This window comes from Hirundo rustica, chromosome 16 (assembly GCF_015227805.2).
Source record: "Hirundo rustica isolate bHirRus1 chromosome 16, bHirRus1.pri.v3, whole genome shotgun sequence".
In the NCBI taxonomy this organism is placed as follows: domain Eukaryota; kingdom Metazoa; phylum Chordata; class Aves; order Passeriformes; family Hirundinidae; genus Hirundo; species Hirundo rustica.
In genome coordinates, this window is record NC_053465.1 from 9285550 (window position 1) to 9355207 (window position 69658).

The 69658-nt window shown below is 49.3% G+C and overlaps 3 protein-coding genes across 5 annotated transcripts; 1 reads left to right on the plus strand and 2 right to left on the minus strand.

Moving 5' to 3' along the window:
• Positions 1–1124: 1124 nt before the first annotated feature.
• MANBAL (mannosidase beta like) lies at positions 1125–9913 on the minus strand. Of its 2 annotated transcripts, none has more exons than XM_040080098.2 (4): positions 9825–9913; positions 7880–7928; positions 6028–6218; positions 1125–3528 (listed from the first exon to the last, which is right to left on the minus strand). In XM_040080098.2, the coding sequence occupies exons 1-4, from the start codon at positions 9882–9884 to the stop codon at positions 3421–3423; spliced, it is 408 nt and encodes a 135-aa protein (XP_039936032.1). In that variant the 5' UTR covers positions 9885–9913; the 3' UTR covers positions 1125–3420. The 2 variants fall into 2 exon arrangements, with proteins under 2 accessions (XP_039936032.1, XP_039936033.1); XM_040080099.2 differs by having other exon boundaries at positions 7880–7941; positions 9825–9875.
• A 6017-nt stretch (positions 9914–15930) lies between these two features.
• Positions 15931–25543, plus strand: GHRH (growth hormone releasing hormone). The gene is made up of 7 exons (XM_040080097.2): positions 15931–16857; positions 20817–20916; positions 21734–21862; positions 22533–22637; positions 23217–23354; positions 23656–23752; positions 24622–25543. Exons 2-6 carry the CDS (start codon positions 20837–20839, stop codon positions 23717–23719), a joined length of 516 nt encoding a protein of 171 aa, XP_039936031.1. The 5' UTR covers positions 15931–16857; positions 20817–20836; the 3' UTR covers positions 23720–23752; positions 24622–25543.
• Positions 25544–27818: 2275 nt separating this feature from the next.
• RPN2 (ribophorin II) lies at positions 27819–47220 on the minus strand. Of its 2 annotated transcripts, XM_040079928.1 has the most exons (18): positions 47182–47214; positions 46889–47091; positions 44438–44533; positions 43601–43776; positions 42682–42757; positions 42165–42299; positions 39934–40110; positions 39452–39570; positions 38987–39092; positions 36518–36609; positions 36275–36389; positions 35747–35941; positions 35142–35228; positions 34543–34638; positions 33336–33411; positions 32321–32450; positions 30609–30693; positions 27819–28187 (listed from the first exon to the last, which is right to left on the minus strand). In XM_040079928.1, exons 1-17 carry the CDS (start codon positions 47192–47194, stop codon positions 30642–30644), a joined length of 1944 nt encoding a protein of 647 aa, XP_039935862.1. In that variant the 5' UTR covers positions 47195–47214; the 3' UTR covers positions 27819–28187; positions 30609–30641. The 2 variants fall into 2 exon arrangements, with proteins under 2 accessions (XP_039935862.1, XP_039935863.1); XM_040079929.1 differs by lacking the exon at positions 30609–30693 and having other exon boundaries at positions 47182–47220.
• Between the last annotated feature and the right edge of the window lie 22438 nt (positions 47221–69658).

Consider the following 69658-nt stretch of genomic DNA (forward strand, 5'->3'; position numbering starts at 1 on the left):
ATGAGAATGAAAGTAAATTAGGTCTGAACAAGATTAACAGGGATTTAATTGAACTATGTGAACTGGAACTCCAGTCATGAGCTCCTTATTAGCCCGTCTCAAGGGATTGTGCTGCTGGCACTGGGGGAGCACGAAGGATGCATTGTGAGCATGGGGCAGCTCCAGGGACAGCCATGGCCCCAGCTCTCGAGATGAGCGTGGCTAGAGAGGCAGAGCTGCTTGAATGTGATCAAAATCAGGAGAAAGACCTCCCAACTCCCAGCCATGTTTGTTCAGAGCTGAGCCGTGTCCCACTGAGGGACAGGAACTCTGTGACAGGCACCAGCAGAGGAAATCCAGCCCTCAGCCAGCTCCTGGCTTTGGGTGCGAGAGCAAGGTGTGGCTGCAGTGGTGCTGCCTACTGGCAGGGACCTGGAGACAGACCTTTGAAAACCTCCCCTTCAATAAAATTGACTTAATGAGGTCTTCAGCTCCCCGTGGGATGTTAATTACAAAACAGCCTGGAGAAAAGTGCTTGGCAATTAAAGGAGTCGCCACACTAGTCCTTCCCTCTGTTTTGGTTTTCTGGTGAGAGAACCAGCAGACACTTGCCAGAGCTGGGCTACCAAGAACCAACAAACACTTGCCAGAGCTTGGCTACCACACTGGTCTCACTGCAGCCAAGAAGAGCCACCAGACAGCCCCACGCTCCAGCCACGCAAACCTGGGCTCCTGCAAATCCCTTTTACCAGCCTACTGAATCCCTGTCTAATCCCCTGCTTGCACTATTAACAAATGATGCCTTTATTAGGGCTACATTCATGGGGGCTCTTACAGCCAAAAACCCTCTCATGGGGGGCAAATTGCTTTAGTCACTGGATGGTTTTCTTCTCTCTTCCAGGAAGGTGAATCACTGTTGGGAGATAGTTTGCTATTTCCAAGGCAAACACAGATACAGATGCACACATGCCTGACAGTATTAACTAACCAATTTCTCACAGATTAAAGGATCTGAAAGGATTTCCCTTAATGGATCATTTTAATGACTAGGTTATTTATGTCCCTGTGTTCCTATAGTCTGGGAGTTCTGGCAGCTTTCACAGTGAATGTGAGGGAACAGGCAGCAGAACTTTAAACACAGATTGCTTTTTAAACAAAGATTCTGATGGCATTTATTACACATTTCAATATGAACTAAAATACATGGGTTATTGGTAATCTCTACATACTCTAAGTTCAGCACACAAGAGCATTCAAATAGGTATAAAGCTGTCAGGAACAGACTGGGGAATTTATCTTCATCCCTCTTCCCCCCAAGAAAACCAAACCCCAACATCCATGATTTCTACTGAGCAATGAGTGAGCCAGCCAATGTCCACAGCTGGATGTGGACATTGATGTAGTAGCTGCTATTTCAGGTAACAGCAACACAGTGCCCACTGCTAACTGGATCTGAGCTGCAGAAGTGACTCTGTATTTTTGGATAACGTGTGTCCTGTGATTCCATTAAAGCATTAACCCCCTGCTTTAGGTAACCTGCAGAAAGCTGGAATTTACATAAAACCATTCTCATGTGTTAAAATGGAAAGAGTGATCTGCAGTACCCACTCATGGCTTTTCTTTGCCCTGCAGATCAGAGACAGACCAAAGATCCATCATGGAAACTCAAGGCACAACACTGTTCTTTGTTATTTACGTGGGAACTTTTTATAATATTTCTTTGTACTGAGAACTTAAATCAACTTTAGAGTGCTTCTGTGTCCTATGCTTTGTTCTGTCCTCCTGGTACTGCCTTCATGTAGCTCAGAAAAAAGAATTTAAAAAGCAGAATTTAAAGCAGAACTCCAAGCTCGATTTTAAGAAGTGTGACTCGGTGCCAGCATTCTGGCTAAGAGCATCAGTCACACTGGTGCTGGGATCCATCTGTCACCCCCACAAAAAGCAGGAGAGAGCAGAGGACGTGGCTGCTCTCTGCACTGGTGGTTTCTGTAAACGTGTTGTTCACCTGCTGTTGAAGAACACAACCTGGGCTCACCAGGCATCGTGACTCGAGGATGGGAGTCTGCGTATGCAAAGAGGATCACAGACTTGCAGCCCTGCCAGGGAGAACCCTTCCTTCAAAGCTGCTCTGAACCCTGGGTGCGCCTCAGAGAGCAGGTTCTCCTCCCATTGACTCACTCCTGATCAAACAAACCAAGATGTGAGCTGGCATCAGGAAGCTCGAGCTGCTCTAGAGACTCCGTGGCTACGTCACCACCTATCTCCTTCCTGTCTAGCCACATTTAAATCCTGGATTGTCCCTGGGCCTGGAGAGCCAGAGCCTGAAGGAACACAGTGTCTGTGTCTCCTGCCATACAGCCATGGTACACAGCTGGCCTGCCACCCCTTGCATCTTAAAATACCACACCTCCTCAGGCTGAGAACGTATTCACCCTCAGGAGGAATCCAGCCAGAGGAGATGGAGCAGACTGTGGCAGGGAAGGCTGGGAGGGCATTTGCAAGTGCAATGATCCCCAGCCGTGTTGAAAGAGGGCCCATGGTCAGGGATCAGCCAGCTGCCAGGAGGGTTTATCCACGGCACAGCGAGGCAGGGCTGGCTGATGCACCACCACCAGTGCACCATCCCCACACTCCCACCTCAGCAGCTATTCTCCAGCACACAGTGCCTGGCCTTCCCAGGTTTTCAAGGACAACTCCACAGCACAGGCGTTAAATTCTGCACCTTCCAGAGTCAAATTGTTTCCTGATTCTTGTAGTCATTGCAATCCCCACCGCAGCCTCAGTTCCCTGAAATGTACCTGCTTTCAAAGGTGGGAATAGAAAGGAAGAGTGCATGGGTGGGGAACAAGTGGCAGCGACGCTGGGGAAATGAAAGCTTTCATCTCCACTAGTCTGGAATCTGGTGAGTTATTACCTAAAGAATTAAAGAATATGACAAAGGCATTATGATTAAGACATAAAATGCAGCTATGTATTTCAGACTAGATGACAACAGAGATTAATACAAAGCTGTGTAGCGTGGTATTCTTGATCCATTTGATCCCTCAGCCTTCAAAAAACACAACACAAACTGGTATCCAAAGTAGCAAACCCATGCTCCACTTTCCACAGGGACTTTACTACAAATCCCAGCCAGCATGGAGGAGCCAGGCCAACAGCCCTCTCTACCCACCAGAACTGGAAAAAGTCACTTTAATGGTGACTGACACATTAATCAAGTCAAATGAAGTCCTGGATATGTGAAGTTCTCTTTGCTTGCAAGAAACCTATGGCAGAACCCCAACCCTCCCACTCTTCTAAGTTTCTTCTCCCTTGCCCCTGAAAAGTAAAAGATGGCAATGCCGGAAAACCATGAACAGAGTTAGTTGCCTTTGATGTTGTCTTTGAGGAAGCATGATTATAGGTGGCTATTTGGTCTTTGGAGGCTCATCAGTCACACCTCTATCGTTTCTTTTTGGTTTCCTTCTTGGGTTTCTTGCTTATCTGTGGAGCAGTTGCTTTTGGCTTCTTCACCGTCTCTGAATTCTTAGGCTCAAAACTGTCCGAGTCCTACAAGAATCAATTAAGAAACAGTCAGTAACTTTTTTCACCCTTTGCTAACAGGCTGCTTTGGAGATTCAAGTATAAGCCAGAGGAAACAAGTGCTGGAACTCTGTTGGAACACACTGATGTCAAACTGAGGCCACATTTAATGAGACTCGAGCAGCATCATCTCTGCTCCTTCTGCATGTGCTTTTTGATGAGTGTGAGTTTCTGCACAGAAACAGCTTGTTACCAGAGGTGCCATTAAAAGCTTAAGAATCTAAAACAGGCTTTGGAGAAGAAAAACTTTGAAGGCAAGAAGAAAATCAACACTAAATGAAAACTATTTGAATTAGGAAAAGATAACATATAATCATCACCAGGGTGCGTGGAAACAGTCAGCAGGCATTTCTGCCAAACATTAATCACTATCATGTGCAAGACAAAAAAATATTCCCCAAAGCAGCAGGAAGAATATAAAGTTCAGAGCCTCAAAAATCCAAGGAGGGAATTGCAGGCAAAGCTCCCTTCACTTGGACTAACAAAACACTGAGATGTGATGCTTGTTTCCTTCAGAGAAGATGAGAGATAATATTGCAGCCATGGGAAATAAAATCTAGTTATCTTGTGAAAACACAAGGGAACAGCGCCAGTCTCCTCTGAGAAAGCACACACATGCAGATTGCCTCCTTTCATTAAATGCATTTGAGTATAAATATTGCTTTAGCATCTTGGGTTCTCTCAGCCTGAGTGTGCCAACTGGAAAAGGACACACGAAAAACGGCTGAGCGAGACGTGCGAGTTCCAAGCTTCCGAGCCAGAACTCCAGATAATGGAGGGGGAGGCAGCATCTGACAGCGTCCTTTTAATCAAAGAGCTTGGTTCAAACGTCTCTCAAGTTACTGGGCTATTACATCTCACATCTGTGTGGCTTTCCAAGGAAGGAGACTTGGCTGGCTTTCCAAAGGCTGTGATCAGTGCACAGGGAGCTGGCAGGCTCCAGGGACACGGCTGTTACTCAGGGATGCAGAATGCTGCTGCCATAACGTGAACACTGCTGCCTTCTAATGTCCAAACCAAGGTAGACTTCAAAGTCTGAGGCTCCAAGACAGCAAAGTTCCCCAACTCAAGCATCATTCTCAAGATCTGGAGGGGGAGCCTATGGTGTTTTTGGTCTCATAAACAAGTCATATGGACAGTACATCAAGAGGACTGTTTATATATGGAGAAAATAAAAACTGCAGTATGCAAACATCAAGGTATACTACAAATGTAAGCACTAAAAGGTCCTTGAGCCATATCATTTTAATTGGGGGCTAGTCTCCAGTTTTCCACTCCAGACCAGAGCTCTCACTCTTTTCAACTTTCAAGAATGGGCTTACTTGGTATTTCTCAAAAATTTCCTGGGGAAATGATGGAGTCTGACCAGATGGGTGCTGGTGGCTGCAGAGTAACAGTGCAAAAGTTGAACTCGGTGATCTCAGAGGTCTTTTCCAACCTGAATGATTCTAAGCCTTGCAATGCCACTGCATGGTATCCAGCAACTGCCTGTTCATCTCCCTGCTGGGAGCTGCAGCTCCTGTGGCAGGACAAGCAGGAGGGAACATGACCCATGGCAGGACAGCATCACATCACACCAGCAGTTAAAGGTAGAAAATTTGGGTCATGAACTTTATCCTTCACTCTACTTCATCCTGAGGCATTCCCTTCCCCCAGTAGGTTGAAAATTTCCACGCTCCCTCTGCACAGGAGGGAGCAAACATGGAAATAAAGAGCCTGAAAACAAAACTCCCCATGCTGAGTTGTTACTGAAAATATACCATATGCCTTCAGACAACATCTGCATCAAAGCACCAAACTTGCTGCCTGATCACCTTGCAGCGCTGAAATACCCATCCCCAGCACCAAAGACATTTTTCTCTTTAATGAAAAAAAAGGCAGATGCAGGACATCCTTCAGTCTAGAGGAACAGCTCACCTCAACCTTTCCCTTTCACCTTCTCCTGTGCCAACTGCATCAAAGGACTCTTGGGCACTGGATGGGATGTCCTGAAAACTGCTTTCCTCATCTTTAGGATATACAACAAGTTTCACCTGCATCTTTGCTTCCAAAAATCACACACAAACTGAAGCCCAGAGTCACTTCCTGAAAGGCAAAGGGGATGCCCTGCCTGGCAATTAATGAAGCAAATCAGCAGCAGGATGACAATATGGGCTGGGATAAAGCCTTCCCTTGCAGCCAGGAACTGGTCATGCATTTAGCACCTTGTCAGTGCTTCAGGTTGCTTTTTTCACTGATATTAAGAGAGATCCTGGCTCAGATATTTGTTCCTGACCTCCCTATCTGGTGGTAAATCACAGGACAGAAGCTGGAGGTGGGAAAGCCAGAGGGGAGGAAGGAGAATGAACAATGAAACTGTCATCAATCCCAGGGGCAGCTGTGTCTCTATCAGCTACTCAACATTCCCTCCCATCCTGTTTTCTCTGACTCTGCCCATTAGTATCAATATTAAAGAGCACTCCTTACTGTCTTGTGGGACTTGGGCACGGGCAGGATGATGGCAAGCACACAGATCAGCTGGAAAATGGCTCCAAAGAAGAGTCCGTAGCGTAGCACATTCTCCATGAACGTGGGCTCAGGGATTTCAGGTGGGGAGAACTCCAACTCTGCAGCCATTGTCAGAGCACCCTTCTCCTCTACTGCTCTCAGACTGGTTACTGCAAGGGGGAAAATACAGAGCAATTTTTGGCATCATCCTTTCTGGCATTCACTTTCTGGTATCCAAAAGTGACAGACTCCCTCATGGAGTTTTGAAGATACTCTTGATCTTCTGGAGCAACAAAAAGGAAAATGAAAGCTGTGTTTAATTTGGGTGCTTGTCTTTTGTCTTGCCTACAAAAATAGCCCTCAAATCCTGGTATTAGACCATTTATGGGTAAGGAGCAGACAAACAAAATATGAACCATGTTCATGAAACAATAAGGGAAAAACTTAATAAGCAAGAATACATTTCTTCCTGAAGTTGGTCACACATGCAAGGCGTTTACTATTTATTTTTACTTATATTGTCTATATGGTCACAGCCTTGTTGTTTTACTACTAAAACCACACAGAATTAGAGCTGTTGAGGACAGAGGAATGAGTTATGTGTATAAATTTAAGTGTGGCTTTAGTGGCTGGTTACACTAAGCCCCATACAACTTAAAACAGTCACACAGGTAGTTTGTGGCAGAGTTAAATATTGATCTCCTGGGTCCCAAGCTTCTCAGCCATGAGACCATCCTTCCTTCCTCCCTTTATCTTTTGCTAATGGAGTTGTCAATTTGTTCTATGAATGAGTAATGGCTTTTTACAACGAGGGAGAACTCTCCTGCCAGAACTGCTAGAGTACACGTCAGGAAGTCCCCAAAGGGAAATCCAATTAGTCTGAGATGCCATCACACTCAGCTGTGATTACTGTCCCACTCAGTTTTCCTGACCTGGATGATCCCATTGTGCATTCCCTGGATCAGCACTGCTCCCTGACAGTTACAGTGCTCTGTACCACTAAAGCTGGGGTGTGACTGAGTTTGCACACTGAGTTTGCCTCCTAGAAATTATCAGCAAAGCAGGCTGAGGCTGGGAGGAGATTGTTACAACCTGCAGATGTGACCCAGTCCAGAAGGATGGTAAATGTGGCGTGTAATTCCAGCAAAGTTACAGTTGATAAATTTGAGAGTCAACTCAATGCCATTGCACAGGAGGCAACTATCACTTGGTGACATACTAAAAGGAGAGGCATATAGATTACAAAAAAGAATTATTTCATTTTCATTCAGCTGAAATACAGAATATCATTTTGAATTTTAAGACAGGAAAACATTTCCAACCACACAGACTGCCAGCCACTGGAATAGAGAGACTGTGGAATCCATGCTACTGGTGATTCAGAAGAGCAGATCAGATGAGCACTGGCCTGGAATGGGGTGTGGCTATATATAATATACATATAATTCTGCCTTTGAACCAGGAGATAAGAATAGATGACCTCTTGAGGTCCTGTCCAGGTCTGTACTTCAGTGAAAGGAAACGTTTCAAATTCTGATTTGAACTCAGTCATCAAGGGCTGTGGAGGAGCTGTACCTGAAGTCAGGACATACACAGACCCACCCAGACTCAGCTCAGTGCTGTGAACAAAGCCTGCATGCTTGTGGCTCATCCCAGTTGCTTTTGCCTTTTAAATCACTCCCTCTCCCAACCCACCAAGGCAGCAGTTCCTAAGCAAGAAAGAAATCACCTCTGAGTTGCATTTATCTCATTTGGGTATCTTTTGAAAACATTATTGCTGCCTGCCCCTGTCCTCAAACACAGCAGGAAGGGATGTTCCTTCGTTCCTCACCTGGAGTTTCCTCAGGACAAACTCCTACTGATAATCCTGATTCACGCACCTGAAATACAACACTGAGATAAACAAGAAAAGGAAACAGATACAATGAAAACAAAAAATCTCTGTCCTCACCCTCTGCAACTGTCCCCCCCTTCCCCCTTTTCTAGCTCACCTCCCTTGAGGGCATTAGTATACCTCTAAGAAATCCAGGTGACATGACCAGCACCAAGAGCTCCCCTGCAGGCTGGCAGCAGCTGCCACCACCATTTGAACCAGTGTCCCATGAAATATGCTCAGAGGAGACCTGGCATTGTGCTCCAACTAATTACAGCAGTGTCCTTGCTTGCTCAGGCAACCCACACTCGGATCATTGGTTTTCCTGCCATCAGTGGAGCCAAACTCTGAGCAAAATTCCTCAGTTTTAAAAAACTCCAGTGGTTCACACAGTGCCCAAAGCCCCACACCTAACCCAACAGGATGATGGAGCCTTTCTCCCTGTCCCCAAGAAGCTCAGTTTCACCAGTTATCCCTTGGGTAACATCTCTTCTTCTCCACAGGCTGTCAACTGCCTTTCTCCTCAGACCTCCTCACCATGGCCACACTTAAAGGAGTTCTGAAATTGCATTTGAGATCAATACTCCTATGTCAGACGCCGAGAGGAAGCTGCCTCTGACCCCTCCAGGTTATTCATGAGGTCTGATACGCAGTGAACAAGGTGGAGGAGTGGGAAGATCCCTCCTAAAAGCAGCTCCTGCTTTGCTCAGTGACAACACCAAAGAGGATTTGTCTGTTCCCCATGGCACAGGACCAGGCCCTGGGACAAATAATCAATATTTTTCCAGGATCAGGGCCATGCACCAGCCAGGAGAGACTCAACCTTTCTTCTTGCTGCACTGTGTTTCCCAGCTGACATCTGCCACGCCTGGCACTACATAAATAATTGGCAGAGGACAAAGCCATGGGAACAGCTCAAGTGATATATATTAGCTTCTTCTTGGGGTGGAAATAAAGTACAGCGAAAGATTCCATCAAAAGGCGAGGCAATAAAAGCCCAAGCTGTAATTTTTAAATGGCTTAGCAGGTGTGGGGATGGAGCCTGGGCAATGTCTACTGGCTGCTCCTATCCACACTGCTGGATCCATGGGCATTAGCGCTGCCGAGGAGCCCAGCTGTGGGACACGGGGCTGGGGAGAATCAGCTGTGGGACACGGGGCTGGAGAGAATCAGCTGTGGGACACGGGGCCGGGGAGAATCAGCTGTGGGACATGGGGCTGGAGAGAATCAGCTGTGGGACACGGGGCTGGAGAGAATCAGCTGTGGGACATGGGGCTGGAGAGAATCAGCTGTGGGACACGGGCCTGGGGAGAATCAGCTGTGGGACACGGGGCCGGGGAGAATCAGCTGTGGGACACGGGCCTGGGGAGAATCAGCTGTGGGACACGGGGCCGGGGAGAATCAGCTGTGGGACACGGGGCTGGACAGAATCAGCTGTGGGACACGGGGCTGGGGAGAATCAGCTGTGGGACACGGGGCTGGGGAGAATCAGCTGTGGGACACGGGGCTGGGGAGAATCAGCTGTGGGACACGGGGCTGGGGAGAATCAGCTGTGGGACACGGGGCTGGGGAGAACCAGCTGTGGGACACGGGGCTGGGGATCCCAGCTATGGGACACGGGGCTGGGGAGAACCAGCTGTGGGACACGGGGCTGGGGATCCCAGCTATGGGACAGGAGGCTGGGAAGAATCAGCTATGGGACATGGGGCCGGGAGAAGCAGCGGCGCAGCCCCAGGGCGGGGACAGCGGCGTCCTCCCTCCATCCGTCCCGGGCCAGCCCCGCCCGGCCTCGGCAGGACCAGCGAGCCCCCCCGGCTCTGCACTCGCTCCCGGGCGATGCTGCAGCCGCCGCTGCCCCCGGCCAGCGCCCCTCGCCCGCAGCGCCCGGCACGGCCCCGCTCACCGCCCGCTCCGCTCCGCTCCGCTCCGCTCCCGGCCGCGCCGTCCCGGAACTGCTTCCCATCCGCTGGAAGCGCTTCCGGCCCCATCCAGAGACCGTCAACCATGGCAGCCACAGCCCGGGCACATCCCAGCGACCAGCCATAGCAACCAGCCATAGCAACCATCCATAGCAACCAGCCACAGCAACCGTCCCAGCCACAGCCCGGGCACATCCCAGCGACCACCCATAGCAATCATGCATAGCAACCATCCCAGTGATCATCCCAGCCACCATCCCAGTGACCATCCATAGCAACCATCCATAGCAACCATCCCAGTGACAGCTTTGGCACATCCCAGGGACCATACCTAGCACCCATCCCTAGCAACAATCCCAGCAACGATCCCAGCGACCATCCATAGCAACCATCCCAGTGACTGCCCCTGGAAACCATCCCAGCAACCATCAACCATCCTGGCAACCATCCATAGCAACCGTCTATAGCAACCATCCCAGTGACCATCCATAGCAACCATCCCAGTGACCATCCATAGCAACCATCCCAGTGACCATCCCAGGGACCATCCATAGCAACCATCCATAGCAACCATCCCATCACCCCCCAGCAGCCGCGGCAGCATCCCCCGTGGCGCTGCCTTGCTAAGGGTGGCCTACGGGAGGTCCAGGGCCCGTGGGTCCGGGGGCAGTGGGGTCTTGGGGCTCCAGTGCCACGTTCCTCCAAAGCCCCCTGAGCCAGTCAGCGTCGTGTGCCGTGGGCCCCACCCCAGCTGCAGGAGCCTGTGGGTGCCGAGCCCCTGGTGGGTCACAGAATCCCCGAATCAATAAGGTTGGAAAAGCTCCCTGAGGTCACCAAGTCCAACCTATGACCCAACACCACCTTGTTGACCAAACCAGAGCACTAACGCCGTGTCCAGTCTTACCGAAACACCTCTAGGGATGATGTCTCCACCACCTCCCTGGGCAGCCCATCCCAATGTCTAATCACCCTTTCTGTGGTGAAATTCCTCCTAATGGCCAACCCAAACCTCCCCTGGCACAGCTTGAGGCTACATCCTCTCATCATGGCTGGGTGCCCATGGCAGAAGCACCCCGGTCTTAATGCACTCACCCCCTAAATCCCTGTGAGTGTTTTAATCCCACCATCAGTTATGTGGCCTTTCAGTCCTGGTGGGTTTCTCTTTATCCACGAGGTTTTCATCTGCTCCCTTGACATACTCTGGCAGCAACAATCAAGATGTGCTTCTGGCTTTGCTCTTGACAGGGACTTTATTTTTAATGTCCCGTCCAGTTTCCAGCTCTGAACTGGAGATGTCTCGATAAGGTGACCTACAAAAAGGGAAATAGCTTAGGCTCTGTTTTGCTTGTTTGTGGTATTTAAAGGATCTGATTTGTTTTGCCCTTTTCCTAACCCTAAACCATCAGAAGTGCCAGGCTGGTTTTTCTGCAGAGCTTTATTACCAGAGAGGCTAAATACTTTGGGGGAAACCTAATCAGTTACTTATCTACAGAGGAAGTAAGATATGGCATTTGTAATAAAAGGATTTTCTAGGCTGTTACCAAGTATTTGAACCAAGTGGATATTAATGATAACAATTTCAGAGATTCTTAGCAATTGGATTAGAAATCTTTCATGTTTTTTAGTGCAGAAAACATTACAGACAACTGGAGAACACTGCTGAATGAGTGGCAGAAATCAGAGACATTTATACACAGAAACCCTTCTGGCATAATAATCCTAAGAGACAATTACTCTTAAATGGAGCTTCCCTTGCCCCGGTGAGTGACTAAGGGATAATGCCAGAGCTCAGGAAAGGAGAATTCTGCCCTTTTGCCTTCTTACCTCCCTCACTCTCAGTTTAGGATGAAAAAAATCCCCGCTGAGGAGGAAGAATAATTCTTTAAAATGTCAGGAGGGATCTTATCAGGATGGATTAACAGACAGATTAAATTCTTCCCAGTATTACCAGTACCCTGACTGTGCTGGCGCTGCTGTCCACACACCTTCTCACGGGCTGCAGTCCTCACAGATGGAGTCTGCAGGCAAAGGGGAAAAGACACTCGTTACTGTATATTTTATTTTTCTTCTCTCCCCAACAGAAAGGGCACTTCTCACTCTGAGTAGAATTAGGCAGGTGAAATGTGCAGTTTTTAGGCAGCTCCTGCCCTTTCTCTCCCCCCTTATTTCACCCCAAGGCCACCAAACCTTCAGGCCAGGTGGGGAGTGCCCCAGACTGGGAGCCACAAGCAGGAGGTGCCCACAGCCCACTGTGACTCCCCACCTTCCACCAGCATCACACTGAGCCACTCCTTGCACCTGACTGGGAAATGATGAAAAAAGGGAAGCTATTTACTGAAAAAAAAGGGAAGGTTTCCCCAAAGCCTACTGGGTGCAAGTGGGTTTCAAAGCTAAAATTGATTCAAGAAGTGGACATGGCAATTTTGTCAGCACTCTGTTCTAAATAAGGACAATGCTCAGGCAAGGATTCTTTCTCCAAATCCAAATAATCCTTGGCTTTTTATTGTCCTTTCTACATTTCTTCTTTGTGGTATTTCCCACTTGTCTTTGCAGCAAGCCTCTTTATTACCACTCGCTGTACATGTGATCCTTGTGCTCCAAGGTCTTGTCATCCTCAGGTTGCACATTCGTATTCAGCCAGGAAAAAAATTACTCACAACTGCTCTCATTTCTCATCCCTTACTGGAAACACGGCCTTCCTCATTCCCTCTCCATAAACCACATTCTGCCTTCTCAATGCCAGTAACATCTCATTCTTATTCTGGTTTTTATCAGAGGCTTTTCAAAGGATTGAAGCTGCCTCTCCCTGTTCACTGATTCTGGCTGTAACCTGCTGTGTAACCTTCTAGCCAAGGCTCCTTTCCAAACTGAAATGAGAGTGGCAAGACCAAAGACGAGCTTCTTAATTACTGACACTCACTGCTGGCTCTCAGCTCTGTCTGCCAGGCTTGGAGGAGGAAGGAGATGGTATGACAGAGCCAGAAATTCAGGAATCAGTAACTCTCAAGTTTACAGCTGAGTGCAACGTGCTGATGCTTGGCTGAAACTCTTGGCAGTTCACTTGGGCAATGCTGAAATGCTCCAGAGCTCTGCTAGGGAATAACCAGAGCCAGACAGGTACAGGCTCTATAAATGGATCCCACCTGCAGAGCCCATCAGGCCTCCTGACAGATGCACATCTCACAGGCTGCTGCCATTTGCTCCGCTGCACAGGCTCAGGGATAGTTAATGTCTGAAGATTAAGTAAGCTTTTCAAGCAGATTTTTAACACCATGAGACAGTCCTTTCCAACAGCACTTCTTGCACATTTTGAATTTCTGATTTATTTGATCTGCTTTTAATCAGATCCCCTGCTTCAGACTCATTCTCAGAGTGCAAACAGCGCTCTCATCCACAGTGTCTCCTTCCTTGAGGTTATTTTGATAAATGTTTGTATTTGGCTTCCTACCCATTTGAATTCCTCCAGGGAAAATTCTCCTCAGGAAATCTATTGATGTTCAAAGGGTTGAGTCTGGAGGATCTGAAGATCCAACTCTCAACACTTTATCCTTCCAAGAAGAAGAAACAAAATCTTGCATGATTTTCTAATGGCAAGTCTCACCACACCCGCTGGGTTGGAGTTTTGGGGGTTTTTTACTTCTTCCTTAGAAGGATCTGGTAACACAGGCTAAATCCTGTCTTTCTCATTTCATTTTAGTTTGCTTTCCTTCCACAGATATGACTGGATTTCTACAAAGAACTTAGAAATGAAACTTACTGTGAACACAGCAGTAATTAAATGATGATGAATTTATTATAACGTGCCCAAGTTCTGCCACTTGAGATAAGACACTTAAACCGAAATGGGTTCCATCCTACCTCTATGGTGTCAAACCCAGGCAAAACCCCCATAACTTTTAGTCTTAGGCAGTTCTGTTTAATTCACCATTAGGGCATTTGCCACAAGTTAGTCTCCACCCCACCTCTCACTCAAGTAAAAGCGAAGCAGAGGGAACAGCTCTGCCCCCAGGGCTCTCTTGGAAGTGGTAGAGGGTGCAGAAGCAACCCTGTGTGACATCTTGGAGAAGTGTAGAAAAGCTTTTGACAGCTGAGAACACAGGATGGGGTTTTTTGCCATTTTGTGAGTTACTTCTGACTGTCCTGAGTTTCAGCCCCACAAGGCTGAACCCCAACTCACATGCTGCTCAGCTTTCTGAAGCTGTTATATCATGCACCTGGAATAGACAGGGCGATTTTTTAAAGCATGACATGGAAACTGAGGGAGGTAAAGCTGAGAGAAAATCAATACCTGGGAAATTGCTTCAGGATCCCAACTCAGTGTCCTTTGTCAGCCAAGGATTGGCACTGAAATAAGAGTAGCTGGCATGTGCTTCACCCAAGGGCTGTGAGAGGGTGGGTCTGCCTGGATGTGACTCTGAGATCCTGCACTTCCAGGTGCTGAAAGTGCCCGTGGAAGCTCAGACCTGGCTGTAGATTCCATCAGGCTTGCACTGGTGTAGGTTTGGGTTTAGAGGGCAAACTGAGAGTTACCCACTGCTCACTGCTGGCATGAAGATCAGTGGGAGGTGATGAGTGTTACAAACCTCTGGTTTGGGAGCCAGGGAATGCTGACACAGGGAGGGTTCTAGGGACAAACTAAGAGATACCCCAAAGAGAAAAAGCTGTTCATTTTGCAAATCAAATTTGTCATCTGCTGTGCCAGATTGTTATTGATACTAACCCTAAAGTGAAATTCCTGTGGGGAACGTTGTCGCACAGGCAGCATGTTTAGACTTTGAATGCCACTGATAGTCCTGGGGGCAGCTCTGGGGCTGTGGGGAGCACAGAACTGCAGCCAGAGCCCCCTTGGCACGTGCAGTTCTACGTGTGTGACAGCCCTGCTGAAAAAATGACCATGAGAACAGAGCCTGCTGCTGCCAGCTCAAACACACACTGCAACACCAACAGGGATAGATGCAAGACTGGCTCCAAACAACTCTGGATGCTGTCACAGTCCGTAGCATCTTCATCCAGGCAGCAGTGGGGATGACAGACATTTCTGCTGCAGAAGTAGCTGCGTGAGCCAGAGGGAGAACCTGCAGAGCCTGGTGGAGAAGCTCCAAAAATGACCTTTCTGGGTCCTGGGAAGACAGGAAGGTTTTGATTGAAGTTGGGACAGGAAATCCCAGGGACAGAAGCGCTGCTCTGTTTATACTATTACAGAACTCCTGAGCTGGATGCACCCGGCAGAGCCTCGAGTGTTTTCAGGAATTTCTGCTGCCTCCTGCAATAAACCCAAAGCCATCAGTGTGGGTCTTGCTGGGTCCAGCCGTGCACAGCAGGAACCCAACCTGGGCAGCAAAAGGAAACCCCTGGGATGATGGAGCTTTACAGAGCTTTCTGTGAAAGCAGCCCACTTGAGATATGGACACAGATCACAGCCCTCCTAACCCAAACTGGGCATCAGGCAGCAATAAACCAGTCACTTATAGACTGATTCTCCTTGATCAGAGAAATATTGCCTGGTATCATATGCAGCTCTGTGTAAGGCAAGGGGCCAGCTGGATGGAGAATCAGCTCAAGAGCAGGCTATAAGATAATACCTTGAAATAGTGCTGGCTCTCAACTGGTGTAACAGCATGATCTGATTCTTCTGTTCAGCCAGTGCAGCACCGAGACAGTGGAAGATAAATAAGTCATGCTGAAAATTTAGTGCAACCAGCCTGACACATGAGAGAACACGATTCAAAGAAGCTCACAAAAATCCCTTTCCCGTTTGCAGGGACCGCATGCAGCTGTGCACACCAGGACATGGATTTTGGAAAAGCTGCTCTGTGCCACCCAGAAATCCCCATCTCCAGTGGATGACACAGATGATATACCTGCCTGATTTGCAAGAAGCAATGAGAGGCAATAACAGAGTTAGGCCGTCACTGGATGCTTCTGACCCCCCCGCACACACAGGCACCCACGTGTACCCCAGCTGCACCATCCTCCCTTCAATCCCTCTCTGCCACCACCAGCTGTGGTGCCAGGTGAAGGTGTTTGGCAGCAGGCAGACATGAGTCATCTCACCTGCTGAAACCTCTTCCCATCCTCCAGTCGGGAGACAGGATGCTCTGCGTCCCCATCAATTCTGGGCATTGTAAATCAATATGAAAAACCTGGCCGGTGGAGCTCATGCTGACACCTCATTTTGAAGTCCTCTGAGCTATCCTGGTCCTCTTGGCACGAAGGCTCTGTGTTTGTCTTAATGGGGCTTTCATAAACCTTGTTCCAGGAATGAACACAGCTGCCGGAGCACGAAGCACCCCAGGGAACACCCCAGCGTTTTTCCAGAGCAGGAATGGAGCTGGAATGAATGGAGCAGGCTCTTCAGCTGCTTTGTGGGCTTGGTGTGAAGCTGTGATGTTTAGAAGGGACTGAAGCATGAACTGCCCCCCTAATGCAGGTGTGAGTAACAAAGGAGAAGGAGGAAAAAGCTGATAATCAAAGAAAAATAAAACGGCAAAAAGATCAACCCTCCTCTTCAGGCAGTGTGAGAAAGTACTAATGGTTAACTCACTCTCATTGTGGAGTAGAAGGAAAAAATGCAATTGCAGAGGGAAAGCGAAGTTTACCTAGCAAAGTGAATTTGTCGTTCACTCTGGCAGATTATTGCTGTTATTTGCTCTTCACTCTTTGAGGGATGAAGAGAAAGCACGCAAATGACCCCGGGCTACGGGCAGAGCCCCCTCCCCGCACACACACACACACAAAGGGGAGGCAAACACAGCCTTTGAAATTCAGGAGGATAATTGATTCTCTGACGCGTGGAAGCCCACAGGACTCCTGAGGGAGCTCAGGTATAAAAGGCGGAGATGCACCTCCCTGGCAGGCAGCGGACACTGGGGGAGGTCCGGGATTGTCCTCCCGGCTCCGCATCCTGCCCGGCACCGGCGGCACCGCAGGCACAGCTCCAGAGAAGTTGGATTGCAACAGGGGAAGGAGCACCTGGGCAGGAGCTGATCTAGGAAGCGTTTGTTTCCTCCGGGAACGGTAAGTGGGATCCTCTCTCTGTGCATTTAACAAGATAATGTCTATTTGGAAGTTGGAGAGAATTAAGTTCCCCTGAAATTCAATCAAAGCTGGCATCAGGAATGAGCTTTGCCAGGCACCTTTGTACCATACCAAGGTTTGTACCAAAGTGTTTTTGTACCAAGTTGTAGGGAAAAACAATTGAACTACACCAGAGATGCAGACCAATGGAATTATACAATAGATGAGCTTTATAAAACACGTTAGATGATTACTGGCTGTAGCACAATTTTTCTCTTTTGCGATGTTGGTGTGAGTTTCTCTTACCCTGACAAATGAACGGTGTTTTACTCACCCAGCAAAGAAACCGTGTTTGAGCCAAACCAAAGCCTGAGGAGAAACACAGCTGTGTGTTACAGGTGATGCAAAGCCATGACGGGGCACAGGGAAGCTTTAAAAAGGATTTCTGCTTTTCTAATGCAGCATTTCAGGGTATAAAAGTTTCAGCTTTATAAAACAGCAGGCATGGCAAAAGCTTCATTTCATCTACACAGAGGCATTTTGAAGACTGCTCGGGTTGAGGTTTCAGAAATGGCAAGAGGTAGCTACTCAGCTCTCCAACATCCCTGTCACAATGCTGCTGTTCCCACTGCACAGGATGGAACAAAGCTATTGCAAAGCTTCATCTGCTGGAATGGTGCTAAAAGCTCTTCATCTTAAGGGGAATTTATTTATTAATCATTTTTTTCACATACTGCCAGAGTGGAAAGTGAAGGTGCCCCTCGCCTCAGGAGAATTTTGAAGGTGACGATGTTTTGCAGAGCTGTCAAGCTGCCTGCACACAGGGTGACACTTCAATTTCCCAGCTTCTCCTCTGAAATAGCAGACACAACTGGGAAGGGATGTAGGACTTTGGTTTCTGTTTTATTCCTGAGGGAAAAAGGGAGACAGACATACTCAAAGATCTGGAACCAGGCTGTAGCCAAAGGGAGAGAAGACAAAGCAGGATAGAGGAAGAAGGAGAAAGCCGGAAACAAACAAACCAAAAATTGTTAAGAAACTAATAGTAGAGAAAAAAAAAAAAAAAAAAAAAACCAACCCTCAAATATTCAGAAAGCAATTCTAGAGAAAAACCCAACATTTAGAGAAGAAAAGCCAGAGACAGGAAGAAAGTGGTGATCAGGGCTGTATCCTAAGAAGAGGAAGCAGACAGCGTTGGGATAGGTTTTCATTTACACTGGCACTTCTCAGCTCACACAGAAGCTTCCCTAATACTGATTAAATCTCCTGGTTGGCACTTATAGATGCTGGTACCCACTGATAGATGCCTTAGGTAATTTCCTCTATTTAGAAAGAACTGACTTGGGATTTTCTTAAAGATATTTAGGGAAAAGGCACAGAAAAAGCATATTTTTCTAAGTTCAAATGAAAAAGTAAAAAAAATAAAGGGAATCAGGGGATTTGTTCTAAAAGCAGAAGTCCTGTATGTCTATCAAAGTCCTCTTTTTCCTTCCTTTAAGCATTTCTTGGCTCTTTGAGGGGCCAAAGTGATTCTGTAATAGAGCAGGAGGCAGGAGATGCTACCCGTGAGCACAAGGAGCTTTGCAGGAGCCAGGAGTTACTGTGCTATTCCCAGGGGAAATGCTGGGGAAGCTGCTGGTCCCATCTGGAAACAGAGACTGGCTGAGAATGACTTTAGGATAAGAAACCCCATTTCTCAGAGTGACGCCTTTTCCCGCGTCTGCCCCTGCATTTCTGCCACGAATTCTGTTGTTAGCTTCCCTGGCGTCAACATCAGACCCACTTGCAAGACCACAGCTCTTTAATCAGCCTCCCCCTCTGTGCTGACCTGTCCTGTCCAAGCAGAAAAGAGCTCATCAGGCTCCGTGATGATGTTTTCCATCAGAGAGCCTCCCCCACATCAGTAGAACCCACTGCTTGAAAGTTCACTCGAGAAGTCCGAGCAAACCCTTTCCATGTGAAGCTGCTCCTTTTGTAAGGAAGTATCGTTATACATTTGGAAGAGGGATTCTTTTCTCCTTCTTAGGGAGATCAAACGCCTTTCTGCTCTTTTCTTGTGTAAAATAAAATAAGGAACGGGCGAAACTTGTTATTTTAAAGGTTCCTATCCACATTCTTAAAGAATCTTCTTTGAGCAAAAGATCAGTCACTTTCAATGGAAACTCGGGAAGAGCAGCATTCACGGAAATACCTTCCTCCTGTTGCCGGCTTCCACGGACAAAAGCTCGGTGTTCAGCTCCCGAGGGTGGGTGACCTCGGGCGACCCCGGCCTGAGTCACTCTCAGCTCTGCAGCCGAGCCCAGGACACGATGCTCTGCAGCCAGGGCTGCACACGGGGCTCAGCCCAGCTGCCCTCGCACCTAAGCCGGCGCTCAGGGCGGGTTTGGGGGCTGCTCCCCGCACAGCAGCACTTCAGCCCTTCCAAAGGGACACATTTCGGTCCAGTCCCCTCTCCACGGAAGGAACAGGCTGGGTTTTGTTTGCCAAACCAAGCTCAGCGCTTGCCTCCGGTAAGTGGCTTTGCCAGGGCTACCTCTGTGCCGGCATTACCCCTCTGCCCAGGAATTTTATTCGCATTTCCCCGTTTCTCCCCGGTCCCTGGGCAGCCAGTGGTGCCAGGCACAGACCCGTGCCCTGCAGGCGCAGCCATGTGAGCAGACACATCCCCTGACAGGAGAGGTCCCCGGGCTGGTTGCAGATGTTCTGTGCAGGCAGCGAGGTTCCTTTCACACCCCTGCCAACTGCTGCCCTCATCCAGGTGCTTTACAGGGGTGCAGGGCTTCCTGGGGCTCACACCAGCCCAAGAGAGAGCTCTCCTCCAGGCACAGCATCAAACCCTGATCGGCCCTGCCTCCTGAGCCAAGGCAGGCAGCAGCTCCCAGGGGATCACACACTGCCCCAAGGCAGGCAGCAGCTCCCAGGGGGATCACACACTGCCCCAAGGCAGGCAGCAGCTCCCAGGGGATCACACACTGCCCCAAGGCAGGCAGCAGCTCCCAGGGGATCACACACTGCCCCAAGGCAGGCAGCAGCTCTCAGGGGATCACACACTGCCCCAAGGCAGGCAGCAGCTCCCAGGGGATCACACACTGCCCCAAGGCAGGCAGCAGCTCTCAGGGGATCACACACTGCCCCAAGGCAGGCAGCAGCTCCCAGGGGATCACACACTGCCCCAAGAAAGGCAGCAGCTCCCAGGGGGATCACACACTGCCCCAAGGCAGGCAGCAGCTCCCAGGGGATCACACACTGTCCCAAGGCAGGCAGCAGCTCCCAGGGGATCACACACTGCCCCAAGGCAGGCAGCAGCTCCCAGGGGATCACACACTGTCCCAAGGCAGGCAGCAACTCCCGGGGGATCACACACTGCCCCAAGGCAGGCAGCAGCTCCCAGGGGATCACACACTGTCCCAAGGCAGGCAGCAGCTCCCAGGGGATCACACACTGTCCCAAGGCAGGCAGCAGCTCCCAGGGGATCACACACTGCCCCAAGGCAGGCAGCAGCTCCCAGGGGATCACACACTGTCCCAAGGCAGGCAGCAACTCCCGGGGGATCACACACTGTCCCAAGGCAGGCAGCAGCTCCCGGGGGATCACACACTGTCCCAAGGCAGGCAGCAGCTCCCGGGGGATCACACACTGTCCCAAGGCAGGCAGCAGCTCCCGGGGGATCACACACTGCCCCAAGGCAGGCAGCAGCTCTCAGGGGGATCACACACTGCCCCAAGGCAGGCAGCAGCTCCCAGGGGATCACGCACAGTCCCCAGGAGCTGCCCTCCATGGGGGAGATTTTCCACACCCAGACACCTCTGCCTTGGGAAGCACCACAACCACTGAGGCACGTTCCCAGTCCCTTTGTGCTGAGAAATGAGCAGAAGGACTGAGAACACGAAGGTGGCACTTGGCCTCCCCCCTGGCCCAGAGCACCTCCCTGCCCTGACTGAGGCTGCTCTGTGTTTTAGGTGACTCTGAGGGGTGGAAGATGCTGGATAAGGCCGCCCTGCTCCTGTTCCTGCATTTAGTGACGTGCTCCATCTCCTCTCCTCTCTACCCAGCTCTCAGGTAAGTGCCAAGTGCTTTATGCACACTCTCACTCCGCCTCATCTCTGACCTTGTGCAAAATAAGCAGGTGCCAAACTAAAGTTGCCAGCACTTCTGAAAGCCAGATGAGTTCTAAATGTGTTTCTAGGCCTATTTCTTTGCCCTGTCTTAATTTTTTTGGGTTACACTGCTGGCCTAGGAGGGATTCTCAAAGAAGACAGGCACCTGATGGAATATTTCAGCACAAACAGTTGGGTTTAGAATTGAATGCTGGGTTCTATAAAGGAAATCTGGCAATCTCCAGTGCAGGCAGCACCTCCAGCTCAAACACCGATAAAAAAATGTGGCTGCAGGGCACCAGCACTGAAGTCAGAACTGCAGATATTCTAGTACATTAAATCTACAGATACCTATTAATATTTCAAGTTGGATCTTAGAAATTGCAGTACTGCTTTGTACCTCTACAGATCAACAGAAGCCCAGAATTGAGCACTGGCTTCTCTAATGTGGATTTGCAACGTCCCACAGAAAATGCTTTAGCCTTGTGCCAGAGCCGTGGCACAATGGTACCAGAAACACTGGGATTTTGCTCAGGGATGCTGGGAGCTCAGTGAGGGGGATGTGTGTTTGAGGCAGCTCTATAAACCATCCTTTCACTGCTGGAAGAGCTTCAGGGCAGGTTCTAGCTGGGGAGAGTGACAGACAGTACTTGTGTTACTGCTAAGATGGGATGACAAATGGAGACAGCAAAAGCAGGAGAGTAGGGAATAATGGCTAAGACTGAGCCCCAGCTGGCATCTGAGCACATCTCACAGCGTGCCTGGGGTTTCTCTTGCAGGTACAGTCCAGGGCCAGTTGCTGGCAAGGCCATGAGCTTCCAGCTGCAGCACAGCAGCTCACTGCAGAGCCACGGCCCCTTGGCAGAGGAGCAGGAGGAGGCTTTGTTACCAGACCCCACTGAGGAAAGGTTTGTACCTCACCTGCCAGCCCTGCTGCTGCAGAGTGTGCTGGTTACAGTTCCCCCTCGCCCAGGGGCAGACCAGCAGCTCACTTAGTCCCAAACCATCACCCACGTCCAGAGCCATGTCCTGCTGTCCCCCACCAGCAAGGACACACTGACAGGAGCAGGCTCTCAGGCCCAGAGCTGCTGCAGGGAACAGGATTTTCCACTGAGCTCTGGGAATCTATCTGCAGGGATGCTAGAGCCTCTCCTTTCCACCTCTGCCTGGAAACAGAGGATGATTATTTCTGTCTGAAGCACAGAGAACTCGTCCTTACGACAGTGGGACCAGCCGAGTGGTTTGTGCTTTCCTTACCTGTGGGTTTTCTGGAGCCTGGGTGTAACCACAGGCTAGAGACCTGCTGGAGGCTCCTGTCACCCTGTCCAGACACAGGCCTCCCAGGAGGTGATGGTGCTGCTGCAGAGCACAGGAATATCCCACCTCTGCCCTAGATATTTTATTTTGCCTGCTGCCTCCATGTCAGGACTGAGCTCCCTCAAGTCCTTTTAGGCTCCAACAGTACAAGGTGTTTGCTGTGGTTCCCTGCCCTGATATCAGCGCTGGGGTGTTTGGTTATTTCCCACCTGGAGGGTTCACTGACAGCTCGGCGAGCACACTGTGCTTCCTTCCCCCCAGGATGCAGCGCCACGCTGACGCCATATTCACGGACAACTACAGGAAGTTCCTGGGGCAGATTTCCGCCCGAAAATTCCTACAGACCATCATTGGCAAGAGGCTCGGGTAAGCCCCAGCACCCCGCTGTCCTAGGGCTGCCTTTTGCTTATTACCCTGGGCAGTGGCTTCCACACACCTGGCAGAAATAGCTGCCTTCCACTGCAACAGAAGCAACCTCTCCTGCTGTTCCACATCCCAAAGGGATCCTGCATCCCTACAGTCTTGGATACCCCTTATCACAGTTATTAAGCAGCCTAATTAATCCTTTCCTCCAAGGCTGTGAGCATCAGATCAGCTGAGAGCTCTGCCGCAATAACGGCAAGCAATAATATTTGTAAATAATATCTGCAATGATCCTTCACTGGTAGGGAACCATTATCCCTGGCCTGGTTTGAACACAGAAAGCAGCCTCTCCATTACCCTGACTGCCACTAAACAAGACCAGCTGGTCAGATGCAACCCAGCCCAGATCCATCTTCTAACAAAGGAGCAAATACAGTGACCAATTCCTTGCCGAAATTAAGAATAGCCCCAGGCTCAGTCCCAGCAGGCTCCCGTTCTCTGCTGCTCAGCCTGAGCCAAACTTTGAGTGAGGGACAAAAAAGCATCTCAGAAACAAAGAGGTTTCTCATGTTCACCTCACAGAGGCAGCGAGAGCAGCCCAGGGGAAGGGGTGCAGGAATTCCTGACCAGGCGCCAGTCCGACAGCATCCTGATGGACAGCCAATACCAGCAGCAGATGGTACTGAGGGACTTCCTGGGAGCCATCCTGCAGAACCAAAGGTGGGTGGGAACCAGTTTATCCTCTGCTCACTGCAGGAACACAGCCACGTCCTTATTTTGCTGGCTGCCTTGCAGGTGTGAAGCTCCTGGATTAAGAGTCATTTCAGGAGCAGCCAGAGAAAGGATAAGGCTGACCCCAAGCAGGGTGCAGATAAGAACAGCCTGTGCTGAGCCAGACTGCACCACACAGCAGCACATCACTCTGCTGCCTTCTCAGCCTCATAATCCAGTAAAATAGCAGCAGAGAAGAGAATTTCTCTCCTGATCCCAGTTACGCCATCCCCGTGCTCTTCCTTGACAGGCCTCAGGACATCGACAGCAGTCAGCTAGAAGGCTTTCCCAGCGCCCTGGCTAAGCTCATGTAAATGCTGCTCCCTTTTCCATGTCCCCACGCTCTGGTGAGTACCATTCCCTGCTCAATCCTGTGCATCACTCACTGCTGCTGCACTGCTCAAGGTTTGAAGGTTCTCCTTCAGCAATGCCAGCTGCCACTGCTGGAAATGTCCATGGAAAGGTGCTTGCTGCAATTTAAGGGGGAAAAGAACTCCCAGTCAATATTGTCTAGTCCCAGAACTCTGCTAGCTGGAACAGACAGACCACAAGTGCTGTGAAGCTGCATGTGGATGTCTGGGAACAAGCTTGCAGCAACCCAAAGTGAGCAAAGCTATCTGAGATACAGTGCCTGAGTGTCTAGGGCAGGCTAAGGGCAGATAAAAGTCTTCCTCCAGCAGCACAACCTGTCTCTATGTCCCTGGGACATGTCAGGTTTTTCTCTACACTGGACACCAAAGGAAGTTTTACTGTTTTCTGTATCCCTCACTCCTGAAAACAGCCACGTGGAACTTGAATTATGCTCTGAATCTTGCCAGCCCTGGGGGAGTGAGAGCCAGCAAAATGTCCATCTTTGGGAATACCTTCACTTGACCAGTTGTCCTGTGTGAAGCAACCTTATCTTACTGCCCTGTCCCACAGAAATTAAGCCTGTCCAATCCTGCCAGCACAATATAAAGGGGTGTGGAGAGATCAGTGTGCACACTGAACAATAGAGGGGCTGGGGAAGACAGGGAAGATCAGAACTCTACATAGATCACACCTATGGATTCAGCTGGGAGAGCGTAATATTCCAGCATCTCTCTTGCCATGCTTGGCTTGGTCACCTTTCCACAAATAAGGTCAGTCAGGAAAAGCCTCCAAAGGATGAAAAAAAATCTCTGTGTGTGCTTATGAAGTTTTCTGGTAATTCTCTTTTCCTCCTCTTTCTGTCTAGAATAATTCAGAGCTCATGGACCAAAGTGTACAGTGAAGCCCTTCACAGCAGTGAAGACACTCCCAGATGTGAGCAGCTGGAAACTGATGCACACACTCCTCAGATCTGATCCAAGGAATGCAGTGCTGAAGCACTACTTAATATACTCCAGTCTTTACAATTTAACTCCCCTCTTGAAGTACTGCTCTGTACTAAATCAGAAAAAAAACCACCTCTGTGGTTTGACCTGGAGCTGCTTTACACAGAGACTAAAACAAGAGACACACTTGTAATCCTGGGGACATTCTGGCTGCTAATTAAGGTTTCAAATCACAAAGTGTAGCAAAATTTCTGCCAAGTCATCTTTCTGTTTGAGGGCCTGATTAATAAATATGAGGCCACCAAAAGGCACCTTTAGGCAGCTTAGTAAATTGATTACAGCGTCCTCTAAATTGATGCTGATGGCACAGCCACACACAGCAAGGACCAGGGTGAGGTGAGACATGAATCCACGTCTCACGTTCATTGGAAACACTGCCCTGGGCTGCTGCTGACATGGAGCCCTGGCAGCAGAATAAACCCTAAAAGGCTCAGCTATGGTTACTGCTCAGCCTTGAGGAGTTCAAGCTGAAGTTACAGCTCTGACGGAGCTAAAGGAGATCCCTGTGCATCAGATTGGGCTGTCCCTGTTTCAACTCAGTGTCCAGTGCCATCCCCTGGCTCTGAACTCCACCGTGGCTACAGGTACAACTGTGAATGTTCCAAAAAGAGTAAGTTATTAGCCCAGTGATCTCATACAGCTACTTCCTCCCTCTCACCCCCATCCTTCTGTTGTTTGTGTAATAATTATGTCTTCAGAAATGTAAATAACACCAGGATGGGGTCTGCTTTCCCATCAGCAGCAGGACATAAGAGTGGTTCTAAATAAACCTGTCCAACAGCAGGTCAGGCTGGTTCTTTTGTTGAGACTTTAGTTTCTTGATTCTGGGCCTGGAATGGAAGATGCTTCCCAAAGACAGTTGTCAGGGGCACCAAGGATGACTCAAAACTGGGCTAACAAAGGCACCAGCTCCAGCACCAATAGCAACACCAGGCTGGAAATGATAAATAAATGTGTGCTAAGGCCTATGAAGTCTTCCCTCCTTGCACTCCAACAATTCCTTGTTAGTCTGCAGTAGTTACCATCTCGTTTTCCCTCAGGTGACATGTTTTAAGATAGAAGGCTCCAGCGTGCATGGAAATGATTTAATCCTTGCACCAAACTCCCACCTGTAACAGCCTCCCTGTTCAGGTTATACAATCCCAGCACTAGGGAAGTGTTAAAAGCCACCCTGCAGGATGGGAAACACCGAGGGGATGTTGAGGGAGATCAGTGAAACTGTGACAGCAGCAGGAGCACCAGTGGATGGATAACTGCTCCCCTTCCATGGGCAGGCAGCTGTCAGACGTCCTTCTGCTTCATAGTGCAGAAATACACGAAAGGAGAATCACCTGAGTAGCCTGGCTCAAAACGGGTTTGTAAACCTGTTCTGGAAAAACACATTCAAAGCCATCAGGACTTTCTTGCTCCAAGGAAAGGAATTAGAAAAAATGAAGAAGATTCCTAAAGCAGACATAGTAGCAAAAAGAATTTAAACTCTGTTAAGTGGCATAAAAGGCAAATGCAAACACTGGATTGGATACTGCCAATAAAATCAAAGACCTATTAAAAACATTTCAGAAAGTGTTTGGGTGATTAAGTCTGTGTCATTAAATGAGTAGGTGAGTGCAGGTATTTGGAATAAAAGAGACTCCTTTGGATGTTCAGTTGGCTTGAAAATGAGGAAACAAATGCTCAAATTCTGCAAGATTAAATATAAAACCAAATAAAACAAACAAAAAAAAATCTGAGGAATAAAAGATCAAAATAATAAAACCAATCTTTCCTAATGCATACCCAAGGAAGTAGAAAAATCAATAGTAACACACACAGAGCTTAGAGAAGATCCATCACAGGGACACCCCATGGTTTTCCTTTTGCACCCTTGCTCTCCTTGGATAAAACGCTGCAGCTCTACAGGCACAGAGAAACTTCTGCCCTAGCACAAAGCACCAGCAGAAAGAAGTAGTTAAAAAACGGAGCTGGTAAGTGAGCAGTAACAAAATATGAGGCTAAAAAAAAAACCCTCAGGGTGATTTAGTACAAATAGTAGCTTAGCTACTTCTCTGAATTTCCTTTAGTGGCACAGGACTTGAATGCAGCCTGAGATCTGATGGTCAAAGGAGTGCAGAGGTCAAAGTTCATTAAACCTCTGTGGGTCCATCCCAACGTTTACACTGAACAAGCAGGGAGGAAAATTGCTACAAAGAGCAGGAACAGTGAGCTAAGTGTGAACAGCAGCATGGGGGAGAGACAAGGTGGATTTAATAAAGCGGAGTCACGTCTCACACACGTGAAATGCTTTGGAGGATTCAGATCCACACCCTTTATCCACATGTTTGCTTGCTGATGTAATTTTCCTGGATTTCCAGAAGACATTTGATAAGGTTCCTTTGTTAAAAGGCCTTTAAAACAACTGCCCTTGACACACGATGAACAGGAGCAGGGGAGGGATCAACTGTTAAGTTTTCCACGTGGAAGTTGCTCATCAGGAGGAGATTTAGGCCTTTGGTTATTACTATCTGTGAGTCCTTCAGTAACAGCCAATGCTGCTGCCTCAGCACTGCTTGGTGGTCCTGAAGGGAGTAATTAGGTGAGAAATTAGAGTTTGGGTAACTCAAACATGGCCACGTGGCAAGCAGCAGCCTGGCTTTTCCTTTCATAGAGGACCAGAGGCAACAACCTCCATCAGACTCGGATCTGGAGGGAGAAGCTTACCGCCAGAGGCTGGGAAGGAAGTGAAGCCCCTACAGGACCCCCAAAGCTGCTGGGTCAGACACAGCCAGGCAGAGCAGCACCAGGGCTGGCTGCCCACAAGGGCCTGACCCAGCTGGGCACAGCCTGGAGCGGGAGGGACGAGCCTTTGGTGGAGAAAGGCAGGCACAGCCTCACCCAGGGGACAGGCAGCAGGGAACTGCCCCCCAATAAACATGGCCCCCAGGGAAAGGACATGAAAGAACGGGAAGCTTCACACTCAGCAATGACTCACACACAAAATTACCCACCAGAAAAAGCTCTTCTCATTCTCATGTGAACCCAGCTTCCAATCAGTGCCTCTGAGACAGCCAAAACACAACACTCAGGACCATTCTTTCCTCTTTATTCACAAATCTTTAGGATGAGGAAAGGGCATCTTGGGAAAAGCAGATTTGTATTTTCTTCTTCCTTTTTCTTGAAAGGAAACTCAAATGTCCTGGGAGAAGGGGGGAGGATCCAGGGACAAAAAGATTTTCCAGATTCATATGAAAAGCACTCCAGTAGCATGAACACAATGATGAAAATAAAGATTTTAAAAAAAGTTTAACTGGCACCCTTTTGACGTAATATATAAAAAAGAATCATCTTCTGCCTTCCTTCTTCCGGCCTTTCAGTTATTTATTTGCTTCTGCTCTGAAGGCATTTGCTTTGTTTTTCTACATTTCTCCCATTCTTCTGGTACTAGTGTGTCCTGGAAATAAAAATAATAATAAAAAAAGAATTAACTCTTCCAGGCAACAAAGCACTTGCTTGTACAGCACAAGTGTCCCAGACCCCTCATTCTCTAACAAAAGAAGCTTGTTGGACAAACTTCCCCCAAGCACTAATTTGAGTGATAAAATCAGTACTGCTCTGGAATGGGGGATGGAATTCAAGGAGCATGGACATGGTCAGAGGAAATGAAGATTAACTTCTGGTGCTAAAGGGATGAATGTGACTATTAAATTACAGAACTGAACAACAACAAAAAAAAACCAAACCAAAACCCAGGCTGAAGGCAAAGCCTGCAAATATCTTAACTTCTCCTTTTAACAGGGCTGATCCATCTGCTGGGAATTGTTGGTCCATGTTAACACAAAGATCTTCATCTCCCCAAGAAAATCAAGCAGGGCTAGCACAGCAAACCCAACTTTTTGGGGTCCTTTTGCCTTCCATGCCAGACACAGGCACACATCGCATGACACTCCTAACTGACACAGCTGGGGCATCAGAAAACTCAGCAACGAGGGAAAATGCTTGTGACTGCACATGGCAGCAAAATCTAACTTAGGGTTTGTAGATATTAATTTATTTGCAAGCTCTTAGGGCCACAGACACGGTCTGAGAGCTGAAACCCCTCTGCTCTAGGGCAAGGCTGAGGAAGTTGGGGATGCTCAGCCTGGAGAAGGCCCCAGGAAGGCCTCAGTGTGGCCATGCAGGACTTGAAGGGGATTTATGAAGAGGAGTGAGAGGGATGTTTTATACAGGCAGATGGGCAGTGGTTTTAAACTGAAAGAGGGCAGGTTTAGATTAGATGTTAGGAAGAATTTTTTAACTCAGAATGTGGCAAGGCACTGGCACAGGTTGCCCAGAGAAGCTGTTGATGCCCCATCTCTGGAATTTGTTAAAGATCGGGGTGGATGTGGCCCTAAGAAACCTGGTCTAGTGGATGGTGTCCCTGTCTATGGCAGGGGGGTTGGAACTAGAGGACCTTAAGATCCCTCCCAACTCTAACCAGTCTGTGATTCCATGGTCCTCTAGGATTACCTACAGCCCATAAGGAATGGAGGAGTTAAAATACCAGGCTGAGAAACAGAAAACATGCAGGCTGTGGAGAACACACTCATGAGGCACTTGGGAACAGGGCACTAAAAAGCTGCCAACCACTGGCCCAAAGTGATGTTAAAGAGAAGCAATCAGGAGCCTGAACAGCAAACACAGCAGTCAGCTAAAAGGACAAATGACAGCCACCTCCAGTTCCTCTCCAGTCACTTCTTGTAGCTTGTTCTGTGCTCAAGTACCTCAAAATACTCCAGGGAGAGCAAAGACAGCAAAAGGGTGTTTTTCTGAGGGACACAATGCCAAATTTTCCACAGGTAATTTCCATGCAACCATCCTGCACACAGGAGCTCTCACCACACCATTGTGTGCACCATTTGTGTGGCACAACCTCCCAGTGCTGGTTTTGATTTGCACCACAAAAACTGGGCTCCATTCAACTCCCCCATGTGCCTGGAGCACTGACTGTGGATGTGAGAGGAAGCAGATGCTCAGATGTAGCTGTGCAGCACATTGTACAGTGATCTGTCTCATCACAGGACCCATCTCCCTGTTCCCCACAACAAAGCAGTGCACTGAACCAGGAATGAAGCCCCCACGCACACACACTCAGAGCAGGGCAATCCTGCCTCCTACACCACTGTGCACAGGGCAAACTGGGACCTTACCTCTTGGAATGAAAGGAAACAAAGGGCTTGCTCCTGGCAAATGCAATGGAGAGCCAGCACACAGCTGTATGGAATGGAGGGGGCTGGGAGCTGCTGCCTGAGCCATCATGACCTGTTCAGTCTGATGGGAGGGTGACCCAGGACTGGGTTGTGCTCTTGGCTGAGAGAGGTGGTGCTGACCTGGCTCTGCTGCACGGAGCTCTCAGCACCCCAAATGAGGATGTAATTCAGCAGAGTTCCTGGCAGCTGAACAGCCAGAATACTGCAGATGGGGCTTGGGAGTACCAGCAGCAGGATGGGAACAGCCCCAGCATCCAGCCACTTACCATGGTCTCCTCCAGCCAACATTACTAATAATTTATTTATAGGAGCAACAACACTGTTTATTTCATCACCTGAAAGCTGCTTGATGCCCACAACAGCATATTTACATGTGCACACATCACCATACAGACTTCAGACAACTAAAGAAATTACACAAATGCAATTTAGTCTCAAGAGAACATGTACTGCTAATATGCCAACCCAGCTGCAGCCAGGGCACCCCAGCACTGATCTAAAGCCCAATAAGCAATGTTGGGGGAAGCAACTTCAGCTCACACATTTTTTGTCCAAGGAGTGAGTGATGAGGTGAAATGAAAGAGGCAGCATGCCCAGGGAAAGGCAAAATCCAAAAAGGCCCTTACTTCCCGAAGAGCTGGTCACTAGCAAACCCCCTTTTACCGCAGCGTTCTATACTTTGCCAACCTACTGCTCTGCTCTGCAGCGATCCTGCCAAAAGGAGAGAGGGAGAAAGGTTCAGAGAAGACAGGAAGGAAGCAGCCCTGTTCCAGGAACCAGATCCAGTGACAGAAATGCAAAAAGCAAAACCAGGCCTTCTGGTAACTTCTGTAACAAGATGGTTTTCTACAGACAGCCCCCTTGCCTCTCCTTCCCACGCCTGCTGCTGGCCTCCACAGCTTCGCCTCAGTGCAATCTGGTTAATTGTCACTGCACTTCAGCATCTGAGACAGGCAGGCAGTGCCTTCACAAGAAGCTATCTTTTTGAACTTTAAAGTAATGTACAAAGGGTTTAACTTTAGCCTCAGAGAGAAGTTTTACTTTTATGTTTGCCATTGTAGTTGCAGCTTTGTGTCACTTAGAGTGAAAAAGCACACAGACACCCCCTGCAGTGGTTTGAAGCAGCAACCAACCACCTGCATTTATGTGCTAACAGAAGCCCTGGTTGAGCCAAAACACTTAGAAATTTGCTCCATTGTATTATTTTCCCCCAAATCTGTATCCTAGGCAATCTGCACTTAATAACACTGCCTTGTTCATCTTTCAATGAAAATGGAAACATAATTAAATGACATAACAGCCCCAGGGGCAACAAATTTCCCATAGGAAGTTATGCTAACAGGATAAAATGCCACAGGGGAGAGGGCTGGACATCTGAGAGAGCGAGGTTGAGAAAGCTGGGAGGACAGTATGAAAATGGTTAATTACATTAATCACCCTCCTTGACACAGCCATAAATGTAGAGATGCTTTAAAGAAAACAAATCAATGTAACCCTTCTGAAAATTATATTCTTATGGTTGTTTTACAGCTCTTGTCCTGGTTTTAATAGTATCATCAAAATGTGAGACCCCAGGGATATCTATGCAGGTGGGTATCCAGTGGCTCAAAAAGGAGAAAGTAAGGAAAGCACAGGTGTGATGGCAAAGCAAGGCAGTAAAATCATTCTCAAAGTCAAATGCTACATTAGTACAAAAGCTTAAGTCTCACATGGAAACTGTGTGTGGCAGAAGTGAAGGAGAGGGAATGGTGTGACCTCTAACCAAGGCACTGCACTGGGTCAGCAGCCTGCCGCCCACGCCAGGGCAGTCACCCGACACTGTGTGGCAGAAGACACAAGTGTGCAGAATGAAGCCAATGCCAGTACAGAAAGGATGCTGTATCCTAATATCTAACACAATTTCTCCTGGGTTCGCTAGTGTTTGCTGCCTCTTGTCTGCTGCTGCACAGCTGACAAGCAGCTGCTTCCCTTTTCTCTACAATCTCCCCTTAGCTAGAAGGAATACAGCAGTAATTTACTCCCACCTTGCCCTCCTCCTCTTAAAGCCTTTATCACGGGCAGAGCTCCCAAATAGTTGGGCCTCCCCTACATTTACAGTGGTTTAAATAATCTAACACCATTCTAAGAGCTTCCTTCAGCACATGCCACATGGCCAATTCTCTCTGCAGGAGCTGCACCCTGGGGACAGCCCCTCACTGCCCTGCTCAGTTCAAGAGGCAGGGAATGGGGCTGAGCAGCCCAGCCCCACACACAAGGGACAAGAGCCCAAAGCAGTGGTCACACAGCAGCCCCCTGTGCCCTCCTCCCCACTGATGTTAAGGCTCTGTCCCCCCCTTACCGCTTCACAGCTTTCTGAGCCAGCATCCTGTTGCCTGCCAGGAATGTGATGCCACCCAAAATGGCCAAGTACTTCAGAGTCTGGAACATGTTGAGCTGAGTCCAGTAGACATACATGAGTCCCAACATTGCTGGGGAAAAAAAAAAAAAAAAATAAAGACAGAGCTCATGACTGAAAGTGCATTTCAAAGACCAATCATTTGTGATCATCAGAACAACTGTACAGCCAGGCCTAAGCATTTGGCTCCTATCTCATCTCTGAATGGCAGCTCTAAAGACCACACTTTATCACCAGGGAATGAAGACATCTGGGTCCCCATTCTGGAAAGAAAATATGACACTGACAGCTTGCAACCAACCCTCCTGTGGCAGAATTATTACAGACATTAATGGCAATTAAAACGAGGAGGATACTCTGGGTTTCAATAGAGGATATTAAGCTCACACATCTGTAGGGGCTTACAGCTTTATAAAGCTTCCAAGGAAACTGACCTGAACAAAGAAACATAGTGACATTTGGAAATCAACAGATTCAATGTTTTCCCAGCCTGCTACGTAAATAACTGCATAAGCAAGGACATAATAAAACTGATGAAAAAAATTGGTTCAGCTGAAGAACCAGAAGTGCTTTTAGGGGAAGAGCTTTAAAGAAAAGATGTAGCCTTTCATTGTTGAGAGTCCTGCAGGTCTCAATCCCCACAGAACCTCCCCACTCTCAGAAGATAAACGTGCAATAAAGGAAGTGTGACCTCTGGAAATAAGAAGTTCTATCAAGTACAGATAAATGGAGTGAGAGAGGGGCCTGGATAATGACAGCTGTTATAAGCTGATGGCCAAAACAGGTTTATCACCATATTAACAATCAGGAAAAGCAGGAAGGCAGATGGAAACAAGAGAACAAATGTTATGCTGTTATGTCATTAGAGATAATAGACCACGAGCCCATTAACCACAGGCTCTCATCTCTAACTCCCAGGTGAGGAGGTTAAACACAGCAGAAAGCCTCTGACACTCACCAGCATGTCCCAAGTGAAAAATAATGGTGCTGGGAGCAAAGCTGAAGTTGGAGATGTTGGCACCTATCTTGATCCACTAAAGAGGAAAAGAAACAAAATTGGAGTTAAACAGCCTTGTAAACACAAGCCTTCATTTTAAGCTTCAACATCTTTCAAGCCTGCTTAAGATCTCCAGTGAATCCTGTGTATTCTCTATTACTACAAGAGGAGACAGTAGTAATTTTGCTCAAGGCAGCATAGCTGAGCTCCTTCAGTGCAAACTTCTCCTGCTGCTTCTGACTGCCCTAATGCAGTTCCTCAAATATCTTGAACTGATGAGAGAGGAATGCTCCAAATTTAAATAGTGAAAAAGAAATAGACATTGCTATTTCTACCCAGCTGAATTAATTTCCATTAAAAAGAAAAAAAAAAAAAAAGGCAATGCCCTCATTTTGGACTCATATGAAGAACAGCTATAGATACAAGATGTTTCCTCACAATAACACTTTTAGTTTTTGACTACAAAAGATAAAGGCATGAAGGGTGGAAAAGAGAAGCAGCAACAATGAGCTCTTTCATTAAAGTGTCATCAGCTTGTATATTGTGAACTCCACAGACCAGAGGACACGACTGCCTGAATGCCAACTTTCACTGAGACAGGCTAATGGGAAATTACTGTTGGAATCAGTTTCATCTTCCAAATAAGGAATAATTTAACTTCTCAGTCTCAGTGAGATTTTTTTTTTTTTATTGCATTAAGTTCAAAGCACTGACCTGATGATACAGAGAGTAGCAAGGGATGTTTCAACTACAGACACTTAAATGTCCATAAATGGGAATTCAATCTGATAGGATTAAGTAACACACATTTTGTGATGGGTTTATTACACGTGAGGCAGAATAACTGCCTTTTTGCTGTGGAAGTCTAATGTTATTATAACTTAATCTGCTCACTGCTATTCACCATCCCCAGCTGAAGTACACTGAACAAACTCATCCACCTACTTCAACTTGGCAGCAATGTTACTCTGCTTTGACTATAACCTCTAAAAAACCACAAACCAGACCAATGCTCTGCACTGACATCTGCTAGCTGTGACTCCAGCACTGCTGTGCCAGTCATGATTAACCAAGAGTTTTAGCAAGAAGTTGAGCTGTCCAACCTCCTCAAAGTGACTCTGGAGTGGATGGGAAGAGGTGTCGTTCTTCTGTGACCCAGTTCACTCACCAAGATGAGCAGCAAAAGCAGCGGGGAGAGAACCAGAGCTGTGAAAGTGTTGGAGACCACTGTGGGAGGCCTCTTCTCAGGCTCCCTGAAGAGGTGCTGCAAACAAACAAAACCAACTCATGAGCAGGAGCGTTCCAACAGAGCAGCTTCTCTGCTCCCCACATGACCAGCTGCAGCCCAGGTGCTGTTCTCAGAGGTTCCTCTGGATGAGAGCCATTCTTCTTAAGGCAAAGACTGAACTCTTTAAAGCAGTGTCTATTCCAGCCTCTGCATGTTTGATTTCTTGCACAGTTAACTATTCCTGGCACTCACAGGAGCACTTGTTAGCTTGACATCAGCCCAGATGGCTGGAATGAAACAGAGACCTTTCCATGGTGCTTACCTGCCCAAATCTTCATGTCTGAGTCTTTTCACTGACACCAGTTGCTCTCTCATAGGTAAAACACACAGCTTTTTTATTCATACACCATAGAATGCCAACAAATTTCTTTCCATTAAGCAGTAACTCTGGTCTTTCTTTAATTACATTACTTACAAATAAATTATGATGAGAACACATAACACTAAGCCCTCATCTCCACATATAATCTTGACTGTACCTGGATTTCAGGTTTGGGAACAAAGAGGTTCTTGGACTGGACTGTGGATGGTGCATCCTCTTCTGGGAATGTGATCACAACATCAGCCTGAAATGAAAGTGTGCAGCTTCATGCATTTAAAGCTAAATGTATAAAACCTATTCCATTACTGTGCTCTATTTCCTTATTTGACAATCTATGATTTACATAATTAGTAAAGGAAATTGAGAAGAAGACACCAGATTTTTTAAGAAGCAACCTCTCCTAAACAAGGGCAATAATGTCATTTACCCATCATTAAGAACTGGATTTATTTCCAGCAGAGAAAGAACAGAGACGTTAAACCCTGAGAGCCTGCTGTGAAATTGCAATCAAACCCATAAACCTTCTGAAGTTTCTGCACTACCACATAATGAAATTAATGTTAATTTCTGTCTTGCTTTGATGTAAAGTTTACTTAAAACTTGTGCAATGAACAGCAAACCTCAGAGCCCATAAATAGCCAATAGGATTCTGGTTCACTAAAAAGAAAACATTTGATCTTTTTGCTTCCATGCCTGTACCATGCCCTCCTGTTAGACTGTCGGTAACAACAAAACTACATCGTCCCACTTGCAGCTACATACCACATTCCAAAGGATTGGATTTTCCAGAGTGGCATCTCCAATGATCAGGTAAAGAGTGTAGGTCCCAGAGGCAGAGTCAAATTCAGTCTTCCTTTCAGAGGTATCCAGTTCAAATTTGTACACATTCTTGCTGTCTGGTTCTGCAACAAACACCACCTCCTGGCCAGTCTTTTGGTTGTGAAGTCGAACGAAAGTCTGCAAGGAAGATTGTAACATTCAAGGCCTTTTCAGTCAGCAATCTACATTAAAAAAAAAAATCAGAAGTGTGCTTTTACAGGGCAGGCTATGTGCACTCGGTCTGTGGAATTAAATACAACACAATACCAGAGCCAGGAGAGGTTTCATTTAACAGACAGACAAAACAAATGAAGTGAATCTCCCATCTAGTGAGATCAGCAATCTTCACAGTACATATCAGAAATATAAGGCTTCTCAAAACCTATCAAATCTTTTCAAGAGCAACTGCCACCTCAGATGCTTCATGATGGAACATCTTGGTAACATGGCAATGACAAAAATTCTCCTAACCTGGTGAGGGATGAGTTCAGCTCCACTGTTCACATCTATCAGCTGGAAGGATAATGCAAAGTTCTGATGGCTGTCAGCAGTGAACGAGCCCTTGGCTTTGGCTGGGTAAGCTACCCTAGGAGGAAAAAAACCACACAGAACTGAGGTGATCTTCCAAGAGAAGACCTGGTGCTCAGAGAAACCAAGGCTCTAGTCTGGAAGCCAGGCTGCCCTTCCAGGATCACACACCCCACGCTGTTTTACCTGGTTGTTTTGGGCGCAATGCTCTGATCTTTATCCACGGTAGAAAGATCGACATTAGTAATCCCCACTTCTGTGGAAACTTTTACTTTCAGCTGCAACAAAACACAACAGAAAATTCTTCAGAGCGCTCTACGTACACCAATTATGGTCAAATTCACTGCAGATGCTTTAGCTCCTCTGTCTTTTCCCCAAAGGGGGTCTTATGACAAAGCTCAAGTCAGAGCCTAACCTACACAAAAGGATCTGCAGCAATTTACCTTCTGGCAAAGCTCCTGCACCAGTCACTGACCCTGAGCCATCCCCTTCCTCCCTGCACAAGCAGCCAGCTCTGCAGACACCAACTTCTCAGGCACGCTGGAATTAGCTGCTCTTGAGTGAGCTGTTTTTAATGAAACAGTCCAACTATCCAGATCCAGCTAGTTTCCCTTCTGAACTAACAGAAACGAGCTATTAAAGATTACATCACATATGATACAGCTTCACACTGCCTGTGCATATGCCCTTCTATTTTCTGAACAGCAATTTGAGACAAGAGGTCTCTGGACAGCAACAGTTCTGCCTCTGTTGGCTCCTGAAGCCCAACAGGTCTCCGTGGATTTTATTACCAGGAGGCAAATGCCAAAGCATTCCTGCAGACCTGCACTTTGTCCAGGAAGCTTTCCTTCAGTCACAGCATTCACCCCTTAGTGCTGGGCAGCCAGTAAGGCCCTGCCCTTTATCACACTCCTCTGTGCTAAGTGCAGTATAAACCCCAAGCAGAGAAATGATTTCCTGCCCTTTCCCCAGCCCCAAACCACAGCCCATTCAGGCACTGAGCCAAGTGTGTTTGACTGATTTCAATTCGTCTCTCAAACATAAGCACTCACTGCAGTCTGTAGTTTTTAATTAGCACATTTGTTCTCACAGCTTACAAATGCTCCCCTAGAGAATTGAAGTTTCACTGCCAAAATATTTTTCGTCTTATACTACAATTTGTTATTACAGGTTTGCTCATGTGAACCAGCCCCACACCCTCAGCCCGAAAAATAATTCACATAGAACCTGTAGGAAAAATACGTAAAAACATTAACTAAACTATTCAGGTCAGACTTCAAACAAGATCATCTTGGCAATTCCTTTACAACAAAAAGCGTAATTTAAGAGAGAGGATACCCCAAAAATGGATCCATTAACATGCAGATGATTCAGGTTAATTTTAGCAAAACCTTATCTTGTTCCAAGATGGGGGCAAAAAAAGATGGACTAATGAAATATTAATTTAAAAAAAGGTGTGTGGAAGCAACTCAGAGCTGCTGCACACAGCCCCTCCAACTGCACAGTACACAAACATCTCTCAAATATTTTAATGCCAGGAAATGTAGTCTCTGCCTGAGTAATAACCCACTGGTTTAGCTCATTACTGTCAAAACGATGGTGCATTAAGGACAATTAATGCTAATAACAGTAAGGAAAAAAGCAGCTCCCCAGCAGTCCTCCCCCGTAACAATGTGTCTTATTAGCAGCGGTTCCCACAAAGCTGCTGGGCTAATACATTCCTGCCGGTGCCTCCCTGTGCCAGCCCCAGCTTAAGCAGGACAATCCAGCCCCTTCTGACACCCCTGAGTGCCATTACTGCTCCACTGACAGAGCCAATTTGATATTCAGAGTAAAGGTCAGCAGTTGTGTCTTCCTCCACTCCAAGCTAAATGCGTTGGAAGACTTGAAATGCTAATTGTTTCCTTAAATAGGTGATTGAGGGCAAAAATTCACCCTGGGAATGGACCTCTTCAGAGAAGAGCATTCTCAGCTGTTGACACTGGGGTGACACGTGAACAGACAGAGAAGTCACATTCCCCTCGCTGTAACAAACTTGAGGAAAGGAAAACTCCAAATGTTTATATAACACTGCTGCTCTTCAGAAAGGTGTGGTCTAACAGCTTTTGCCACCAAAAGGGCTGTGTATGCATGAAAAGAAAACTTCATCTGCTTTAGTTGCTGCTTCTCCACTATAAAATCTTCACCATATACACGATTTGGAAACGCCAAAAGACTCCTTTGACTCTCTTCTAGGGCTCTAGAGTTTATACAAACAGACAACAAATGCTCAGCTTCCACAATCAGGCAATCCCCAGACAACCGAGAGCCAAGATTTATGGGCTCAACTCTGGAATGCTCTGAAGAACTCACACTTGGTAATCGTTTCTGCATATCGACTTAGGGCTGCCACATAAACACCTTCACTGTTACCCTTTGTTCATATGCTGTCAGATCAGCATCTAAGTGATAAGACAGGTTTGAAACTTAAACAAATCCCTTTTGATCATGCATTTAATCTGGTTACTGGCCATAATCCTGAGTCAAAATCCAATGCATTACAGAAAAGCATGTGATAAAAATTCCATACAACTGGCAACATCCTTCATAAGTATAAATAAAAAGCTGTTTCAGTGACTAGGTACAGAATGAAAATACATCAAAGAGCACACCCACCTCCACTTTGTTAGCAATAAATCGCTTATCTCCATCTACACTGATAGAGAAGTCATAATATCCACTAGCAGGTTTCACATTCATGAAGTTCAGCTCAAAGAAATCTCTGTAACGAAAAAACCCAAGGAGTTAAGAAGCCTCCAAATATGCTACATTAAACAGGCAAACAAACACAGCACAAAACTAACATTTTTAAGTGCAGCAGGTAAAGAATTCTTCAAAGCTGACCAAAGTCAAAAGAACATTGGAATTTCCCACTCCCAGTCAAAAGAAAAGACAACAGAAATTCACCATCACCACCAAATGTGATCAGTCACTCTACACTAACAAAACACAACCACAGCATTTTGAGTTTTCTATCACAGAAGGATTTCTCTGGTGGAAAAACACTAATGGAATATTAAGTCCAACATTGCTTAAATAACACCTGTTTGCCTTTCTCTAAAAATAATCTTATTTTCTTACCCAGAGAGAGTAAATGGTAGCTGTTGAAGGACAACGGCTTTGTTAGACACAGACTTGGCTTGGTCAAGCTTTACAGAAACTTGAGTCAGTATCTGGGACATAACATTGGTCACTTGCAGCTACAAGAGAAAAACCAGCATTTCTGTGAGACTTATCCCAGAAAGAATGCAGGAGCACAGACAACGCGGTACCCCTCTGTGTTATACACCCAGAGCTCTGCCCTGCTCAGCAGCCCAGATTCTCTTGTTCTTTCTAACAAGGAAGGTGAAGAGCTGACTTCCACACCACGCTTTCTTGAGGCAGTGCCTGGTAAGCCCTGGTAAGCTGAGATTCCTAAGAGTCACTTCACAAAAGCACTAAAACCCCAGATCTGCTGGAGCCTGGGTCACAGAGCTAGAAGTGAAGGACATCAGCTTACAGTTTCAGTCAGCCCAGAGCTACAACACCACAGGCTGAGCCAAGATTTGGGGCTGAGGCCTTACCCTGAGCACGGGCTGGTGATGAGACACAGCTGCAGCCCCATCAGGGACAACTATGATGGGCAAGTGGAAGCGGTTCTGGGATAAGGAACCTGCAGCACGAGCAACGCTGAAAGCCTCTGAGAGGGTCTCAAAGTTCTTCTTGCTAAAAATCGCATTCATCAGCTGGATAACTTGATCCTGAAAGAGGAAAAGTCAACCACGTATAAGCACCAGCAGCTTACCACAACATTGCAAACTGGCTCAGTATTATGTTATTAATGAAAACATCATTCATAAAAGACTGTTTTATTTTCCATTTGCTTTAAAAACAGTTCAAATTATGAGGCAACCCAAAATTACCTACCTTAGGAATTTCGTGTGCATTCTTATTCTTGGCTGGGAGGTTCCAACCACAATGGCTGGAACTGCCTCAAGAACTTGGAAAAGCACAATATGGATCCACCTCTGCAAATGATGTGTTTTGGAGTAAAAAGATGCCATCAGCTCAACTACCCAGACTGCATGTGGCTGCAAAAAGACAACTTGGCTGCAAGAGCTGCACGACTGTCTTCATACAGTGGAGCACGACCAGGCTGGATGTCCTGGCTACCTGCCAGGCTGGGAAGGGCACGGAGCAAAGCATCCCAATGCCTCTGGAAGGAGCCAGTCTAGGCCCATGCAGGCTTATCCCCTTAGGCTCAGCAGTGTCCTCAAGCTAAGAGGATTAACTTTAAAGCAGTACCACCAGGAGCACAGAGCCAGCTCTGGCTCTGGGATGTGCCAAAGCTAATTTGTTCTCTCCAAAGTAGGAGTGGGACAGCATCCCCACAGCTGGTTTTGCAGCCTGACTCGGTAGGGTTAGGACATCTGCACCACTCTGCAGAGTATTCATTACCAATCATTATTCAGCTTCTTCCATCACCCCCTGCTAGTCTGGAAAACAGAGGGATTGGCTGCCTCTACTTCGATCCAAACCAAGGATTTTGGGCTAAATTCTAATGAGAATGAGAACAATCAAAGACAATCCCAAATAAAGCAATAGGGATACAACTTAGTGACCTACAAAGAACACTTCCAAATGAAATCCACTGCATCTCAAATTTTCTCTCTCCTGCTTGTACCAGCGAACACCAAACAACATCACAACTAGAGAAAGCATCCAGACAAATGCCACAAAAACCCTGCACAGTGCAAATCCTGCAGTGTTTTTCATGTCTGTGGAGGGCATGGCACTGCTCCAGACCCTCCTCATCAACTGACGCTCTCATTGAAGTTGTGGGGAGAAAAAAACAGGGAGTTATTTTTTTCAAATACTACATGTATTTTTTAAAGATGGTTTTGTGGCATTCCAAGGGCACTCTCACCCTTCACCAGAGATAAAGCCTTGAGCCCCAACAGCAGCACTTCTGACAGCACAATTCTGAAAAAAAAACCCTAAACCATTTCCCTTAATTGGTCTTTTCTTTAATTTGGACATTGACAGTTTGAATTGTGTGTGGCAGAATCGCCACCTCAGAAATGACATCAAAATTACTTTGCATTCGTCTGTTTGGCAGCAGTGTGGAAAAGAGCCAGGACTGAAGTCAGATGTCTTAGAGTGGCTCCAGTCTTAACCCTGCCACTTTGGCTGGTGCTTTAGGGAGCTGCCATTCTCACTCCAAAGTACATCTAACTCCATTAACGTGTGGAAAAAAATATCAAGTGGATAGCTTGCACTAATGATTTCTAGCTTAACCAAGATCAAAAGAAACTTCCAGCGGTCTTTCATCTTAGACAAGAAGTTTTTTTCATCTGGATTCCTGCAGACATGGTAATGTTGTCTCTCTTTTGGGCACCCCAAACTGGGGTGCCTGCATTTCCTCACAGATAAGGAACATTTGCAAAACACCTTGAAATGCTGGAGAGTACTACAGGTGCCAAATACCAGAACAAACTCTGAAACAAGGGGTTTTTTTTCAACGCCTTGTCTCAATAAACAAAGAAAAACTAAGCTTCACTTGCAATTTCCTTCCGTACACTTGAAAAAGGAAAAAACCCAACAAATCCAGCCTGTGATCTTTAAGTTGGAACTTCCTCTTAGATTCTGTTTCCTGGCATTCCCTCCACAATGCCCTTTTTCACTGAGTGTGTTCAATACTTCTTCCAGTAGAAATTCTACCCAATTACACCAGGCTCTGGCACTGCAACAGAGGGACTGAGCAGATCCTTTTTGGAAGCTGGAGCATTCAAGGAAGGAAAGAACAGGTACAGACCTCCTTTATTGCTGGCTCTGTACCAACATGGTCTGACAGCTTATAGGCAGCAGCAACAAACAGGGCAGTGGTCTCAATTCCTTCTTCAAACTGCAGGTAAACTCCACCCAGGTCATCCAAGCGAGCGACAAGATCCTGATAGAAAGAGTTATCAAATTTTAAATTGCATTCTAGTGGATCTGCAGAAGTTAACTCTGCTGTTAGGCCTGTAATGAAGAGTTATCTGTATGGGATCATGGATATATATTTTTAATAGTTATTTAGAAACAGGAAGAAAGAAAATCCTTCAGCCTTTAGTGGATTTAATTATATGTAAAGTCAGGATTTTCTGTGTTTCAGTCTGCTGTGAAGCAAATAAAAGTCCAAGGAATTATCTGCTTGAAAGCAAAGCCACGTCATGCAGGCACACAATTAGCCAGGCTGGTTTTTAATTTTTTTTTCCCACATTAATACACCTTTTAGTTCTAAAGCAATCTAGCAAATTTCTGAATAATTAGAGAGCACAGTATGTTCCTACCTCAATCTCCTCAACAATGCTACTTAGATCTGCCTGCTGGGACAGGTAAGATGCCGTCTCCAAAGCCTGGATGGTTCTTAAACAAGAACAAACAAAACCAAACAAGTGTATGATTATCCCTTCCTTAAAAACCAAGCATCATTTAAATTAAAGCAAGTGCATTTTCTATTCTGAAAGAAGTGTAAACCAGCTGTTCCTGCCTTCAGTTCACTCAAGAGAATGAACCTGAAGTGATTTAGTGTGAACTTAGCATTCATTACAGAATGCCACTTCAGCTGCATCAGCACTGCAAGAAACTCAGACTCAAAGGCAGAGAAGAAAACAAACTGATCCCTGCAGAGCACAGATCCCAGACTTGCTACTGAAGCTTCCAGGAATCCATTTTTTTAGTCAACAAAGCAAGTTTTGAAGTTTCCCTTTCTTCCCCAGCCTTTAAGGGACATTCTGTTCTCCTGTGTCACAGCGAAACAAATTTTTTTTGGTGATAAATGCCAAGATTCCTTCAGCTTACTGGCACATATTTTCCAGCTCACAGTGCATGCACCCCAAACTACAAACAGGGCTGAGAAAGAGCACTAAGTCTGCTGCAACCATAAATGACACAGAATCATGGCTGGCTATAAAGTAAAAATTCTGTCGTCACTCCTTTTAAGTGGAGGCTTTTTTTGGGATACCACCCCTTTTTTGATCATTCTCCTTGAGCTAAACCGAATAGAAAAGTTCATTTACAAAATCACACAAAAATAGCCCTAAAACATATATTTCTATCCCCTGAGGAACGATGAACTGGACAAATATATCAAATGAAAACTCCTACTCTACTACATTTATATTACAAATATTAAGCATTAAAATACTCTTTAATTCCAAGCCCAGTTGCCTGGAGGACAAACGTGAATCCCTCCTGTGTGAGACTTACGCCAGCACGCTCTCTTCCTTGCTGAGACGGGCAGTGAGAGCACTCAGGGCTTCCTGGGATGCCAAAGGAAGGCCAAAGCCACTCAGGGCACCAACAGCGTGGAAGATCTGGGTGACTGAGGAATCCTCACTGACAGCTGCCAGCAGCAGCTCCCTGGTCTCATTTGAAATGGTCACCTGAGGAAGAGCACAGTGATTCACACTTGAAAAAACATGGCCTTCAAATCACCACTGATTCCTTCCTGGAGCAGCATTACACTGGTGAACTACTATAAGCTTCTAGGGAAAATCCATTTATCATTCATTATTTTTTAGTTTAATTGATTAAATCCTTAAGTTTTGCTGTCAACCATCAATTAGTCAGGATAATCCATTGAGATTTAGCCTGCTACTGCTTTTCACGTGGCATCTCCTCCTTGTGTAGTAGCCAGGGGTACTGATGACAAAGAGGGCTTGGACAACTCATCCCAGTTCAGCAAGGGTGGTCTGCAACTGTATCCAGCAGTGTTCCAACACCCAAACAGTCTGTCATCCACACAGAGTTTCTAATTGACACAGTCCTGAGAATTCTAACAAAATGTGCTGCCTTTTTCCTTAGCCATCAGTGTTTAATTGAAAAAAAATCCCCTCAGAATTACCCTGGACCAAATATTTGTGTTATATATTTATACTTTGCCTTGTGTAGAGCACGCTCAAACATTTATTTACCCAAGGCACAACAGAGAATAATCCACTAAAAGAAAGTAAAAGTTATGCATAAAACAAACCCAAGAAAAAGTATCAAGGCAAGAATTTCCTTGGTAATATCTGTTGGCAGAACTCGGGGCTCCACACTCACCTCACAGCCTGACAGGACCTGGATGGACTGGGCAGCATAAAAGAGGGATTCCACACTGCTGGAGTCCACATGGGATTTGATGAACTTGCATGCAGCCTGTGGAGAAACAGAATTTAACATAAAACACTGAGAGGAGATTTAAATGATACCCTAAGACAACTCCATGAACGCCGTGCATTTTCATACCCCCCAGATCCTACTCTGCCAAGTCCTGCACAGAAACAAGGGTGGTCCCTCCAAAAAGACATAAGGAATTTGCACATAAGCTCTACTGCAACCGTAATTCAAACCTAAAATGAGTATAATTATAGTCTATCAAAATTAAAGTGTAACAGGTGTATTTAGTAGGGCAAATCTTCCAGGATAAAGAAAAGATAAACAGAAATTCTGTAGGTGAGCTTCCTTTCCAGATGTATATGACACCATCATTAACGGATACAAATACAGAATTTCAAAGAGTGCAAAGAGAAAAGTGGGGCAAGCAGGCACAGCATAAAGCAATGGAACTGCATGTTCATCTGCATTTACTGGCAGCTGGATAGATGGATCACTGGGATGGATTTTAACCAGAATATAACCAAGAATTAACTGCTCACACATAATGGACAGGGCTTTGAGAATGTGGAGCACAGGCCTTTACAAGCAGGACAGGACTGCATTACCTAGGAATATTCCTACACTTTCCCCTGGCTGAAGAGGATCAGGTTAGAGATCACTTAATCAAACCTGACACCCTCACATCCTGGGCCTCAATGGGATGCAGCCACCAGTGCTCTGGAAGCTGGCAAATGTTATTGCAAAGCCATTCTCTATCATCTTTGGAAGCTCATGGAAAACAGGAGGTGCCTGAGGATGGGAGGAAAGCCAATGTCACTTCAATCTTCACAAAGGGCAAGGAAGAAGACACCAGGAAGCACAGGCCAGTCAGCCTCACCTCCAGCCCTGGAAAGGTGCTGGAACAGCTCATCCTGGCTCTCATCTCAAAACATGTGGAGGAAAAGCAGGTGATGAACAGTAGCCAACAAGGATTCACCACGGAGAAATCATGCTCAATGGAATAGCCTTGCAGGAGATGGGCATGGGGGGTCCTGGTGGACAACAAACTGTCCATGAGCCAGCAGAGTGTCCTGGGGGCCAAGCAGGTAGGTGGTATCCTGGGGTGCACTGGGGAGAGCACTGCCAGCAGGTCAGGGACATGATCCTGCCCCTCTACTCAGCCCTGCTGAGGCACAGCTGGAGTGCTGGGCTCCCCAGCTCAAGACAGACAAGGACAGACTGGAAGGCTGTGAAGATGATGAGAGACTGGGGAACCTCTCAAGAGGGAAGGCTGAGGGAGGTAGGACTGTTCAGCCTCAAGGAAAGCTTATCAGTGCACACAAACATCTTAGGGGTGGGTCATTCCACAGCAGATGTTCAAGTGTTATACCTAGCTATTATTTTTACTACCTCTACCTTTTAAATAGCCCCACCCTCTGAAGAGGTGCACTGTGCAGAAAAAGGTCTCACCACAAACCTCAAGAAATAAGTAAATAAATAAACAAATAAATGCTGTTTCCCTGCAAAGGCTGTGCTATCACTGCCAGAACTAGGAATTAATAAAAAAATCCAGCCACAATGACACAAAGCAAAGCAGCAATTCTCAGTGTAGCCCACAGATGACCAGTAAGTGGCCATGACAAGGAGTGCACCGAGATGAACCTCATCCTCAGGAGCCTCAAAGTCAACAGCTTATGTGCAGCATTCAAAAGAGAGACCAAGGGCAAAAGGTTTAGAAGCTCTGCAGTGGATGAATCTCTGAGGAAAGAACAAATTTCTATTTACGGTTCACAAGCCCAGGTCAACATCCACGTGCACGTGAGCAGGTGTGCCTGTGTGAGGAGGCTGCTACAAGCACAACCTGCAATAGTTAAACTTGAAATGCTTAGAGACACAGCACAGCAAGAGTTATGTTGATACCACCAGTCTTAAAATTATATAAATAATTATACATAAAAATAGCACCACCTGAATTCAGTACTTGAACCGAAACAAACTAATGGGAACTCTGTTTAACAGTACGGTGCACCAAATGTGCCACAGGCAGGGAACTTATTCACAAGGCAGTTAAACAAATTGATACCTACAGTCCCATCACAACGGGCCGTGGAGGAGCGAGCCCTGCGGCCACCATTGACAGGCACTGAGTGTGAGTGAGCCAGGGCCACGTTACTGCCCGGACAAAGATGTAATTTATCCAAATAACACATGAGAGTCGCCAACCACCGGTGATACTCCGGTACGAAATAAGGATAAAACGCACGTATGTTTTACATTTGGCACACGGCCCTGTCCAAGCAGAGTTCTCTCTATAAACTCATATTATATTAATTAGTTGTCTGTCACTGCTATGCAGCAGCCCCTCAGACAGCAAAGCGTCCCCGGGTAGCGATAGCCGGGCCTTCCCCCGCTCACCTTTTCATCCGCCACCCGCACCCCGAGGCTGCTGAGCCCCACGATGGAGTAGTAGGCGGCCCGCACGTCGGTGAAGGGCCGCTCCAGCACCGCCCGCAGCCGCGCCAGGTCGCGGGCAGCGAGACGATGGCTGGGGACAAGGGCCTGGGCACCGGCGAGGAGAAGCAGGAAGCTGAGCGCCGCCTCCAGACGCAGCGTCGGGCCTGCGGAGAGATAAACGCGTTACTCCGCGTCTCCCCATCCCCGCGGTACCAGTACCGATACCAGCCCCGACCCTGCCGCCCTCGCCTCACCCGGCGCCGCCATGTTGCCGCCCCTCCCGCGCCACGGCGCCGCTTCCGCCCCACGCCCCGCCCCAGCACGCTCCATCATGCCACGGGAGGGGTGAGAAGGACGGCGTATTATGCGAAGGTCCCTCAGCTTCACTGCTGCCCCATAAGACAACCGAGAAACTGTGAACAAGAGTGAAGCGAGCGGAGAGGGCGAGGCAGGCAAGGGGGTCGGGGGGCTGCGGGATCGCCAGGCCACGGGGATAAGTGACTCCCCCGGCTGGCGGGCGTGGTACGGGCCTCCCGGCGGGCCTCGGGGGCGGCCCCTGGAGGGGATGTGGGCTGCACTGATTGGCCGGGGCGCCTTAAAGGGGCCGCGGCGGGAAAGTGCCGTGGGGCTGAGGGCGTGCCGGGCTCTGTCTGTCGCGGGCTGTCGCGCCGCACCGCGCAATGCCACGCCACGCCACACCACGCCACAATCTTCTCATGCCGTGTGCAGTTGTGCAGAGCCGTGCCACGCTCTCTGGTGCCGTGTCACCCCGTGCCGCGGTGTCTGGTGCCATGCCATGCCGTGTGAGGCCCGCTGTGTCACGCTGACACCGAGCCCCTCGCGATCCGAGTGCGGGTTTGAGCCGCACGTGTCGGTGTTCCAGCCGTGGGTCAGCAGCTGGTGCGATGTGCGATGCGGCGGCGCACATGACGCCGCGAGGCGGTGCGCTGAGGGTTGGGTCGGTCGGTGATGTGCCGAGCCAGCCGGCGGTCAGCTGGGATTTCAGGAGGAGGTTCCTCAGCCAGAGGGTGGCCGGGCGCTGGACGGGCTGGGCAGGGAATGGTCGCAGCGCCAGCCTGACAGAGCTCCGGGAATGTTTGGACACCTCTCCCGGGCACAGGGTGGGGTTGCTGGGGTGCAGAGCCAGGAGCTGGACTCTGTGATCCTGGTGGGTCACTTCCAACTCACAATATTCTAACACAGGTTCTAATTCTATGATTCCAATCTTTTGTTTTAAGGAGAAGAGGAGCGGGCTGCCTGGCCGAGAGCCGCCAGGAGTGAAGCCAGGGAACTGAGCAGTACCTGAGGAAAAGTTAATTTTGGAAGTGGGAGATCACAACCACTGACTGCGTACTCCAAACCGACCCCAGACTCAAATGGAGGGAAGAACTCTGCCTGTGGACTAATTAGCATGAGACTTAAGAGATATAACTAGCAAGAAGGGGAATGAGTACTAATTAACAAAAAGTTCTGTAATTTGCAACAAATGAATGCCAATAGCTTTGTTAAAATATACAAATAATGTAGAGTCTTGATGAGCAGGGAGCCAGCCTTTTGTGGGTTATCATCCAGCTCCCTGCTTTATACAAATTAGGAAAAAAAACCCCCAAAATACCTCCCCTTGCTGTGTGAATTGGTGCTGCACACTGAGGAACAAGCCCGTGCTTGGGACAGCAATCCTGTGCCAGGGGCCATGTAGTGCTGAGTCTTGTTTTCCATCTGTTCATTTCTTCCCCCTTGTTTTTCCTTAAGTACCAAATAAAAAGAGACAAAAAAGCAAGTTTGATGTTAAGTCCCAGCTCTGCTGGGCAAAACCCAAACCTCTCGTTTAACCAAGCTGGATTTCCTGTGGGAATAAACAGCAGTGGTTATCTCAGGTGACTCTTGGCAATGGCCATGGCCGTGCTCTCGGGGTCCTGGAGTTCCTTCAGCACAGCAATGTCCAAGTCAAGGTGCAAAATGGCTTTTTCCCTGTGAGCCCCTGGGGATGGGCAGGTGGGCCTCTGTGTCCCTGTCCCCAGAGGGTGGGGTGACAGACACCCATCCCACTGCTCACTGTCCTCCTGGAAGGCCCCAAAATTTGGGGGAAAAGGCTGTGCTTCCTCCTGCAGAGGGCACTGGGAACTTGTGCTTTTTACTTTCTGGGAAAGATCCCCTGGAGCCATGCAGCTCCCACTTGCACAGCAATCCTGCTGCCTCTGCTCGCCCTGGGGACACTTGGTGTGACATGGACAGAGCTCTTGGCCTCACTGGGGGGAAGCAAGGAACCACGGAGCTGCTTAATGTGGAAAAGCCACTGCTGAGAAATCAGCCTGCCCTGGTCTGCCCCTGCTTCTCCCTCTGTGCCTGAGTGATGATGAGAAGTCAGCTCTGGAAGGGGTCTCTGGTAGTTTTTAAACCCCAGCCAAGATGTGCTGCCCACAGGTTGGTTTCCACAGTGCTGAACCACCAATCTCACCTAAATCCCCCAGTTACTGAGCCAGAACATGTCTGAGACAGCAGGAGATGCTCACAGCTTTGAGCACCTGCCATGCTGAGGATGCTCCCTTGCCCTGGGTAACTCCTGTCCTGTTCTCCCTTGGGAGATGTAGCTCCTCTGAAGTGCAAAATCCTGTTGCTGTAGCTTTCCTAGGGGAAGGAAGAAAATGTCCTGCATAAGTGAGCCTGATTTTACTGTTTTGTCTGAGAAAGCACTTCTGCTTTGCCAGGTTGGGTCTGTGTCACCTCTCATTTTGTAGTAACCAAATGACACATTTTGACCATCCGAGACAGCATTTCCCATTCCACCGCCCCTCCTGGTGAGAAACTGGGCTGAAGGGAGGATGATTTGCCCAGAACTGGAGCAAAGCCAAACTAAAATGAACTCAAAATCCTTTGTGAGATGGTATTTCTCTTCTATTCAAGTTATCAGGTGAGTCTTTGACCTCACCCTATTTTAACCCACATCAGAAAATGGCCACACAATCCCCAGGGATGCTGGGACCCTTCTGAGAGGCTGCAGGGTGGCTGTCCCCACCACTGCCCTGGGGGAAGGATCCTCAGGGGCCATGGGGAGCCTGGCTGGCTCCAGTGCCTTCTCCCAGGGCTGAAACACTCCACATGCACCAGCCCAGCCTCAAGAGGAAGCTGGAGACTCTCAGCCAAATTCTTCTGCTATGACAGATGGAAATGGGACATTTCCTCTTTTTTTTTTTTTTTTTTTTTGGAGATGAGAGAAAAAAAAAAACAAAACTAAAGGCCATTTGTGCAATTAAGAGCCTTAAATGTGGATTTTATTTCGATGTAATGGGATGGTTATTGCATATAAAAGGAGAGCCAGATGGTTGTTAAAACCACATTTACTAAGTTCTAATAACTGAATTTGACCTGCAGCCCATCAAGAGCTGCACTCCCTCATTATAAAATACTTGGGAGTGTCACCCCCAGATCCTCTGGCTGGTCCTTGCTGGGACCTTTGGACACAGCAGCACCCACTGATCAGGGCAGGATTTGCCCTTGTGGCACAGCCCTGCAGCCACAGCGTGTCTTGCCTGTCTCTGCCTGAGCTTCAGTTGGTTGGTGATGGTGACAAGGACAACGGGATGAGGAGGTGTGGAATACATCTGCCAGCTTGGGGAGAAGGGCCAGGGCCCCTCCATGGGCTGCAGAGCAGTGCAAAGGCTCTGCACACCCAGGACAGAGCTCTCCTCTGCTGCTCCACCTGGTGCTAGTGGGCCTGGGGGAGGGAGCAGTGAGAGTGAAGGATGGAGAGTGGAGAATGGTGGGTGGAATGGGGAGGGTGGAAGGTGGAGGATGGAGGGTGGAAGGTGAAGGATGGAGGATGGAAAGTTGAGGTATAAAATGGGTGGAAGGTGTAGCATAGAGGAGGATTGGGAAGAAGCTGGGGTATGACTCCTTCTCCCCCTGTGGGAAACTTGTTTAACTTGTGCAGGCAGGGAAGGAATGGGGTGAATCTATGGAGGGGAGTGCAGGTCTCATCCCCCACTGCCTCCCAACACCTGCTGCACACAATGCACAGGGTCCAGGCAGCTCCTTCCCTGCAGCAAACCGTGCACAGCACCAGCTTCTGCAGCACCTCGGGACTGGATCTGGCCCCTGTGCATTCAAGGGGAGCCCAGGACAAGCAGGGGAGTGAGCCCCCAGACCTGTGGGCTGGGCTGTGGCATCCCTCCCCCCAGCTCTGCCTGCCAGCAGCACAGCCAGCCTTCCTTCTTTGGTAAAGACTCCAACAATTCCTTTTTTAGGCTTAATACACCAGTCCAGGAACAGGAGTCTGTTCCCCAGCCCAGCTTTGGGTGGAGGGGCTGCCTGCAGGGAAAGAGTCCATGCTCTAAATGCCTGCAAAGGGCTTTCCAAGACAGCCCTTCCCTGACCCTCTCTGTGCCTGGCAGCTCCTGCCCCACTGCAGAGGCACCCCTGGTCCCTACTCAGCTCGTCAGCTGCCCGACCTGCCTTCCCAGGACCACACCTCACCCAGCCAGCACGAAGGTATTGCTGTGCTGGCAGGAGTCTGCTTTCCTAGTTATTTCTCCTAGAAAGCTCTCCCTGATGAATGCTAGCCGGGAGACTTTTTTTCCTGGGTTTTATAAATTGTTGATATGGATTTCTCTGCAGAGCCATTTTGTCCTCCCCTTCATGTCCCACTCTGTGCCCCACCAAGACCCCCTGCCAGGTTGCTTGGACCCAAACCCATCCCGTGGGAGCACTGGCTGCTGCAGAGCTCTCCCAGTTAGCCCAGTCCCTCCAGGAGCAGGCAGCTGGCAGGGCTGGGGCTGGCAGTGCCTCCAGCATTCCATGCCATCCTAACAGCATTCCCAGAAAACAGCTCCTGTGTGAGCTCCTCCAGCATCATCTCCTGTTGGCAAAGGGATTTATTGATCTCCTGCTGCTCTGTGCCACCCAAGTGATGAGACCTGTATCCCAACACTGCCCAGCCCTGGACAGGAGGATGGATGGGAGCTGGGAGTGGGATGGGAACTCATGAAAGGCTCCTACAGATGGGTTCATTTGCATCATTCCCATTGAATATGTCGAAACTCTCCCGTTTCCATGGGATGGTGCCAGGATCTGGGCTCCTTGGTTGGATTGGATTCTCTCTGCAGGAAGGAACACCCACAACTCCCAGTGTTGTCTCCTCTGGGGATGTGCAAGCAGCCCAAATCAGTGCCCCTGATGTGGGGAAGATTTGCCCACCTTCCCTCCGCATCCCATGGGAGCAGTGGCAGGGCAGGATTTTGGGCGCTGTTGGAAACTCATCCCAGCAAAGCCCTCCCTAGATGTGCTGGAAATCCAGAAGATTTGGAACTGGAAAACCCTCCAAGAGGTGATGCTGGGGTTTGTGCTGGATCCGCTGAAATGAGCAGCTGTGGAGGCAGCAGCTGCTAAGATGCAGCACAGCATTGAGTTCCTGCCAGGGCTGTGGTACCACTGCTGAGCAGCTCCAGGATCCCCTCCACTCTGCTAGAGACAAGGAATGGTAAGAGATATTCCCTGCTCCTAGAACACTTCTAGATAATGAAATCCCCAAGGGTAAGATACTCTGGCACACCTGTCTTCAAAAGCCTTTCAGAAAGCTCTGCTTGGCAAGCAAAGAAGGTGAACAGTGATGGTTCAGCATGGGCTCTGTGCCCAAGGTGCTGCTGTATCACTGGGGGTGAGGCTTGTCAGCCTTGGAAATAGCAGGGCATCACCCAGGATGGGGCTGGAACCATCAGCATGGAGAAGCCTGGAAAAGTGGGATATTTGAGCTTTATTCTCCTCTGTTGCAGAGGAGAATAAAGTTATCACTACCCCTTGCACTGCCTCCTGCGACGGGGGGGGGGGGGCAGGTTCCTCCCAGTGTGCTCGTGATGGCCTCAGGGCAGGGACACAGTCACCGGCAAAGCTTTGGTGGTGACACAAAGGGAGCAGCCAGCTAGGGAAAGGACAGGATGCTGTGCTCTCAGGGCTGAGTGACAGGAGAAGACCCTTTCCTTTGCTTTGTCAGGGTGTGAGTGTGGGTGGATGGTCCTGCCACAAAACCCCTGCACGTGGTAGAAATCCCAGCCTGGCTGCTAATATTTCCCTTCTGCTCCAGCTTTGCTCAAGTCCCTAACTAAGAAAAAATGCCCCAGGAAGCACTGAGAAAAACTGTTAAAAATAATTTAAAAGAAATCAAACCAAATAAATGCAGAGAGATTGAATAAATACATCCTGACTGCACAAGCCCCAGCCTCCAGTGCTGCCTGTGCTGGCACTGCTGGCATGGCAGCCAAGGCTGTGGCACAGAGATCCCGAAATTTCTGAGTCCATGTAGGAACAGCCACTCGGAAGTTTCTTCCTCTCCTGGCTGGATGAGCCCTCCCTGACCCAGAGCTGTCTGCAGGTAGGGAAGCAACAGGCATTTCTGCATGTCCCATTCCGAGACAGCATTGCATTTCTCAGAAAGACCTTGGGATTGGGATCCTGCTGCAGCAGCTTGGGGCTGGAGCAGCAGCAGGGGTGTCAGTCAGCGTGGCTGTCACGCAACTGTGCCCGGTTCCACCAGCCCGACTTGGCCCTGCTGGGATGGAGCTGGCTGATGGGCTCTGCTCCCTCCCACCCCGCTGTCCCGGGGGGAACGCCGCTCCTGCCCTGCAGCCGCCAGGAAGAAACTGGTTCCTGACTGTTTTAGCAACGTCAAGTATTAAGTTCAGTTTCCTTTGATTCCCCGTGTTTGGTTTGCTCTCCTACTTCATAAATATTCAACCACCAGATGCTTGAAAAAGCGCCTGCGAATTCCCCCGCGCGTCGGTGGGAGCGGCGCCCGCGGTGCCTGGCCCCGTCCTGCCAGGATCCATCCCCGCGGTGCCTGGCCCCGTCCTGCCAGGATCCATCCCCGCGGTCCCTGGCCCCGTCCTTCCTGCCGGGATCCATCCCCGCGGTCCCCGTCCTGCCAGGATCCATCCCCGCCGTCCCCGGCCCCGTCCTGCCGGGATCCATCCCCGCGGTCCCCGTCCTGCCGGGATCCATCCCCGCGGTGCCCGGCCCCGTCCTGCCGAGATCCATCCCCGCGGTGCCTGGCTCCGTCCTGCCGAGATCCATCCCCGCGGTGCCCGGCCCCGTCCTGCCGGGATCCATCCCCGCGGTGCCTGGCCCCGTCCTTCCTGCCGGGATCCATCCCCGCGGTGCCTGGCCCCGTCCTTCCTGCCGGGATCCATCCCCGCGGTGCCTGGCCCCGTCCAGCCGAGATCCATCCCCGCGGTGCCTGGCCCCGTCCAGCCGAGATCCATCCCCGCGGTGCCTGGCCCCGTCCCGCCGAGATCCATCCCCGCGGTCCCTGGCCCTGTCCTGCCAGGATCCATCCCCGCGGTCCCTGGCCCTGTCCTGCCAGGATCCATCCCCGCGGTGCCTGGCCCCGTCCAGCCGAGATCCATCCCCGCAATGCCTGGCCCCGTCCTGCCGGGATCCATCCCCGCGGTGCCCGGCCCCGTCCTGCCGAGATTCCTCCCCGTGGAAAAGGTGCAGGACCGGGCCGGGGCCAAAGCCGACAGCTCGTAAGGAAGCGCGGTGCCGAAACGCGCTCCCCCAGCCTGCGGGTGCCCGGCCCGGGATGTGAAACAGCTCGAGGGGACGCAGGCTGGGAGCTGGATGCCCTAAACCGCAGGAATGGCTCTGCAGGGACGTTCCCAGCGAGCAGTGGGGATGCAGCTGCTGCCCTGGAATCCGGGTTTTGTGGGCACTTGCTTCCCCGAGCGCACTGCCTGCTCCCTCACTCTGCTGTCCAAGAGTGAAATCCAAAAGTTTCCTCAGGGTCCAGGGGGTGGTGGAGTTACCCGGAGACATTTTGCAGAGGTGACTGATGTTTTCCTGCTCCCTTTCCTCCATGGATAGGTGCAGCATTACCCACCTCATTGCCCACTCAACTTGCCACCAACTGGGGACACACCTGCGCCACCAGCACCAAGTTGGCAAAGCTCAGGGGTGCTGGGCACCCTCCTGATGGCTTAGCCAGAGTGGAAGGGACCACAGGGAGAGAAAAACGTGGAAAAAAACCCCAAACCAACCCCCTGTATTACCGAGAGTTCCCTGTTCAGCAGGGCAGTGCCCTGGTGACATCAGCACCAAGGCTGGGGGGCAGCTTCAGAGCAGGAGGTGTCAGGAGGGTGCAGGGCTCGGGAGGGGGGAACACAGCAGCCCCCTCATGCTCCCCCAGTGCCTGGGCAATCCTACAAACCCCAGCTCCTGCTTAGTATTCCCCTTCTTGCCAAAATCACTCCGGAGCATGTCAGCATGCTGTCATGTAAGGAATCTCATTTTGGAGAGGCTTTTTCTCTCTCATTTTGCCTTCGACACAAACCAGACACAGCCTCACTTTATTGGGTGTGAGGGCAGGGCTGCCCACATCCGGCCTTCCTCCACTCCCTCCCCAAAGCCATGCTGGAGTGGAGTTGGAGGACTCACACTGTTTGTCTGGGATACTTTTTGCTGTGCATGCAGGGACCTCCTGCACAGATGTTCTCGTGTGCAGGACCCCCTTGTTGTGCTGTGGAAGCTCTGCATGGAAGCCATGGGAGAAAGAGCCAAACTGCTCTGTGAGGTTCCTTTGGGGCTGCTCATGTGGAGCCTGTTGAGCCCTGGGGTCAGGCAAACCTTGGATGTGTGGGATGCAGCATCTTCCCTCTACTGCATTTTGAGGACTGACAGCCAATTCCCAGAAGAGCAGCGCTCCCTGCAAAGCCCCAGGAGATACTTGTTCCCTCCTCTTCTAACCCCCATCACCCCAAAGCCCCTCAGTGAGGCCACAGTCTCTGCACATTCCTTCCCTTCTTATTCCAGGTGACTGCACAGACCCAGAGCCCCTTACCTGCCCCACCCCGGGGCTCAGCTCCAGTGCTCTGGGGATGGATGGTGATGGACAAGTCCTGGCCTGGATTCCCCATGCCCCTCTCAGCCTTCCTCATCGAAACAGGGACTTCCCTTCTCTCACTGTGACCCTGGGTGCCTGGGGAGGCAGGGAGCTGCTCCCCTTGGCCCTGCATGCACAGCAGTGGTGATCAATAGGGTAATTAATTGGTTTGGGTGGCATTTACGCCTTCTTTGCACAGCTGATGTCATCCTTCCTTTCCGAGAGGTTTGGTCTGGGAAGCAAGAGTAGTCTGCTTAGGTCAGCGAAGGATGAAAACCCTCTGTCCATCTGCAGTCCTACACAGGGAGTTTTGGAGACGGTGGCTCCAGCCAGATGTGCAGAATTTGGCTAAAAAGGGCTGTGAGAGCCAGTGAGTGGTGATGCCTCTGCCAGAGTGGCACAGTGCTGAGGGGCTCCAGGTTCCAGCTGTTTCCACACAGGGAAAGCTGCCCTGCTGCCAGGAGGAAGCTGGGGCTTCCCAAGAGGGCTCAGCCCTACGTCTGATCCAAGGCTGCTGAAATCAAATGGGGGCTTTGAAAGGCTGCTCCCAGAAGGTTCTTGAATCCCACCTGGGTCCTCTTCCAGTCCTGCTTCAGTGGCCACTACCAGCTGGGACTGGGAGTTCTGTCCCCATCACTATGTGGGACCAGAGAGGGGGTGTGACAAATCCACAAAGACCTCAACCATGGTTCAAGAAGTGCTTGGACAATGCTCTCAGGCTCGTGGTGTGATTTTTGGGGTTGTCATGTGCAGGGCCAGGAGCTGGGCTCTATGAGCCTTGTGGGTTTGTTCCTGCTCAGGATATTCCACGATTCTTGTCTCCAATTTTATCTGGGAGTAGCTTTTGCCTCTTCTAGATTTACAGCTCATTCTTACAATATATTGCAATATTCTTACAATATCATGCAAGACAGATGTGTTGGAGGACATTTTGGGTGCAGAGATTGTTGCACCCAGTGAAGTGTCCTGCCAGCAATGCCCTGTCTGGACCTGATCCCTGCTGGGTCTGGTCCTGAATAGCCCCTGGACTAAAAGGGAGCGGAGGCAGCACATCCTCTCTGCACAACATCCAGCACCTCTGCTGCCTCCTGTGCTCCTGCACCAGCCCAGCCACCCCTGACCACACCTTTCCCCATCTGCAGCACTAGCCAAAGGTGTCCTGAGTAGGTTCTGCATCCCAGGGAGAGAATAGCCCCCTTTCCAAGGATTCCTGGCCCATATGGAGCACAGCTTTGCAAAGGCACAAGAATTTGTTCAAGAGTTCACTGAAGTTTAAAGTGAGTTTTTCTCAGACGCGCCCTCTGTGATGCTTTTCCATCCTAACTCACATCAAATCCTCACTGGACATTTATTGTTTCTGGGCATGCTCCAGTTCCTCCAGGAGGCAGCAATAAGAGGGCCCCTCACCTCCTTTTTCTCCTGCCATCCCCAGGCTCAGTCCCAGCCCCCCTAATTTTCCATCCCTCAAAACCTCCAAACTCAACACCCCAAAGCCCCCAACAAGGAGCTGGCCTGGATCATATCCCAGAAGGGTGAAAGCTCTCCATGCAGCTGGGGCAAGCAGTCCGGACTGTGGAGCTCAGCCCGGGTGGTGGCAACGAGAGGGTGAGCAGAGTGGAAGGGCTGGCTGGGAGCAGAGCATTGCAGTGTGGGGAGACAGAGGAGGTGAGGAGGTGCAGGAGAACGCCAGGATCCCTCCTGACCGCTGGTTGATGCTCCCTGCTGCAATTTGAAAGCTGCTGCAGCCTCAGGATAGGGTTTCCAGTACAAACACTTGAAGGTTTTCTCTCCAAGTTTATGTTCCAAGACTAATTTCTCAATATTCGTTTAGGGAGTCTGCCTTTCTGTGGGTGTAAATCTGTGTACCTCCACCACCTCGCAGAGGCCCACGCTGATTGATATCAGCTGAGATGCTGACCCCAAATTTGCAGTTTGCACAAATGTTCCTGCCAATAAAACTGTTATTTAAAGTATTCAGAGAAAGTGAACCCAGGAGGCATGTGAACATGGTCCAAACAAATCTAATTAAAGCTTTCATCCAGAAAATTCTTCCTTACTATAGAACAAAAATCCACACATTAATACTTGTCCTCACTTCACTGGGGCTAAAAAACTCAGTTTGGAAGCATAGCGTAAATGAAATTTGTGCTGGGCTGAGCACTCACAAGCCCCGCTGGCTCCAGGGCACCTCAGAGCTCCCCTTTGGTCCCCTCCTGCATCCCCATCCTTACAGTACTTTCTGGATGGTTCTTAGCTTTGTGGAGAAACTCATTGCTTAATTCAGACAGTGCTGGGCTGCAGTGGAGCAGCCACATGCTGCTGCATGTGCTGGGGAAGCAGCTAAAGAAACATCCTGGCAGGGGCTAATGGAAACCAGGGAGGACAGAGGCACCAGCATCAGAGGAGCCACCAGCTTGCAGAAACGTTGTGGAGCTGATCCAGATGCTCCATCCTGGCTGTTCCAGTGGCTGAGGTGCTGGCTTGGAGCAGGTCATGTCTTATTTCAGTCTGCACAAAGCATCACAGTAAACCCACCCAGGAGCAGCAGCTGACCCAGTCCTCGCAGCAGCGTTTCAGAGGGCTCCACGTTGTCCACAGTAAACTGATTATCCCTGGGGATACAGGCAGGGCTCTTTTCTAAGGGCATCAATCCCAGGAATTGCTCCTGTCACATCCTCTGGGAGCACTGTGCTGGTTCCTCTGATGGTTCCAAGCAGGAGCCAAGGACCAGCTCTGCAGGACACGCGTCTGACCCTCTGAAGTTCAAAGACCACGGGCACATAATCCACTGCTGGTCTAACCTCTTCCCATTTTCTCTTCTCCTGTCCTTCTCTCCCTTGTTTCAACTGACATTAAGTGGAAATCACCCCATCACTCACCTTTTTCTTCCTCACTGCCTCTCCAGGAAGCTAAACAAACAAATCTACCCTCCTGGATCACCTTCATTTCATCTGCCCTCACAAAGCCCTGTGTTTTTCTGAGGGCTTCCAGCAAGACAGCCCTGCAGGCATTTTCCAAGACAGGAGAAACTTCAGACAGCAACAAAAATGTGTAGAATTTGGCCTATTTCTCTTCCCTTACCTTTTGGTGACCTTCAGGGAGCTTTAGGCAGCATCTTCCTTGCTCCCTGTCATGCCCCAGGACAGCTCCTGCCTGCCCAGCCCAGGCTGCCTGCCGGGGAACGAGCCACAGAAATGGAAAAAGAGAAAGAATGAGACAGGTGGGGAGAAGATGACTTGACTGCTAATGTAGGAATTATTTCCATGCACATTCCTCGTTCAACCAAGTGGCTGGAGGAAGATCTTTCAATACCAGCTGCACTCCTCATCCCCACTGAGCAAGCCTGGCTGCTCAAGGGGCTCCTAAGTTTTAGATGTGCATTCATCACATTCTCCTAGATGGTTTTGGCCACTGTACAGCTGGAGAAATCCAAGATAAGCTCTGAAACAGAAATCTTGCCCTCAGTGGTACATCTTTATCCCACCTCTTTCCTCGAAGGAATCGCCCAAGGGCACAGACATCCTTCTTCCCTGCTGGGAGCCAGGCCTGGATATCACAGGACAAAAATAACTTGTCTCCTGTCCATGAGCTGGAGATCAGTGCTGCAGAGGGGCTGCTCCTTCCACAGCACGAGGGCTGATAGACAAACCCAGTGCTGCAGCTCACCGGGAAAATCCCAGACTTGGAGCAGAGGATGAAAAAGGCCAAAGGATATCTTGTGTGTGGCATTGCAGAGGGAGGCTGGGGCAACAGAAACTGCCCAGACATGCAGGATGTTCTTCCTCTGTGTCCCTGGCCAGGGAAGCAGCTAGCTCTGCACGCTCACCAGGGGTTTCATCAAGGGTCCAAGGGGAGCAAGAAGCATCCCTCAGGATGGTCCCCTGAGCCATGGCTGGGGATGAGATCTCCGAGGGCTGCAAAGGCCAGGGATGAATTCACCTGAGGCATGAATTCTTCCAGAGCATATTTCATTGCATTCCTACCCTGGCCATGACTTTAACCTTGACCTGGAGAGCAAATTCATTCCCTGTGCCTGAGGGACAGGCTACATACAAAAGGGCCACTCTGGGAGCTGTAGGGGCCACCTGCATTACCTCACGTGTCTCAGCTGCTCAGCCCTGCCAAGCATCCTGCCAGGCTCCCAGAGGAGCAGGAAACACAGCAGGACACACACACACTGCCATCTCCTCCATGAGAGTGTTCTACAAGCATGGCAGATGAAATGGAAGAGCAGGAGAGCTGTAAAGAAGCTCATTTGAGTGTCTCCCTGGGGCATCAAGTCAGCTTCAGCTCCAGTCAACGCCTCCCACATCAGCCCAGCGCAGCCCAGCCAGGCTGACCGCAGGGACCTGTCTGCTGATGGATTTCAGGAGCTCCAGCAAGGCATGGAGGAAGTGCACAGGGAATGCTCCCCACCCTTCCCATCCTTGTCCCTCTTGACGTCCCCTTCAGCTGGCTCCTGGCTCTCAGATGTGCATTTCACTGCACGATGCCAATTTCTACCCTACCCAGCACGAAACTCTGAGGAACTGTTCTCACCACAGTGGAAAAATATTCTTTCACCCCAAAATTAAAGTTAGGACGGGGCCAAACACGAACAGAGCAGCGCTTGTCAAAATCAAGTGAGCTTTTTAATAGACTTCCAGAGATAATTTCCTGCCCAGGTCTCATCTCTTCTCTACTCCCCTTCTTTCCCTCCCCTTCCTCTGCTCTAGCTGATGTCTCCCTGCAAGCCAACATCCCACCTGTTTCTAACCCAAGCATTCCTGTGCCACATTTCCCAGCAGACGTGATGAGGAATTCAATGGAAAAGGTCAAAGGTCAGCTTGGAGCCGTGCCAGGGCTGCAGAACACAGCTACAGCTGGGAATGGACTTCCAGAAAACGTCCATCCTTCCTGGCGACAATCCTCAGATGTCCTAGAGATGACACACTGAGTGCAGCTGGTCAGGGAGGAGGAGCCCTCTCTTGAGGGCCCAAGGATGATGGAAGAGGCAATGGAAACCCCGAATGGCAACGGGGAAAAGCAAGAACCTGGTTTGCAAGTTCAAAGGAGCAGGAAATTAGGAGGGCAATTAGGTAGGCACGCATCCGATCCGTGACAAACTGGGCCACCAACACATCAGACAGGCAACAAAACAAAGAGCCAGTGATGAACCCAGCAAGCCACCATACAGCCAGCAGCAGATGTGTTCAATTAGCCCAAGAGCCAACATCCAACCAAACACCAACCAAGCCAGCAAAAAACAGACAATAGACTACTTGTTCCATCAAACAGCTGAGTTAATAGCAAAAACGTGCAGGGAGTGAGCGAGCAGCCAAAAACCCACGCCAGCCACTCAATAAGTCAATTAACCAAAGACCCACATAATCAACCACTTAAGTAGAGCCGAGCAAATAACTCACAATGAGTTATTTATCCATTGAATTTCGCCTCTAGTTTTGCTTGGGCCATCTCTGTGAGCACATGTCATGTCCCTTCGACCGATTTTCAATTAATCTCATTTTGGCTTGTTTGCTCTGCGCATGCCTGGCCAAAAGTCAACATGTGAACTGCACTCATTAGCTGTGATTGCCCAGGAAGATTACATGTTGCTCTCTAGTGTCAGATTAGGTAAAGCACAGTTTTGCCAGGGAATCACAGTCCCTAAAATGCTCCAACAGGTCTGATCTTAAGCCATCAGGACACAGCAGTCACATGTCTTCAAAGGAAAAAACCAAAACAAATGTAAGTGAGCTAAATAGTGCTGCAGGAAGAGGGCTCGTGGTGCTGCTCAAACAGGACTGGGGAATTGCAGAGTTTGTGTTTAGTGCCCTCAGGCTGGGTCGAAATTCTGGTGATCTTCTCCATCCCTGAGGCCATAGCTCCCTGAGCAGGTGAGGATGGCCCAGCTCTTCAGCTACAGCTCCTTGTCTGGGGCCCCTCAGACCCTGCCTGGGGTATCTCAGTGCCTTCTGCAGGACCTCCCAGCAGACCTCAGCTCCTGATTTATCATAGAATTGTTTCGTTTGGAAAATACCTCTAAGATCATCAATTCCAACTGTCAACCCAGCACTGCCGTGTTCCCCACTAAACCAAAGATTTTTCATCCATCCAGATATTTTTCAAAACACTTCCAGGGACAGTGATGTCACCATTTTTAATTCCCGACCACCCTTTCAGTGAAGGATTTTTTTTCCTAATATCCAGTCACTTTGAAAATTGCTTCTGTGGTGGCAAGCCCAGTGACACAGCCAAGACTTCCTAGCAAGGGCTGGGTCCTGCAGGACTCTCATTGCATCTGGGTGCCCCAGGCATCTCCAGAGCATTAAAACACCACCACCACTCTGAAAAACCCAGGCACTTGATTGGCACATCTCAGAGGAGACGCTGTGCTCCTCATCCCACCAGATTTCAAGGAAAGGCCGCATGGTGCCATGAGTCCAGGGCTGCTGTTGTCCTCCTCCTGGAGCAGAAATGCTTCCTTCCTCCAGCCCATGCCAGGCTCCTTCACTTGCTGCCAAGACACCAAAGGTCTTCTCATGCAGGTGGTCAGACACAAGCCCAGCTGTGCCACAGCAGGATTTGGCCCATGCTGTGGGTCACACTGCCCTTCTTGGACCCTGGTACCACCAAGCCATGACCATTTCCATGCTAACTTTAGGAACAAGGTCCATTCCTGGCCTCCTGCACCCCAAGGTGGCCATGAAGAGAAGCAAGCTGAGCTGACTGGGCTCTGAGCGTGGCCCCACACAGCTTAGGGAGGTTTCTCTCCCTCTCCTCTGGGGCTGCCGTGAGCGTTGTGCTTTTGGCTCTGGCTGGGGAGGATGCCTGTGCTGCCAAACCACACTGTCAACTGCTTCCCTGCTGCCTGCAGATCCTAATCCCGCAGGCAATACATAACCAGCGGGAGCTGCACCGTCCCTGAAGTGTGAAGTGCAGTATCAGAGGAGCACTGCTATCTCCTGCCTCTCCAAGAGGCTGTCGCAGGGACTGTCAGAGATTAGGACTAATAACACTTAGCTCACTTCAGCAGCCAGCTGAATCAAATGATCCTTACATGCCCTTATGTCCTAATGAATTGCATTTGATTCCTTGCCCAGCTCTGAGCATGGAGCAGCAGCACAGCTCTTCCTACCGAAAGGGCTGTGTAGGAATCACCCCTCTCATTACCCTTGCAAATCCAGCCCGTGGTTTTAATCCCGACAGCATCTCCTACAGTTCCCACTGCAGATTCAGGTTTGAGTTCATCTTTCAAAGAGAATTGACCTCTCAAAAGCCAAGCTCGGCTGTGAGCATTGAGCTTCAGCTTAGAGAGCAAACAAAACCCACTGATTTCACATTATTTCCATGCAAAGCTATAAATCAGCTTGGGCTCGGTTTGACTCTGGGCCAAAGCTTGACTGAAAGGTTCACGAACCTTAAGGAATTTTTTGACAAGCTTGGTCTGAGATTCAAATTTGTAATGAAACCCCAATAGTGAAGCTCTGCTATTTCCATGCAATTTCAGGTTTTGCTGTGAACGTTTCATGCAGCTCTGGGGACAAAGTTACACCAGCATAAACTCAGTTATTCCTTAAGAATCAATAGAGCTGACCTGGATTTCTGCCGGTGTAAGAGCAATCAACACAGCCCAGAAAAAAGTTATTTTTATTCCTTGCCTTCTGTTTTGCTAGAATCCACCCAATAAAAGTTCCCAGCCCGAGTCCAGACTGTAGAAATGCAAGTGCCAGTAGAGCATAAACCCCAGCATGTGTCTGGAGAAGTTTGTGTAAATCGACAGGGTCATTCCAGCTGTGAGGACAATGAAAACCCAACAAGAACTCCAGGACCTCCTTCCCCATCCAAATCTGCAAATACCCTGAGGGTCTTCTGTGAGAAGAGGCATTTTGTGGGCTGTTGCCTGAGATGACTGTTTCTGTAGGGCAGAAAAATCACTGTGCCACATCAGACTGAACTCAGGACAAGCCTGAAGGGGCTGGCTCCTGCTCCCCCAGCACAGTGCTGGGTTCCAGTGGGTCAGTCAGGCTTATTCCCACTCATTTTTCACAGAACCCCAACTCTAACAAGGCAAACTAAAATTGTGCTCTGGAAGGAAAATGCTGTGGGGCTCAGGGGATGCTGTCCTCCACCCTCACTCTAATTTTATAGCATATCTGCAGTGGTGTGTCAACATCAGACTGCTCCAAATGGGGGAACTGATGTGAGGTGCTGTGCCAAAGCCCATTCAGCTCCTTCTATCCCAGCTCAGGAACCCATCTCCACAGGTTCAGCTGGGTAAGGGACTTCTGCCCCTCTGCTCCCTGGCCTCCTGCTTGCAGGACAGAGAAATCCTGGGCTGCAGAAGCAGAGCAGCCAGGCACTGAGCTCCATTGCCCTGCAGCAACACTCACCCTCTCTGCAGAGCTGCTCCTCTGGTCTGTGCTGCAGCAGAGTTTGGCCTGCCACCAGCTCCTGCTCCTTCCTATGCCAAGCACTTCCCGCAGTAAGACAGCAAACAGCAGGATTTCCCTCTATTTGCTTATTTTTAAAACGTTTCTTACTGCAAAGGTTTAAGACCTGGCAGGAAGTTGGAGCTTTATTCACCCAGGGGCTCTCAGCAGCCCCAGAGTTGTAAAGCAAGGAAGTGCTCTTGCCTGCTCTCCATCTGCACCCCAACCCCCTCCAAAGACTGGCAGGCTCCCCTTTCACAGCTCATTTTAGTGCCAGAAAGCCATTATTCCCAGATATTGCCAGATCCCCCTGCCCTTGTTTTAATCCCACACCCACTCCCAAGGTCTGAGGTACTCCAGTTGGGAAGGGAAGTCCTGAGAGGCAGCTGTACTGCTGAGATGCTAGCTTGGCCTGCTGCATTCCCTGCTAGGCTCTTCAGAAGTGTTAAGAGGGAATTCCTCACTCCCTGGCAGCATCCTGCTGACCTTTCGGTGCAGACACACTGAGATTTAAGTGTTTGTCCATGTTATAAAAGCATCATTGATTTTGCTGCTCCCTGATCTGAATGAAGAAGTGCAGCCATCTCAGAGGGGTTTCAGGTGTGACCAGTGGGACTTTGGGGCTGGTTGTGCCAGCCTGGCTCCTTCCATATGCTCAGGGCAGGCTTGGAGCAAGGTTTTGGAAGAGGTCCCTTCAGTGACCCTCTGTGCTGGGTGTGGAGCTCATTCTCACATACACTGTGTCCCATGAACATATTTCCTGATTTATGACCTTTATGTTCCTGGGGTGAAGGAGCCAACATTGCCAAGGGTCTGGTGCTGCCATCCATAGCAGCAGACACCTCCTGAGAGCACAAGCCTAATTCTGTGGCCTTGCAGCACCTGCCCAGCAAGTCCAGTGCATGCCTTACACATGGGCAAAGCTCCCTCGTGTCAGTGGTGTCACTCCAACACACATCCCCAGCCAGCACGGCACCTGTCTGCTCTCTGCTTTGGAGCTTCCCTTTGGAAAGCAGCAGAAAATCTACTGCTTTAACAGATCACATTCCAAGCCTTGGTTGCCAGCCTCAGCTTTAAAGGAGCTTGGTTCCTCTCCCTATAGATAGCAGAGACAAAAATTAGAATTTCCAGCACTCCCCCGCCTTTTTCTCGGGGCTGTGACCTGGTGTTGGGAAGGTGGTTTCAGGGCTCTGCTGTTGGCAGGGAGAGAGGGCAGCCTCTCTTCCCAGAAGCATCTCTGAGCATCTGCTTCAAGAGGGCTCCCCCAGCAGTGATTCTGGCAGGAAGCTGGAGCAATAATCCCCAAATTCCAGGGAGGGATGGTGGTGCGCTGAGCGCCTTGCAGCAGACACCAGGCTTTGGCTCCTGAGTGCTGCGCACGAGAGGAGAGAGCCCACTGGGGAATTGGAGTTATCCAAATTGGATGCAAGTTACATTTTATCTTATTGGAGTGGGTTGGGGGGTGATGTAATCACTCAGTGTGCTCGTACATTTGGGATCCGGACGAGATGCTGTTTATCATGAGCTGACAAGTCAAGGAAGGATGCGAGAAAATGATCTGGGACTTCCCATGCAGGACTGGCTGGAACTGTGAACTGGGGCAGACGTGACTGGAAGCCGTAAGGATTAATGGCCCCTCTGCTGCTGTACGAGGTGCAAATGAATGAAATTCTGTTCCCCATACAAAGGAATGCCATTAATTCAAGGGGAGATTGTCCAGATTTTTGTCCAGTGCGATGAAAGCAGAATTTGGCCCTTGATCTTGTGCAAAGAACGTCTGTCTAGCGAGTTTTAAGGCACTTCTTTCCATTTATCTTTTGATTTGATCGCATTTTCTTATGTAGAAACCCTTTTCCCAGCAAGTGCAGAAGGAAAGGGATAGAGAAAGACAGGCAGGCAGGCAGGCAGGCGAGGAGAGGCACTGGCAGACAGGAGCAAAGGGAAAATGACTGAGCAGAGGGAAACTGTACCTGGGACACAGGGAGCTGCTCCTTTGGGCAGTGGGAGGAGACCCTGGGGTGTGAGGGGTGAAAAGCCTGGTTGGTGGGAGGTCTCCAGCACCTTTGTCACCCCTTCTGCTGGAATTCATAAGTAAATACGGAGCTGACTGAAACCGCTCCTGCTCACCAGCAGCCTCTCATTGGCACTCATTGGAATTTGGGATGGGAGGGGGCAGGGGGGGTTCGTGTTTACTCACATTCCTCTTCAAATGCTGGTTTCGGGATGCAAAGCTGGGGATGACAGCCGGGTGGTGCGTGTGGCCAGCAGGGGTGATGGGCTCCTTTGGCTTCTGGGGGCTTCGTGCCCCAGCAGCTGCTCTGGAGGGGGAGGCGACAGGGGTTTGTAGGGCAGAGGATCAGGCAGGAGAGCTGGGAGGTGTGGGGCTGGCACTGGAAGATGGATGGGGATGGGAGCCCCAGCAGATGAGGCTGTGCCATCCCCCAGCAAGGCACCGGGTCCCTGGGGAGCCCTTGTTGAAATCCTGTGGGTAAAATAATGCAGCAGTGCCTCCACCCCTCGCACGCCGGGTTCCAAGCAGAGCAGCATGCAGGAGGGTGCCGCACGACCACCTGCCAGCCCAGCCCCTCTCCTCTGGGCTGTGATTCCACCAAGTTTCCAGCCATGGGGTACTCTGGGACCCTACCAAAATGCACTTCAGGAGCTATTTCTCCTCAAGCTCTCCATCCTGTGGCTTTGCAATCCATCAGAGCAGGAAGCTTCACCTCATTCTGTTTGAATGCAGCAGTGCCTTCCCTTAAGGAGCAGCTGAGACGGGGAGGGTTTGTTCTGTGTCACCCAGAACAGTGGCAGGCTGAGCTCTGCTGAACTCTGCCTGCCATGGAGCATCACGTTTGCCACCCACATCCTACTTGGAGCTTCTCTCTGCTGGCAGGATGCAGTGGTACGATGAGCTACAAGCAGAGGGAACAGATGTTTGCTTAAAAAAAAAAAAAAAAAAAAAAAAAAAAAAAAAAAAAAAAAGGAGGCAAAAATCCAGCATTTTGCTGATATAAACACAATACCAGCACTGCATACAACTGAAGGAAGACAAAAACATCCCAAAGACATAAAACATCAGGCTACTTGGAGAACCTCCAGGCTACATGTGCTGAACTCTGTCAGCCTCCGAGAAAGGAGCGCTTAACCCCTTTTCAATCTCTTTGGCAGTGCAGCCCTTGAAGATTTACAGTGGACTCTGTTTGAATGAGGGATCTTCCCTGACACATCGTGCTCCTTTAATTCTGGGTGAGAAAACAAACAGCCGCCCTGCAGACACCCGTCTGACCGTCCCGTTCCCCTCCCCGAGGGACGCTCAGCCCCTTCCTCGCCGTCATCCCCACCACCTCTGCAGCCCCACCAACACCTCGGGGCCCCCGTGGCTCTGCGTGCTCTGTGTCTGCCCGACACCCTGTGCTCAGGTACCAGTGCTCCCCATGGGTCGTGCTGGCAGCCCAGCGTCCCTGGGATGCTCCCGTGGGAGGTGGGTGCCCTGCTGCCACGCTCCCCTGCCTGCTCCGGGATGGGGCAGGCAACAGCAGCGAGCGGTGCTGCACATTCCCCTGTGCCGTGCTGCTCACTGCCAAGCCCTAATTACAGCGTTGCTGCAGGGACCAGCCTGGCGCGGCCGGATCCCGGGGTCAGGCCGGGCTCCGAGGGCCAGCCGTGCTCCAGAGACAGCGCTGATGAATTTTGACAGGAATTAAGGACACCTGCTACTTTCGGAGATTTTTCTCTTTTGCGAGCAAGCTTTCGAATGAGTGTGTGTGTGTTGACAGGGGCAGATATCACTGGAGGGTGTTGAGGAGGGAGCAGGAGGGAAGTCTCTGGAGAAGGCGTCAGGAAGGATTTTTCTCGGCTGCTCACCCTAGAGTGAGTGATGGGCAGTGAGGAGCCGGCCTCCCTTGGACCCCGATCATGTGGGCTCGCTTTGGTTGTAGGGCCTGACCACGGCCTTTGTAATGTCCCCTTAAAGCCAATTAGTAGCATTAATATATAGAGACCACACACATGCCCAAGGCTTGTATTTATGCTGGATGGCTTCCATCTTGGAAACTTTCTTGGCCTTCTGTCCATCCCCAGGATGTTTCCAGGACTCCACCTTTCCCTTCCCAACCCTGTGGCCATGAGGGAACCGAGAAGATTCATGGCCAAAGCACCAAGAGGGGAACTGAGCTAGCAACCTCTCCCATCCATTGGAAGTTCTCAGGCTGAACAAAGCACATGCTCCAGGCATGGGAGGGGGCTGAGCTGACCCGTGAAATAAAAAACGTGTTCTGCTCTGTGAGTGCAGTGCAGAGAGGGACAAACTCCTTTCACTGCCAGTGCCAGGTCTCAAGGTCTGCAGCCCAATGGATCTGGTGGTCCTGAGGGATTTGCTCCAAACAAACATTGGAAAGTAAAACCAGCTCTGTGTGCTTGTCTTCTCAGCTCCATTAGAGTCATGGAATGGCTTAGGTTGGAAGGCACATTTAAAGACCATCTAGTCCAACCTCCCTGTCATGGGTGGGGATATCTTCAACAAGATCAGGTTGCTTAGAATGCCATCCAACCTAACCTTGAATGTTCCCAGGGATCAGTCATCCACCACCTCTCTGGAAAACCTGTACCCATTCCTCACCCCCCACACAGGAAAAAATTTCTTTCTTGAAAATCACACCTTGTTCTCTCCTCACCTTCTCTCCTGGTTTCCCTTTTCTCCCCATCTAAATGAGGAGAGCAGCAGGCAGAGAAGGCAGGTCTGAGCTTCAGCTGCCTGTGCGGGAGCTGGGAATGGGAGATCATCTGCTTGCTGAGGCATGGGTGGCCCTTGAGGGGAGTGGTTAGGAGCCTGGTGAGGGCCAAAAAGTGTTTTTCAGCCTGGAAACTCCAACCCCATCCCATTCCACATAGTTTTACAGTGCAGCTCTCTCTGTAGAGTGTCTGGTGGAGTGATGTGGAGCCATGTTGGCCAGATCTCCCTGTGAGTTTCCAGACACATTAGAGATGTATGCACACATATATTTATATCCGTAGCTGCTGTTTTGCAGCCGGCGGGAGGTGAAGGCTGTTCTCAGCCTTGTTCCCTTTCTGCACATTACCAGCACTCCCCCTTGCTGACATCCACTGGACCCAGTCTTCTCCCAGAGGAGAAGTCAGGAATTTATTAGGCAATGAAGGTGCTTGACATCTTCTCAAACTGCCCCTTCTCCTCTCTAGGAGCTTTTTGCTGGGTTGGAGTGTTGGGATTGTGTGAGGAAGGCTGAAAGGAGCATGGCTGCGTATCTCCCCTGGAGCCTCTCCGTCTGACTGCTTTCATGTGCAAAAGGCGAAACAGAAACACAACCGACCTCTGAACTCTGGATGGGCCCTTTCACCACCTCAAAGCTGTTGCATTATCTCTCTTTTACCTCCTTCCTCTCTTTCCTCCCGAGTCTGGACACTAACGCCAAGTCTGGTTCTCAGCACATCTGCTCT

Coding starts and splice junctions, on each gene's coding strand:
- MANBAL (XM_040080098.2), bottom strand. CDS start 9,884: ATGGGAAGCAGTTCCGGGACGGCGCGGCCGGGAGCGGAGCGGAGCGGA. Junction 6,219..7,879: donor TTGTCCTGAGGAAACTCCAG/GTGAGGAACGAA, acceptor TCCCCCTTGCAG/TAACCAGTCTGAGAGCAGTA. Junction 3,529..6,027: donor TGCCCAAGTCCCACAAGACA/GTAAGGAGTGCT, acceptor TGATTCTTGTAG/GACTCGGACAGTTTTGAGCC.
- GHRH (XM_040080097.2), top strand. CDS start 20,837: ATGCTGGATAAGGCCGCCCTGCTCCTGTTCCTGCATTTAGTGACGTGC. Junction 21,863..22,532: donor CCAGACCCCACTGAGGAAAG/GTTTGTACCTCA, acceptor CCTTCCCCCCAG/GATGCAGCGCCACGCTGACG. Junction 23,355..23,655: donor GCCATCCTGCAGAACCAAAG/GTGGGTGGGAAC, acceptor CTTCCTTGACAG/GCCTCAGGACATCGACAGCA.
- RPN2 (XM_040079928.1), bottom strand. Junction 42,300..42,681: donor GCATTGTTGAGGAGATTGAG/GTAGGAACATAC, acceptor TCTTTCTATCAG/GATCTTGTCGCTCGCTTGGA. Junction 32,451..33,335: donor TTTTCACTTGGGACATGCTG/GTGAGTGTCAGA, acceptor TTTTTTCCCCAG/CAATGTTGGGACTCATGTAT.